The sequence below is a fragment of the Heloderma suspectum genome, chromosome 1 (assembly GCF_057233095.1).
Source record: "Heloderma suspectum isolate Gila_16-S chromosome 1, 16-S_ref, whole genome shotgun sequence".
Classification (NCBI taxonomy): Eukaryota; Metazoa; Chordata; class Lepidosauria; order Squamata; family Helodermatidae; genus Heloderma; species Heloderma suspectum.
Window position 1 is genome coordinate 125,176,255 of NC_139458.1, and position 60,682 is coordinate 125,236,936.

The 60,682-nt window shown below is 44.6% G+C and overlaps 1 protein-coding gene across 2 annotated transcripts; it reads left to right on the top strand.

Annotated features, from left to right (window-relative positions):
* The first annotated feature begins 8,841 nt into the window (after positions 1-8,841).
* Positions 8,842-53,677, top strand: CTSD (cathepsin D). 2 transcript variants are annotated; one of them, XM_084856139.1, is made up of 9 exons: positions 8,842-8,997; positions 13,747-13,903; positions 35,406-35,529; positions 37,475-37,593; positions 42,049-42,248; positions 43,515-43,637; positions 45,893-46,034; positions 50,390-50,488; positions 51,448-53,677. In XM_084856139.1, the coding sequence occupies exons 1-9, from the start codon at positions 8,936-8,938 to the stop codon at positions 51,616-51,618; spliced, it is 1,197 nt and encodes a 398-aa protein (XP_084712265.1). In that variant the 5' UTR covers positions 8,842-8,935; the 3' UTR covers positions 51,619-53,677. The 2 variants fall into 2 exon arrangements, with proteins under 2 accessions (XP_084712265.1, XP_084712275.1); XM_084856149.1 differs by having other exon boundaries at positions 50,956-51,796.
* Positions 53,678-60,682: the final 7,005 nt, after the last annotated feature.

Genomic DNA, 60,682 nt, shown 5'->3' on the forward strand with positions numbered 1-60,682 from the left:
TAATAATATCGGGGATAGATTTGACGGTGTGGTCAGTGAGCTAGAGCCAGACATCCTGAAGAGTGAGGTTGAATGGGCCTTAAGAAGCATTGCTAATAACAAGGCAGCAGGAGATGATGGTATCCCAGCTGAACTGTTTAAAATCTTGCAAGATGATGCTGTCAAGGTGATGCACGCCATATGCCAGCAAATTTGGAAAACACAAGAATGGCCAACAGATTGGAAAAGATCAACTTATATCCCCATACCAAAAAGGGAAGCACCAAAGAATGTTCAAACTATCTAACAGTGGCGCTTATTTCACATGCCGGTAAGGTAATGCTCAAGATCTTGCAAGGTAGACTCCAGCAATTCATGGAACGAGAATTGCCAGATGTACAAGCTGGGTTTAGAAAAGGCAGAGGAACTAGAGACCAAATTGCCACTATCCGCTGGATAATGGAGAAAGCCAGGGAGTTTCAGAAAAACATCTATTTCTGTTTTATTGACTATTCTAAAGCCTTTGACTGTGTGGATCATAACAAATTGTGGCAAGTTCTTGGTGGTATGGGGATACCAAATCATCTTGTCTGCCTCCTGAGGAATCTGTATAATGACCAAGTAGCAACGGTAACAACAGACCACGGAACAACGGACTGGTTTAAGATTGGGAAAGGAGTACGGCAGAGTTGTATACTCTCACCCTACCTATTCAACCTGTACGCAGAACACATCATGCGACGTGCTGGGCTCGATGAAGCCAAGGCTGGAGTTAAAATCGCTGGAAGAAACATTAACAATCTCAGATATGCAGATGATACCACTTTGATGGCTGAAAGCGAGGAGGAGCTGAGGAACCTCATGATGAAGGTGAAAGAAGAAAGTGCAAAAGCTGGGTTGCACTTACCTCCAAAAAACCAAGATTAGAGCAACCAGCTTGATTGATAACTGGCAAATAGAGGGAGAAAATGTGGAGGCAGTGACAGACTTTGTCTTTCTAGGTGCAAAGATTACTGCAGATGCTGACTGCAGCCAGGAAATCAGAAGACGTTTACTTCTTGGGAGGAGAGCAATGACAAATCTTGATAAAATAGTTAAGAGCAGAGACATCACACTGGCAACAAAGGTCCGCATAGTTAAAGCAATGGTATTCCCCGTAGTAACCTATGGCTGCGAGAGCTGGACCATAAGGAAGGCTGAGTGAAGGAAGATAGATGCTTTTGAACTGTGGTGCTGGAGGAAAATTCTGAGAGTGCCTTGGACTGCAAGAAGATCAAACCAGTCCATACTCCAGGAAATAAGCCAGACTGCTCACTTGAGGGAAGGATATTAAAGGCAAAACTGAAGTACTTTGGCTACATCATGAGAAGACAGGATACCCTGGAGAAGATGCTGATGCTAGGGAAAGTGGAAGGCAAAAGGAAGAGGGGCCAACCAAGGGCAAGATGGATGGATGATATTCTGGAGGTGACGGAACCTTGGGGGAGCTGGGAGTGGCGACAGCCGACAGGAAGCTCTGGCGTGGGCTGGTCCATGAAGTCACGAAGAGTTGGAAGTGACTGACCGAATAAACAACAACAACATTAGCCCTTCAAGCTAAATGGTATGTCAGCGTAGAAAAGTGCTATATTTTTAAACACCAGATACAGGGGACAAAGAACTGTGGGACAGGCATCTTACTCATGTCCTGCTTGTGAGTGCTCAGAGGCAATCTGACTGGCCATGGTTGGAAGAGAATGCTGGACTAGATGGACCTTGGTGTGATCTAGCAAGCCACTAGCTTGCAATGGGTTTGGCACCAGCTCTCCCCACTACCGCAGCCACAGCTATCCCTCCCCTTTCATACTCAACTTTACTTGGCAGTAGCGATGCCAACACTGCATAGGACTAGTACGAGAATCTCCCTTATACTGCTGCAGCAGCAGCATCCTAGATGCAAGGATTTCTGGAAATTGTAGTTTCCCAGGGTTCCTGCTTTCATACTGAGGGCCTAGGAGCTTGGAGAACTACATTTCCCCGGGGTCCTAGCACCCAGGATGCTGGTTTGAGGACACACAGCAGCTCCCCAGGCACCATCATCCCTGAGAAATGCAGTCCTTAGTAAAGACACAGGAACCCTGGGAAACAATATATCCTGGGGATCCTGAGAGTCTGGGAGGCTGCTGCCACACTGTTCTCAAGGATAATAGAGGTCCTGGAGTCAGCCTTCCTTATTCCAAGCCTGCTGCCAATCAACAATAAGTTTGGGGGAAAGAGAATGGACACAGGGGGCTCATACAGTGGCCAGGTGTTCTACTTTACAGAGGATACTTGGCCACCCTCTATTTGAAGGTCTGTCAGAGGGCAGTCCTGTATTTGAAAGACTGTCAGTTCAGGTCCAAGTTAAAGATAAAGAACCCTAAGAAACCAAAAGGAAGGAGAGCAGAGCAGGGGCCTTGAAGTTGCCCATCAACAGCTAGCACCAGGACAGCAGACCAAGCAGTCACACAGGTCACCTGGTCACAGTTTCCCCACTATGGTGAGATGCACTGTACTTCTATTTAAACTACAGTAAAAACTTCTAAATTTGCATCCATAGATATAAATGAACTTGTGCAATTTTTGTGCGACCTTGTGTCCTCTTTTGTCCTGTTCTTTCACGATGTGTAGCTGGCCACCCTCGCCTGGAATCTTTGCTTGAGCACCTGATGATGTCACTCCAGTTTGTTGGAAAATAATTCATTTTAGCCAAGCCCGTTTCAAATTAAGTTGGGAAGAGGCTCCCCCATCACTGAATTTGCTTGAACGTATGAATCTGACTCACACTGAGTTGGGCCACTGCTCCATCAAGCCCAACATTGCCAGTTCTGTCTAGCAGTTGCTCTCCAGGGTCTCAGACAAAAATCTTCCGCGTTACCTACTACCTGATCCTTTTGACAGGAGGTACCAAGACAACTGCATAAGGAGGAGGCATCAGCAACGGAATGCTGACAAGCAGTGCTTTTCCTATGAATAAAACGGAGAGTAAATTTAGACAGAGAAAAACCTCAGATAGAGCCTAGAGATAGAACAGGGTGGGGAACTTGTGGCCCTCCAGATGTTGTTGGACTGCAACTCCCATCAGCCCTAGCTGGCATAGCCATTGGTGGCGGGTGATGGGATTTGCAGTCCAACAGCATCTGGAGGGCCATGCATTCCCCAACTCTGAGACAGGAGGAGCTATGCAGGAACGATTTAGAAATACCCAGATGGAAACTATGGAATAGATGGAAACTATGGAATACAATGTGATAGAAATCAATAGGAAAGCCTTCCAAGTCTTTACATATGCAGAGCATTAACTAAGAAGTGTGCATGATCATGGGTCAGATAATGTGCACTAGAGGCTTGAACTTTTGGCTTACACCTACCGAACTCTTTGCTGTGATAAGGAGTCATTTGATTCATTGGATCTTGCATTGTCAGAGAGTTTTGGATATTATAAGGCACAATCCTATGCCTATGTACTTGGAAGTAAGTCCCACTGTGTTCAACTCCAGGCTGACTTCCAAGGTTTTCAAAAGTTATGAGTCGTTCTAAGTCCCCAACATGGTATTCTTTAATATAAGCCCAATTATTCTGAGAATATTCCACACATCTTGTCTCTAAAATGATGCTGTTTAAGAGAGCTTCATGTTGAGCTCTCCAGAAATCTTTGCCAGTTTTTTGCAATATCCTGGATGACCTGCCTTATTTTGCGCACCCATGACACCCTTATTATAGTTCTGGTGTTTACAGAATGCTCCTTAGGCATATGTGGTGCGTCATCCTTTGGACAATTAAGAAGACTTAATCATGTATTATCAGATGATGAACACTATGCTCCACTGAACATCGTTGCTATGAATGATAATGTAATCCTGATGTTATGAAATCCTATTATGAATGCCTTCCAGCTTCTAGCCATTTATGATTATTTTCTCATAAAGTAATAGAGAACAAGTAGCTTGAACAATTTGCTTCCAAGGACCTGGTGATTGTCATACCACACTCAAGGATTTTGGAAATATTTACTTTAAATTGTACATATCACAACCATCTTTCAAATATCCTTTCTCTTTATATTTCACAAAACCTGTATATTTTTCAGCCTCATAAAAATCTAGCTCCAAAGTGCACACACACACTCCCTCAAAACTCCCTCATACCAGCAAATTTGTTATGAGTGGTACCAAAGCAAGAAAGCTTTTGTTTTACTAGCCAAAAAAGAAGCATTCCATCTGGCACTCAGCAATGATGGGTAAACAAAGTGATGAAATAGATAATGTACATTTGAATAAATACAGTTGGATGGTGCATGGCACTTCACTTAGGCCTATTGCACACCAATGCTTTCAGAATGTTTCCCCTCATCATCTAATAGGCACCATTATGTAAAATCTGGCCACAGAAACGCCCGCACATGTAAAGGCCTTTTCCTGATATTCAGCTTATTGAAGGACAAATGTGAAGCAGTGACTCACTTGTTGTGCAGGATGTTGAGGTATTCCCTCAAGAAGGCGTTATTTTGAAAATACCATGTTTTCCCAGTGCTCAAACTATGGTACATAGTTGCTGGGAAAAGAAGGCTCTTTCTAAAGTCAGAGGAGATGCTGTGAGTTGAGCTGCAATCTAAGGCAGGCATAGGGTATGGGTCAAGGGGATGCATATACACAGTCAGAGCTGTTTTGGAAGTTTTCATGGTAGCTGATCACCAGCTGAACATACAACCCAGTTTAAAAATGAGAAATTATTTGCCAGTTCTTCCACCTAATCAGGTACAGTCTGCCAGGTATGTGTGTCTATATGACTGTAATGTGCATACAGCTCATAGTGCCTGTGACACCAAGCAACAGAGCTCTCATCAGATACATTCTTTTGTAACCTTCTAAAGAGCTCTTTTCAAGTTCTTTGTTACACTTTGAGAGGGGCCACCCTCCCGTTATGTGATGCAAGCCTGGAAATGCAGTGCAGCCCTTTAAATGAAAAAAACAAATGTCATAATCTACTCTGCAAGAATATCCCACTTTGTCATGAGCTATCCTTTACCGAAAACATTAAAAATCAGGATTTTCTTTGAAGGATGTCGCAGTACGCTAGTTGGATCAGGGGAGTGCATGAGGGCTAAGGGAAAAGTGAAGGTGTCTTAAAAGAATGTCTGGATAAGCCTTAAATGTATGATCCACATTTTACTTTTTAACACGGAACACCTTACCTTTAGTCAGTTTTTAAAATCTGCTTGTTAGAACAACAATGCCATATGTGTAATTAAGGACACTTATAAGGGATCAGTTTACATGCTATTCGGAGAGATCTAGGTAGATTCATTCCATACACTGCAACAAAACAAGCTATATGGAGTGCTATATTTTTTTTTTGTTTTACTAGCTATATTTTTTAATATGAATATATTAATTATATTATTTATGGTATTAATTATATTATATTATATATGGTATTTTAATGAATATATGGTATTAAATAGAATTAATACCATATATTCATTACCATATATTAAATAGCATAAGGGAGCAATCCTATGGCCACTAGACAGCAACTAGATGGCCATAGGATATGCTGTTTTCCAGGAACCAACCTTGGAGCCCGCACTCCGAGGTAGGTTCCTGGAAAACCGACCTCTCCCCATGTCCGCACTGCCTTGGAGGCAGCATGGAGAAGCCCCGTCCTCCGCAGTCGGAAGAGTAGTGTGGAGCAGCTGAAAAGGGGCAGGGCTGAGGGTGTTCCGGGGCGAGGAGAGTGGATCTGCCTGTACGACACAGCCTATGTGTCATACAGCAGCCTCCTCTCCCGCTTGGCCCTGCCATGGCTAGACAGCCAAAAACGTCTGTCTAGCAGATAAAGCAGGGCAGGAGAGGCGCGGAGGGAATGATCCCCCCTGTGCTTCTCCTGCCTTGCTTTGGATAGGTGGTCACCTTTGAGTTCGGAGGCGGCCGCCTATCTAGATAGGATTGCGCCCTAATAGTATTAAAAACTATGTAAACAAGAGATATAATCTGTAAAGATTTTGATACTAGCAGATGAACATGTAGTATTTGTTTACACCTGCTGTCTTTGAAAAATATTTCGATAAAAACAGTTTTAAAACACAGAGAATCACTTAGACTGGGACAGCTTCAGTTTAAACTGTTGGCTAATTTTATGCTGCCTTTTTACTGGCAGTTTACCCCTGGATCTATTGCTGGTAGGTTTGCTATGCAAGTACTTCAGTGCTACATGCCACAGTTGTTTACTGCTGTTTCCCTGAGGATGCTTGAAAGAGAAGGAACCATTTTGGAGTAGAATGGAACGTCTTCTGTCCTGCTGGGCAGATATAGTGGGGCAGAGTGCCCTTTGGCAAACAAGAATGCTCTGTCCTTTCTTATTCATTGCAAAGGACTATGGCTGGGTTCTCCAACATGGTGCCCATCGGCACCGATGTGCCTGTAGACACCTCTCTTGGCACCTGCCAGGCTCCCTACTACTCCTGATTTTTATTTAATTTTTAAAAGATACTTTAATTTGTAAAAATGGCATACCGTAAAATGAAGTGCTGGTCTCCAGCCCCATCTCTGTTTTCCAAGAATGCCTCAGGGCCCCATGTGGGAGCTACTCAATGGCTCTGTAACACTGGAGCATCAGCTTAGAGGCCAGATGCCATCGCAACATGATTTCATTTGTTGGTAGGAATTGGAATCTGATCTGGGTTGCTATTCAGCCTGAAGCATTGTGAGACACTGAGTGCTTCCAGATGGACAGCTCCTAGCTCTACCAATCAAAAGGCGTTGTGGAGCTATTCCGTCTTTCCCCCCATAACAGATTCTTTCTATTCAGAAAAAGATGGAAGAAGTGGTGGGAAAACACAGGAGGGTTACAAATGCAAAACAAAGCTGTCTCAACCCCACCCCTGTAAAATTCAGCAAATGAAGCAGGGCGGTTGCACAGTAAAAGTTTCATTGGAAGCATATGTGACTCTGGTCTTTGGCCAATCAAGAAGTAAACCAGAGCAGCTGGAGATCAAGCTGATAACATAAAGAGGCTAATTTCATCCTTCTATGAAGATGTTTTGCATGGTTCTATGAAACCCATTCTGTTTTATAGGTTTCTCTAGAACTGTACGGTTCTATCGTGTGGCCAAGTTCATTTTGATGGGTATCTGAGGCTTCTATTCCTTGGTCCTATGAAGGTCTGTTATATGGAGTTCTGCAGCTGTGTGGAACTCAAAGTGGTTCTGAATTTGTTGTATGAAGTTCTATGGAAGTTTATTTTGCAACCCTGTGGTATTTTTTAAATTAGAGGGGAAACCTCGGAGTTTTACAGGATGTTCTATGTAGTAGTAGAGTTCTATCCTGTCAAATTGTGACATTATGGAGTTTTATGAATTTTTTTGAAAATATAGGGTATGCTGTCTGGTGTCTGATAGAACAAAAGGAGCCATGGATAGTGGTTTGTTCTACCTATAGAGTTCTGTTGCAGTTAGCAATACTTTTTTTTTTCTACAAAGCCTATTTTTTCATGAAATATGGGCTGACTAAGTATCAGGCTGGCTGACAACCTTACCCAAGAGGTTTTGTTTGTCCTCAGTGCTGGCTTCAGGCTTTGGAGGCTCTTTGGCAAGGCACCCTCCATGGGGCCTCCTCTCTCAGTAAGCCCACCACTTCATCATCTGGACCAGGGTCAGCACCTGGCAGGGCAGCTGCCAGGCCCCAACTCCCCCCCCCCATTTAAAAATATTCCATCCCAGCACTCTGAGAAGCACTGGCCGGCTGGATCTAGCTGCCATATTAATTTCCCTCAATGCCCCTGACAAAGTTTTGCTCCAGAGTATGGAGAGAAATTAAAATGTGGTTAGACTCAGCCAGCTGGTGCTGCGTGTAGAAGCATAGCTCAGAGTACTGCTGACAGATAAGGCTGAGGGGGCTTTCCAGGACAGGAGGGGCCCACTAGAGGTCACTATGTCCAGAGCCCCCTCAGAATTAGAACTGGCCCTGTTCACCAGCACTGCTGCCAAGTGGTAGCTAGTTCTCCTTCTTGTCATTGCAACCACCTGCTCACTTGCCAAGCAGAGTTGATGGCTCCTCCTCCTCCGGTCCACCATGACTTGCTTGCTTATGCCCTCTAGCCCAGAGGGAGAGGGCAGCTGAACAAGCAGATGGCAGTGCTGAAGAAAAGCCACAGCAGGTCCTGTGTGGCTCTGCACTGTGGGCCCCCTGCTAGGGTACAGGCTTTGCCAGATGCCCCACCACGCCGACCTCTGGTGCTCGTTTGTTCATTTTTGAGGTGTGCTCCTCCATGTGCCATTAGATGTCCACAGAGAACCTGATCATGCTCACACCTCAGAGCTGTTCTTGCCAGTTATCTCAGGCCTTTCCTGACATCCAGCTTGCTGAAGTCAAATAATGATGCAAGCAGTTTTTTTTAAACACACACACGAAAGAATAGCTGTACAGTCCGTTTTCTTTAGAGTCAAACTTCAGCACGTGAAGCAAGGGTGTCCCGAATGGTAAAATAAGAACCCAGCATATACGCTATTTTAAAATGACGCGTGTGCATTCCTACACCAACTGGTGGCTTTTAGGTGCCTGAATCACGCGGTGCTAAAACTAGGTCGTGCGCTGTTTGCATTTTTCTTCTCCTCACCCACCCGATTAACTAAACAACCAACCAACTGCCCTGGAATATACGTGCAAGCATGATTTGTTACGAACTCCACTCAGCTTTTCCTGCGGTAGCAAGGCACTCTTTCCTCTAGGACCAGACGGCAGAGACGGGGTTAAATCCTGCCCGGCCTCCTCCGCGATCACGTGGTCCCGAGTTTGCGATTTTAGCCGATCAGGTGATTAAGCAAATCACAAGGTCGGATTGCTCAGTCATCTCCTTAATATCAGAGGGTGCAAGTATAAACGGAGCAGTACCTGCACCCTATCCGACTTGCTCCGATCCGGCATAGCCCGCTGCAGCCATGGGGTTCCGTTCTTTAGTACTGCTGGCCTCGCTGGTGGCTGCTTCTTCGTCGCTGATCAGGTGAGGATCGGCTTGGCGCAAGGCGTTGCCTCTTCCCTGGGTGGGAAGAGGAGAGGCCGCTCGAAGCCTTGCAATCGGGGACTTTGCGAGGAGATTGCAGCAGCAGCAACAATGGTGATCATTATCCTCATGGAAGCCTCGCGCTTCAAGGAGTGGTCCTGTTGTGGTTGTTAAAAAAAGTAATGCAGATCCCCTCTTCTGGATTCTTCCAGTCGTCTGGTCTGGAAAGAGCTGGCATTGCGTAGGGGTTGTCAGTTCAGTTCGCCACTTTTTCCACTGAGGGCACAGTCCTACGCACGTTTGGACAGAAAAACGCCTACAACTTCCAGCCTCCCCCAGCCAGGGTAGGACTGTTTTCTGTCTAAACATGCATAGGATTGCGCGCTGAGTGTCTTCGCTTAGCTCTTCCGAAGCCGGCAGTTGACTCCTCGATTCGACGCACATTCTCGGGGCGAACAAAGAGCCTTTCTTTCTCTTAAGAGGACTTAGACGTGAAGAATTAGATTAAAACGAAGCGGGAGGAAACCTATGCATGTTTAGAAAGGGGAGGGGAGTCCTACAAATCCCAGCGTTCCCCTGCCAGCTATGCTGGCTGGGAATTGTAGGACTTCTATTTCTGTCCAAAGCGTGTGCGTTTGTTGTTGGCTTCACTTGGAACTATGCACGTGTGTCTATAAGATGCCGATTGGCCTTTTTTATATGCGTGACATGCCCCATTTAGAGTAGGGGCGGAGAGCATGATCTGGAGCGGGACTTTCGCGTGGGGGGGCAGGGTGGGGGCCTTTTAAGATTCGGATCGGGCCCCCCGTACCTTGTTGTTGTTGTTCAGTCGTGTCCGACTCTTCGTGACCCCATGGACCATAGCACGCCAGGCCTTCCTGTCCTGCGCTCTCTCCCGGAGTGTGCTCAAGTTCATATTCATTGCATCGGTGATGCTATATAGCCATCTCATCCTCTGCCGTCTCCTTCTCCTTTTGCCTTCAGTCTTTCCCAGCATCAGGGTCTTTTCCAGGGGGTTTTCTCTTCGCATTAGGTGGCCAAAATATTTGAGCTTCTGTTTCAGTATCTGCCCCTGTACCTACTCTAGCGTAAAAATGAAGAGAGAAAACGTAGCTTCTAGCTATGGAGTTAAAGTAATCTCTGTTTTGGTCTGTTATGTTTACTCTTAAGTAATTCGCAGGAAGTTCAGTAGGACTTCCTCTTAAGTGGTTAGGTCTGTCGTCTAATTTGGCAAGAATTGCATGTAATGAGCTTGTTTGCTTCAGTGTTTTAAGCAGGGTTGTAGATGGTGTTGATGAAATGCAGTTTCTTTACTACCTCCCCTTTTGTCCTACCTTTGGTACTCCTGCTCTCACAGTGTTAACCCTGTGATCTCCACACCTATTGAAGGTAATGGAGTTAATTTTGGGGGTTCTGTCATCAGCATTTAGGGGTGAGGAGGGAAGTCCGCAAGCATACGGTCATCGGGTTGCAGCAAAAACCGATGTGTAAGAGTGAGGGTGTGGCAGTAAGAGAGGGGGAAAAGGCTTCTAAGAGATACTTGGTCCTAACTGGAAGCTACATTTGACAGCACAGGCCTGTGCTGGTTTACTCAAATGTAAGACCCACTTGCCTCAAAGTGATTTACTCCCATGTAAGTGTGCAAAGGATTGAAGCATAAATACTGAATGAATACTGAGAGCCCCCTCATCACTTCATCATTATACGTTGGGGTGGGCAGGAAGCTTAATATAGCTGATGGGCAATGAACTATTTAATATCTTCAGAAAAACAGCAAGAGCAAAGTGCCAAGTACTTGATGTAGGAAGTTGCACACATTGAGACAGCTCCATAGCAGCAATGGATAAGTAAAAAGTGGAGTCCCTTCTTAAAAACACATTTTTAGGCGCAATCGCTATACAATACTATTCCCTTCATTTCACACACAACTTGTTCCTGCTTTCACAGATGCGAGACAACACCTGTTTGAGATGGCACTGGATTGAAAGCGGACAACATAACTTTCGTAGTGAGCAAACGAGTTCGATAGCTGGTGATGTTATGACATGTAGAAAGTGCCTCCTACATGGCTGGCAGTGCTTCACTGTCTGTGCTGTTTAGGGTGCAATCCTATACATGTTTAGACAGAAAAAAGGCCTACAACTCCCAGCCTGGCTTGGAGTTGCAAGACTTATTTTTGTCTAAACATGCATTGTGCTCCTAATTTACTAAATGCTATGATTATGTTGAAACAGCTTACAATGATATTAGTCAGATGCAGAGAGGGCTGAATTATTTGGACAGGACTAAAGATTTTACCATACCCATTGGAAGGGGATGTGCTGAGAGCCAGCCCACGCTTGAAATGCTTTAATCATTCGCGACCATAAGTCTCTTTTCTGTCCGCCACCTTTCTCTGGATACCCCAGCAAGATGAAACCCTCTCTCCCTGCCTTGAAGTTCTCCACGCATTGCTGAGAATTTGGAGGGTCTTGCACTGCGGTGGGTTGGCACAATGGACAACTGAGTAATCTTTTGACTGTGGCCAAATATTTCATGACGTCCAAAAGTCCGAGGTGGCAGCTTAGCTTTTTCGGTTTAAATATGATATTTATTAGCAAGAGCAGAAGTGAGGGTGGGCTGCTTGCACCCTAACCCTTCGGCTGAGTGGGGCAAACCACACAAACAAAAAGCAGCATCGTAAAGTAACTGCAGTATTTTGAAACAGAAACAAAAGCAGCCATTGGTAGCAAAGGTCACTGCCTAGGACAGCCCACAACTTCATTTTACTGGCTGAAGGAACTAGGGAGTTCTCCCTCCATATTATCTTTTAATGGTTGCTGCTACTTCTACTTATTTTTAATTTAATTTCACTGTTTAAACAAATGTATGATCTTAGACTGACCCTGGTGGTGTTAGATAAAAGCTAAAGGGAGGAACTGTCTATTCAGCTCATCACACTTACAGAAACCTGACCTGTAATATTAAGATATAATTCACTAGAGTTTCTAAGAAAGTAAGTGTTAGTGTGAAACAGTGAAATAAAACTAATTTGTTCTGTAATTAGCGGAAGTATCAAATCTGTTGATGATTAAAGTATCTTTTGTTCATCCAATAAAGTGAACACTTCAATCAAATAATGCTACAGGGTTTTCAGTCAGTTGACCAAATTTCTTTTGGACTAGTCAAATGCCCAGCACCAGACCCGAATGGGGAAAACATCCTGCCCTGCTCACCAAAGCCTGTGGCATGTACAGAGAGCTTGCTGCTTCCGAGTGTCTCAGGAAGGCAGCCCACCCTCTGGGCTTTTAGAAATCTAGTAGAGCTGGGATAGAGAATGTGCGGCCCTGCAGGTGTTGTTGGACTGCAACGCTTCTCATCTCATCCCTCACCATTGGCTATGCTGGCTAGGGCTGATGGGAGCTGTAATCCAGTAACATTTGGGAGGCCATATATTCCCCAACCCTGTAGATGGGCCTTAGGTAGTGGCTGTTGGTATTATCTAACGCTTCAATCCTATTCACACTTTCCTGGGAGTAAGTTCCATTGAACTTACTGGGGCTTACTTTTGAGTAGATCTATATAGGGTTGTGCTGTAAATATCTAGCGCTATTGGCAAAGTAGATGTTGTACGTTTTCCAGCTTGGTTTGAGCTGTTTTAATTGGAATTGTGTCAGCATCTCAAACATGTGGGTACTGAAACTTTCCTTTCCGCCCCTCTGAGAACAGCTTGACTTCCTGTGGCTTTTGAACGATGATGTTGTTCAAAAGCCTTTGCACAAGAAAGCTCTTTTTGATGGACAAAAATTCAAGAGGTGCATTAGAGGAGCTGGGGTTGTGTCCTGCTCTGCCATGCACTTGCCAGGTGGCTTTGTCACTGTATCTTGTTGCAAAGACAAACAAGCTAAAGATGGTTAAGTGTTGTACATCTTGTTGTGTTTTATTACTAATAGGACAAGGTGATATAGGCTCTGAATCTGCTATGGGGAAAGGGCTGTAAGCATGATTTGGAATGGGGATTGTAGGAGGGGGTATGGTTGGCAGACAGCGGCTTCTCTCTGGGTGATGGAATGGTCATAAGTAAAACCTTTCCGGGGGTGGGGTTAAAGGAAGTTCTAACTTAAAGCTGTTCAGTACTTAGAGATGAAAGGTGCCATTTAAGTGTATTGGGGAACAATCCTATGCATGTTTAGACAGAAAAAAGTCCTACAACTCCCAGCATTCCCCAGCCAGCCATGTTGAGAGTTGTAGGATGCTTTTCTGTCTAAACATGCATGGGATTGTGCCTTTATAATTAGAAGTCAGAATAGCAAACTTCCACAGGTTGGCTTTCCAGAAGATACAAATTAATACAAAAGAAAATGAAACTTCCAAAACTGGATCCAGGAGGGAGGTTCCCATAAAATGGTGCCAAATTCCCTGCAGGGGTAAACTAGCAAGGATTCATTAGCATCATAGGAGCCATGCCAGTAAAAACCCAATGGGGAACGTGAGTCTCGTAGAACCTGTTGTGCAGTTGTTCTTTGGCTTCGGATCAAAAGGAAAAGATGCTGCAAAGGCAAATGTCTTCCTTCTGAACCTCTCAAGATGATGTGTTACGGAATTAAAGCTGAGACACTGCTGATAATGGAACACTTCCCTGGTTTGTTGCTTAGGTCTTATTGACTCCTGCTGATACAGTTGCAGTAGAGGATGGGGTCAAGAAAGCTGTTTGCTTCAGCTAATGTGTGCGCATCTTTTTTTTTCTTTAAATCCATTTCTCTTGGACAGAATCCCATTGAAGAAATTTCCCTCCATGCGCAGCATCTACAGTGAATATGGGACTGATATCCAAGACCTGAATGAGTTGGGGGAAATGCTGAAGTATAAATATGGGGACCCAGGTGTGGGTACACCTACCCCAGAGGCTTTGAAGAACTACATGGATGTAAGTATTGGAGCAGATCTTGCCTCCTCTAATGGCTGAGATACCTTTTTGTTCTTTCACAATGAGAGAGATCTATGTAGGACTGTTTAGCTTTGAGAAAAGGTGAGTGAGGGGAGACATGATAAAGGTGTACAAGATCATGCATGGTGTGGAGAAAGTGGATAGGGAGACATTTTCTCACTCCCAAATAGTGCTAGAACCTGGGGTCATCCCATGAATCTGATTGGTGGGAGACTCCGGACAGATAAAAGGAAGTACTTCCCACAGCACACAGTTAAACTATGGAATTCACTTCCACAGGATGTAGTGATGGCCATCCATTTGGATGCCTTTAAAGGGGGATTGGACATATTCATGGAGGATAAGGCTATCAATGGCTGCTAGGCCTGACAGCTATATGCTACCTCCAGTATCAGAGGCAGTATACCTGTGATCACTGGTTGCTGGGGAACATGGGCAGGAGGGTGCTGTTGCACTCATATCCTGCTTGTGGGTTTCCCACGGGCCACTGGGTTGTCCACTGTGTGAACAGAATGCTGGACTTGATGGACCCTTGGTCTGATCCAGCATGGTGTTCCAATGTGCCACCATGATAAACTGGAGCGGTGCTATTGTCCTTGCCATTGCATATGTACGCACACAGATTAAAATTATCTGCAGCTCTCTTTGAAACTGGCCAGTGCTTGGTGTTTCGTTGTTTTATTGCAGTTGCACATGCTCTGCTTCATTCCTTTGGGCACTTTGGTATGTGGGCAATTCATGCTGCTGCCCCACAAGCACTAAAGTGTGTTACGTCTGTGTGAAATTCCCTCCCAGTGAAGTACTATGCTCTTTGGGGTGTGGCCTCCCTTCTTAAAGATCCACGTGTGCATGGGAGACTGGATAGGCTCATGATGCTGACATGTTTTACACAAAGGCAGCTGTTGAAACAAATGGGAATGTGTAGGAGGGGGATGAAGAAATCCATGATGCTTGGTGTGGATAAGATACAGAGGATGACGTCTGTGTTCCTGAGGGCTTGACATTCCAAGATCAGTGCCATCTTGCTCAAAAAGATACTTACACTGGAAAAGAAGCCGCTGCAGTTAACAAGCTTAGATTTAACAGTGAGATAACTATGGTCTACTGCAGGGGTGGGCAGAAGGTAGACCTCCAGATGTTTTGGACTTCAACTCCCAGAAGCCCCTGACAGCATAGCCAATGGTCAGGAATGCTGGCAGTTGAAGTCCCAGACATCTAGAGAACTACTTTCTGCCCACCCCTGGCCTACTGAACCAAATGTAAGGCTAGAAGCTCCTGACCTGGAGTTCTATTTTGTGGCAATCCACTGATTTTTCTTTAATTTCTGTTGGAAAACCCTTGCCTCCCTCACCCTGTGTCACTTCCTGCACAGCTAAAACGATTCAAACCTGATCAGGAAAGAATGGGGCTATAATCTGCTGAAATTTAATCCAGGTAGCAAAGATGCACAGTAGCTGGTGGTCCAGTTTTCTTCCCCAATAAAATCTTGACACAGACCACTCATTATGTTGAGATACCATACTTGTGGATAAGCTCTACTTGCCATTAGAGACGGCGGAGAAAGTGGCACCATCGACCTCTGAAAAGTGGCCACTGTGTCTTGAAATGAGTTGATGGGGCCACAGGAAACTGTGCACACACTGACTCGCTCTCCTTCGTCTGATTATTCTTTGCAAAGTGGCTATAAATAACAGCCACTTCTCTCCCTGCTGACTTAGTGACATTACAATGCAATATGGGCTCGCAAGGCAACAGTTAAACAGAATACATTCAGAATGTGAATGGGGGATGTCATACCTTTTTTTATTAGGATCAGCCAGAGCTCAAATGCAATATGCATGCCTTTGAGCCATAAAGCTCTTCTCAAATTGGCTATTCAAGAGAGGAAAAAGATGTGTTTTGAGTGTGGGTAAGACCAGTTTCCCTTTATCCACAAACATCCATAATTAGGTTAAGACTAGGCTATGTGCAACTTGGTGCTATAGCACTAAGGCCTTCCAGGACAAGGCAGTAATAGGTCAAGGCTCCTTTTCAAAACATTAAAATACAGTCCTCAATCAAGTCTACCCAGGCTAATGTTCACCAGAGTTTGCAGGTAAATGTTGAGTTGTTCCTAGAGCTCTACAGGCGGTGAACTGTTGGAACATCTAAGTCAGTCTGGCCCAACCTGTAGCCCTTCAGATGTTGTTGAACTACAACTGCCATCATCTCTGATGATTGGCCATGCTGGCTGGGGTTGATGGGAGTTTTCCAAAACATCTGGAGGGCACTAAGCTGGGGAAGGCTGATCTAAGTAAATATGAGGATAAACAAAAGAGTCCTTAGTATGTATCGCTCTACTGCAGCGTGTGTCCCTCCAGATGTTTTGGCCTATAACTTCCAGCATATCTCACCATTGGCAATGCTAGCTGGGGCTGATGGGAGTTGTAGCCCTCCAGATGTTTTGGCCTACAAATTGCCTGCCCCTGCTCTTCTGGATAAAATTATAGAGATTGAATGGGGGCCTTTTAGGGCAAGACCTTGCTTAATGTAAGAACTCCAGAACCAGAACATCCCCCCCAAATCCCTCTGCTTGAAGAACTTCAATGTGGGAGAGCCCCATTTCCCCCTCTCCCCACCCCCGCCAGTAGTTGGTTGGTTCCATTGTCAATATGTGGCTTCATATTCTGACGCTGTTCCCAGCAAGCCTCTTCTGGACATGAGGGTTCTAACTTTAGAGCACTAGTAAAAATCAGATGTGTACCATGGCTATGGCATTCTGTGAAACCTGAGAGACTTTGGGGTATTTAAAATGACCTCGGTCTAATGAAAAATAAGGGTCAGTAAAGAAACTAATCCAGAACATTAGGTTTGGCTTAGTGAAAGATTTTTATATTCTTCCAGGATGCAGGTGTATGTGTTGCAGATAAAAGTGGACAATGTGGACCGGGGTGGAGAACCTCTTTGAGTCCAAGGGCTACATTCCATTTCAGAGAACATCTGGAGGGGTGCAACTACTTCAAGTAGTGGGTGGGGCCAAAGGTAAAGGAAGTGGGGCCAAAATACCAGCACATTTTAACATAAAGCTCTTTCTTCCAGCAACTAAGCCTTAGGACAGGCATTTCAACCATTTATAATGAGGCGGGGGGGGGGGGCATGCAAAAGCTGAAAAAACACCAAATGAACAGTGGTCAGGGAAAGGGGGTGTGGCCAGGAAAAGGGGCATGGCCATCTGAGGGACCCCAGGAGGGCTGGATTGGGCTCACAGGCCTGAGTTTCCCTACCCTGATGTAGAGCAGCATTTGATTCCTTGCCTTCCAAATGATTGAGTCCTCTGCTATGGGGCATAGGACAACTGGAAAACTCTTTTGCCTCAAGCAGTTAAGGAGCTCCTCTTCCTAGGACTGAAAAGAGAGCTTACAAAATTTAAGAGTTTTGTGTCATCACTATACTTTTACTCTTGGCAAAGGCTAGCAGCTCCAGGCATGCTTGCTATCTTATTACCATGAGGTCTTTGTGCCTTTGGTGCCTACACAAGTCTGAGTCTGGAGCCTTGCAATTCCCAGGCTGCAATGCAACGCATGCTTTCTTGGAAGCCTATTCTAGTGGAGTCAACAAGATTTACTTAGAGAAAACATGGTTAGGATCAGGCTTTCAGTGTTCTTGTGATTGGTTCTTTGGTGGTTTTCGGGCCACAATCCTATACACACTTACCTGGTAGTGAGTCTTGTTGAACTCAGTACTTCTGAGTAGACATGTATAGTTTGCACTGTAAGTCTCTTCTCTACGGAGCCAATGTGCCACAGTGTTATCCAGTTGCTCAAAGACTACCAGGGGGTTGGGCATTCTTTATGCGTTTACACAATTTCCTTTCCTTATTGACTCCTAATGTCTCTCTCCCCTGTTGTTCCTCCTTGGCTTCCCTTCATCCCAGTTTTTCTATCAACCCTTCCAGATTCTGCAGAACCCAAATCATACATTCCGAAGACCCTGCTTAATGCTACTTTCATAGTATGGGAAATACTGCACTGCCAGTCCTCCCCGCTCAGATAACCAGTGTAGTGTAGTGGTGAGAGTGACGGACTGGGAGTCGGGAGATCCGGGTTCTAGTCCCCACTTGGCCATGGAAGCTCACTGGGTGACTTTGGGCCAGTCACAGACTCTCAGCCCAACCTACCTCACAGGGTTGTTGTTGTGAGGATACAACGGTGAGGAGGAGGATAATGTAAGCCGCCTTGAGTTCCTTGCGAGAGGGAGAAAGGCGGGGTATAAATGCAATAAATAAATAAATAATGTTGGGATACCCGGGTTGTATAAGAGAAGCCTAACCTGTCAGCCCTCCTATGGGAATGAGCTGTGTTAAGGGTTCCTTCCATGTGATCTCATGACTTCCAATGTTACTGGTGTGGGAAGGACATATGCTGCATCAGCTCCCAGGTCACAGGGTCATAAAGGGCCCTAAAAATGAGTCACTGAATGTATAAACTTTTGCTTGATCTGCAGAGTTCTGGATGTAAAATCCGGAGTTCCTTAGTGCTGATGTACGTATGTGTTTTTCAGCATGTGTACAAACCTTAATTGTTCTGTACCATTCGTTCTCATTTTCCAATGGAGGGTGTCGATAGAAAGTGCCTGAGATTTCTATCTTCAGCACGTGATAAGAAATAGTTCAAGTTTCTGCTCTGTAATCCCAGCAAAGTGTCAGCAGCGTGATCCTGAGCTGTGTGTTGCGTGTGTGTGTGTGAGAGAGAGAGAGAGAGAGAGATGCTGACAGCCCGAAGAACCTTTCCCCTCCTTCTGTGAAATAGAAAATGTTCTGATGCAACCAGTGTTCCTTAAATCTTTTAAAACTTGGGCAGGCAACAGCCCTCCACACCACCCACCTGTTTGGTGGGCAAGCAGGAGAGATCCTTTGTGTGCAGCTCATCGTAGCTTGTGAATGTAATGATATCGGGCAACAAGCACTGAGGAGGAAGATGTGGAGGGAGCAAATGCACTTTCCTCTCTTGGCACACAAAACTGTTGAGTCATTCCTGGTTCTCTGAGATTGTGTACGCCACAGCGTTCAGTTAAAGTTGCTAGATGGCAATGGGAAAATTCTCCATTGTGTCTAAGCTATTAGCTGGGACTCTGAAAATCAGGGGTGGGTGCTGAGAGAGAAACCCAGCTGAATTCTGCACCCCTTCTTCCTATGAGAGAGCCTGTCCATCTCGGGAAAGACTGCCTATTACCTCTTGCACGCTGTCTCTGCTAAGCTGGCTGATTTCATCTTGTACATGCAGATGGTGGTACTCAGACTCCTCATTCTCCTTTCTTTTCTTTTTTCTAAATACTTTTATTCTATTTTTTATCTTTATAAATGAAATAAACACTACCAACAACCTAATCAGTATCTACAGTTCTCATTCTCCTTTCAAGGGGATCTGCCCTGATCTCATGTACATACTCCTCCATTTTAAAGTTGCTATGTCATTTCCCCCCCATCTCTGCGTCAGGTGTGCCGCTTCCTCTTATTTCTTGCTTTCTGTGTCCATTAGATTGGCACCAGTCTGTCAGTGTCACTTCCTTGACCCAGACTAGGGGTAGGTAACCTGGTGCTCTCCAGATCCTTTGGACTATGACTTCCATAAGACACAGCCAGCATGACTAATGGTCAGGGATTATGGGAATTCTAGTCAAAACATCTGGTGGGCACTAGGTTGCCTGCCCTGACCCAGGCTTTGAGGCCTGTAGTGGGGCATAAGTTTCCTGTGCTTGGGTGCATAATAGGTGTTATCAGTACTTGGGTAGCGATGGCTGAGGGGGTTTCCCCTTCAGAAGTACTGAATTCCTGCTGTACGAGTTGTGTGGGCTCAAGTCAGGCGTCCCAAATGGTCATGCTTGTTTTTAGTGCAGAGATGTTCAATCTTCAACCCAAGAGCCGAATTCCATTTCAGAGAAGCTCTTGGGAGCTGCATTCTAGTGGTGGGCAGGGCCAAAACAAAAGGGGTGGGACCAGAAATACCACGATATTTTTACTTGGAGCTCTTACTGCCACTAACTGGGGAAAGGGGGCATGGCCATCTGGGGAGCCCAGTCAGGCGGGATTTGGTCCCCAGGCTCGAGGCTCCGTATCTCTGGTTTAGGGAGAATTGCGATGAACAGAGGGCAGGACAGTGCATCTAACGGATCTTCAGAAAAGTGGGGCGCCTTCTCTATCCCCAGCCACAGCCTGGTCTTGCTCTGCTCTAAGTTGTATGTATCTCAGTCTCTTGGGAACCCGAGTATCTTGGCTTCACTTTTCCTCTGGCCCAGGCTTCTGTCAGCCATCCAGTTTTCTTCTCCTGTGATTTGTAATCTCCTTGTTTGCCAGTCCCAAGGGAGTTCTGCAGGGAGGCAATGGAAGTGTTTAATCAAGCTCTGTCTGGGATGTTGAAATCTGCAAGGTGAAAGTTGCTCAATGCATGGCTGCCCCAAAATTGTTCTCCTTTTAAAGAAAGCTTTACTTCCTCATGGCAAGATGGGTTTTTTGTTTGTTCTCCAAGTTTTAGAGTTAGTACAAATTGTTCCTATCCAACTGCAAGTGTTTGCTGCAGACCTTTTCTTTAATGTATTAGCTTTCCAGGGGCAGACAGTCTTTGGCTTGGATAGCATTCAAATATGCAAGCCCATATCTTTGTTCTGAAGTATTGCAGTTCTTGGAGGGCTGTGTGTGCTATGTGCTCTTCTGAAGGTGTAGGTCTGCCCATAGGCCTCCAAGAGAACAGAGCTGGCAGTTGTGAAGCACGGTGAAGGCCATCAATGGCTACTAGTCGTGATGGCTATGTACTGCCTCCAGTACTGGGGGGAGGATGCCTCAGTATGCCAGTTGCTGGGGAATACAACTAGAACGCTATTGCACTCATGTCCTGCTTGTGGGTGTCCCATGGGCATCCTGTTGGCCACTGTGAGAACAGAATGCTGGACTAGATGGACCCTTAGCCTGATCCAGAATGGCTATTCCTATGTTCTTATGAGCTGGGATGAACGCTGCAGTGGGGATGTAATGGAACATAGTGGAGTTCTAAAACCTCTTCCAAACGGATGAGGAAGGAAATACTGCTGGGCCATACAACCCGATTGCCACTACTACACAGCAAATGGCTTTTCTTCTCTTCCATGCGCTCCACATGCCAGCACTAACTTGCATTGGGCCACTATTAAATTTGCTCAGAGCAGGATGAGTAGTCTCTGATGCTACAAGGCCACACTGTTGTTGTTGTTGTTGTTCAGTCGTTCAGTCGTGTCCGACTCTTCGTGACCCCATGGACCATAGCACGCCAGGCCTTCCTGTCCTGCGCTCTCTCCCGGAGCGTGCTCAAGTTCATATTCATTGCATCCGTGATGCTATCTAGCCATCTCATCCTCTGCCGTCCCCTTCTCCTTTTGCCTTCAGTCTTTCCCAGCATCAGGGTCTTTTCCAGGGAGTTTTCTCTTCGCATTAGGTGGCCAAAATATTTGAGCTTCAGCTTCATTATCTGTCCTTCCAATGAGCAGTCAGGGTTGATTTCCTTTAGGATGGACTGATTTGACCTCCTTGCAGTCCAGGGGACTCGTAAGAGTCTTCTCCAGCACCACAGTTCGAAAGCATCAATTCTTCGGCGCTCAGCCTTCCTGATAGTCCAGCTCTCACAGCCATACATTACTACTGGGAAAACCATAGCTTTGATTAGACGGACCTTTGTCGGCAAGGTGATGTCTCTGCTTCTTACTATGCTGTCTAGGTTTGCCAGAGCTTTCCTCCCAAGGAGCAAGCGTCTTTTAATTTCATGGCTACAGTCACCGTCTGTGGTGATCTTGGAGCCCAAGAAAGTAAAATCTGTCACTGCTTCCATTTCTTCCCCTTCCATATGCCAGGAAGTGATAGGGCCAGATGCCATGATCTTCGTTTTTTTAATGTTGAGTTTCAAACCAGCTTTTGCACTCTCCTCTTTCACCCTCAACAAGAGGCTCTTGAGATCCTCTTCGCTTTCTGCCATTAGGGTGGTATCGTCTGCATATCGGAGGTTGTTGATAATTCTCCCAGCAATCTTAATTCCAACCTGTGATTCATCCAACCCGGCATTTCTCATGATGTACTCTGCATATAAGTTAAATAAGCAGGGCCACGCTAAAACCTGCTAAAACCTGCCAAAACCTAGGGTACTAAAACAAATTACTTGGCTGCTTGTACTCCTTTTTTCTCTTCTCCCATCAATCCTATAATTAAGTTTGCAGAAAACTTGCATTAGCATGATCTTCAGGTTGTTGTCATAAATGCATTTCTGTGCATGAGACTGGAATTGGCTATTTAGGTGTGTGTGGCTCTCCAGGCTGGATTGATTTAAATCAAGGTGATTTGAATCATTTATTTAAATCACCATGAGAAAACTCTGAATTAAATCATGGATTTAAGTCGTAGTTGCCACTGAAACTTTTTCAGTCATTTTTAAAACAGTGATGCAAACCTGATCACTAAAACATGTTAATGTACAACTCAATGCAGCTTTTTACAACATCAAGGAGGATATATTCCCAGATATGGTCTCTCTTATGTCCAGAATCCATGATTCTATGGCAAGCATATGGGGGAATATAGGAACCAGAAGCTATGTCTGTACAATAATGTCTTCCCGGTTTTGTTTTTAGTCTACGCCATTGTTCCATTCTACTCTGCCTCTGACCATCTCTTCCGATAATGTCTCTCTGTAACTAACTCTTCTGCCTTGCTTGACCCCGTTCCACCACCATATAAGCTCCAGCCAACAACTCTCCTAACCACGCTGTGTCTTTGCACACTGACTTTAGTCAGGGAAACATAGGAAGCCATCTTATACTGAGTCAGACAATATTGAGCCAGTAGTGGCTCTCCGAAGATTCAGGTAGGAAAAGCAGTAGTAGTGTACAAAGCCCTAAACAACTTGGGACCAGGATACCTGAGAGAGCGCCTTCTTCCTTACCAACTCGCCCGGTCACTGAGGTTGTTGGAGGGCATGTTCCTGGTGGTTCCACATGGACCTATGGCCCAACTGGAGCCCACCAAGAGAAGAGCCTTCAGTGTGGTGGCTTCCTTTCTTTGGAATTCCCTGCCTCTGCAAGTCAGGCAGGCACCAACACTGTGTTGTTTCTGGCGCAAGGAGGATATCCTTAGGCCCAGAGCCTCAAACACAAATAAAGCATTCACAAGATGTTGTAGTACTGTTTACTTGGGGGTAGGGGAGAGTGTGGAAAATGAAGAGCAGAGACAGTAGTAAAATACCAACAAGTTTCTTTTTAAGAGGGACTCATGGCATGCCCATGTTTCCTCAAGATGTGCTCAGGCATCTTAAAAGTAATAAAAATGGTAACTTCAAAAAGAAAGGAATACACCTAAAAGGTCAAAATAATATGGCAAATAGAGGAGAAACTATATCAGTGATGTTACAGGAACTAGCCAGTAGGGGACCTCCACTATGTGTACAATCCCAGTGCAAATTATTATAACAAGTGCATTGGCGCACTGAGGTATGGAGGGGGAAAGAACATTTTGGAGTTTTTGAGCAGCAGATATAGGAGGGAGTTTATGTCTACTTATACTGCCGCTGATTACTGTGTTCAAGGTCACATTTGCCATTCACAAAACAAGTGGTAAAGTACACAGATATGAAGAGAACTGTCTAGGAAGGCCTCTTTGTGCTGTTTATCATTGAGAGCAAAGCCAGCCCCTTCTATCTATTTTCCCTGTCATTTTTCTCTAGCCTTACCGTGTTTACTCCAAAATACAGCCTCCTAGTTTCTAAAGTAGCTTTCCCCAGCCTGATCCCCGCCAGATGTGTTGGACTGCAACTCCCATCATTCCTGACTCGAAGTCCATGGCTAGGGAAACCTGCTGTAAGGGATTTAGTTCCAAGCAACTTTGATTAGGACTGCACCCTAGGCTGCAATCCTATACTCACTTTCCTGGGACTAAGTCCCACTGAACTCAATGGGACTTAATTTTGAGTACTGTTAGATTTTTTAGTGTTAGAAGAGGATACTATGGTCATTACAGCTACCACCAAGGTACTCAATTTTCAGTGCTGGAAAAGTATGAGTTCCCCCATAAGGGAAATTGTCTTGATTTCCAGCAACAAATACACATTTATCATGCAGCACAAACAAATACCATCCCCAGTAACAAACACGTACCCACTGATCATCTAGGAAGTTGCTAAAGTTTGAAGGTTTCTAGAATTTCAGGATTCTTGTAGCAACTTTGTTGTTGGATTAACTTCTGGGTTTCTTAGCCCCTAAGCAACCCAGTGGTCTGGGTTTGGACAGCACAATAAGCATCCTACAAAGGAGCCAGTTGTGGGTCGCTGAGTAAAAGTGGAAGTGGTGGGCATGCTGCAAGCAGTGTGTCCACCCTTTCCTGCTCATCCGCAGTAGCCCAGGGGTTGTTTAATCCATGAGCTGCATTTTGTGCAAATTGGCCCTATGTCATTTTCCTTAAAACAAGAGGACTTCGGAGAGGGGATTTGCTGAGTCACTTGTCCAGTTAATTGCAGAGTTGAACAAGGGGTGGATTTCATAAGTTTGTGAGAGATGTTCTGTACGTGGGTGAGATGGCTTTGAGTTTTCCCAAGACAGTATTTCATTTTGGTGATCTTTAGCAGTTATGAAACCACTTGGCCAATTTGCTAATAAAGAGTTACCTAAACAGAAAATGGGGACCAGGAAAAGTCCCGGCATTGTTCAGAGCAGGGGCCCCCACATCCAATGGCCCAATAAATGGACACCCCAAAATAAAAAGTTAATTTTTTTCCCATTTTAAAAATATGCATACATAGATTTGTATGAAATGCATACAACTTTCTAGCAATTATACATGGGTTTCAACAAAAGTGGACCAAATAAGTATCTGTTTGAAGGTGGCGTCTATATGCCACTCCTTCAAATATTGAAAGCTTTGTAAAGTCCTCAAGCCATTGCATTATAGGAGGTGAGTGTTTATCCTTCCAGTGTTGTAATATCTGGCCTTTAGCTGTCAAAAGGGATTCTCTGCACCATTTACGCTGACCATTTGTTAATTTCCATGAAGCAGGTAAATAATTGTACATCAGTGAATATTAAAGACTATTCCAGCACAAAATTTATCTGTGTAATAACCTCCCTGCAAAAAGAAGCAACTACGGGATATTGCCAAATCATATGTTTAAAAGAAGCATTAGCTGCATTGCACTGCCAGCAATTAGCCACATTAGACAATCCCTTCTTAAAGAAACGTTGGGGTCTTGAATGGACACCAAGCAAATGTTTTTGCTGAATAAGACACAACTTAAGATCCATAGATGTGATAAGCAGATGCCAAAGTGGCAATCCACTGATCAGGCATTTTGTGGTGGTGCCCACAGCATGGTCTGGAATTCCCAAATGTGCCCGCAGGTCCAAAAAGATTGGGAAACTCTGGTTCAGAGAGTCCTGTTCTCCCCTGTCATTCAAATCATCATTCCCCCTCTTTCTGATGTTCAGACATGCATGTTGATGTTTATGTAGCCAAAAAAAAAAGCACCATCCACATGCAAGGCAGGGAGGTATCAATAGGTCTGAGGGAACTCCTTCGTTTACTGAACTACAAAAAAAAAACGTTAGGGAAAAACAGTCTTAAGTGGGGAAATGCTGCAAAACGGCCCATTGAGGGTTGAGCGTGCTCAGCAGCCACTGAACATTGCAGGGGAGGAATAGAAAACCAGGCAAGGGGAATGGCATGTCGTGGCTGAAAGTCTGTCCAGAAGCATTCCACGCCACCACATCATGTGGCGGGCCCCACTTGTTGCTTATCCCTAGTTCCTTTCTGCAGTTGTATTCTCAAGGAAAGTAGTAATACAAGCAGACCATGGCTATAGCCACTTTGCTACAGGTATGTACATTTGACCATTCATTTCCTACGGTCTATGCTCCTTTGTGATTGTAGATACCATGTCCCTCCTTCCCATGTTATCTTAAATTCCTTAATATCACAACCTCACAGAACACAATGAAACTTCGCTTTGATAGAGCATGGTTTCTCCCAGGCTTTCATATTTGGGGCCATAGAACTTCGTCTGGACACACAGACTCCACTCCTGCCCTCAAAATATGCATTTCCTTGGACAGCTTCCAGAATACGAGGCAGGTGTCCAGGAAATCAACCCTGACTGCTCATTGGAAGGACAGATACTGAAGCTCAAATATTTTGGCCACCTAATGCGAAGAGAAAACTCACTGGGAAAGACCCTGATACTGGGAAAGACTGAAGGCAAAAGGAGAAGGGGATGGCAGAGGATGACATGGCTAGATAGCATCACCGATGCAATGAATATGAACTTGAGCATGCTCCGGGAGAGAGCGGAGGACAGGAAGGCCTGGCGTGCTATGGTCCATGGGGTCATGAAGAGTCGGACACGACTTAACAACTGAACAACAACAATCCTGCTCTCCCTTCCAGAGTACTGGGATGGGATGGTACTTTCCAGTCAGTGGTAGTGGCTCTGGGATTCCTCTTTCCCTACCTGCCACACCTATTGACCAGTGGAGGCTGGTGGCTCTGATGTCAGTGGGGCGGTGAATCCGCGCCAGGCTTCAGTCAGAACTCTAAAGGAGCTATGCAAGGTGCGAAGCTTCTTGAGAGTTCTGATTGAAACCCGGAGCGGATTCACTGCTCCACTGACATTGGAACAACCAGCCTCCACTGCTATTGACTGTAGTATAACAAATCCCAGTGTGTCTAGTGCTATCCTCACCTGCACTGAGAGGGAAAATCCATGAGGCCTTCTCAATCCGACAGGCATAAAATGGTGAATGTATCTGATATGGTGGCTTAAATCTTTCAGACATGCTTCAGGGCCTGTTGGAACATATAGTTTGAGTATTATTGTTCTGGAACAGGGGTCTCCAACATGGTGCCTGCGGGGACCTCCAAGGCACTGAAGCTCTCCACTTCCTGCCCCCTTCAAAAAAAATTAAAATAAAAACCTTGAGAAATGTTAGGGCAGTCTTCTTTCTCTCCCTTCCTAGCCTTGCTCTTTCTTTCCCCTCTACCTCTTTGCCTTGCTGTTTCCCCCTCCCAGCCTCTAGCCTCACTATTCCACTTCTTTAGCTCGCTGTTTCTCCCCTGCCTAGCCTTTAGCCTTGCTCTTTCTCTACCCCTTTTGCCTTGCAGATGGGAGTTTCCCCCTCCCTCCCAGCCTGTCGCCTCACTGTTTCTCTCCCCACGCATCTCTTTAGCCGACTTTTGGCTAGCCAGGCTGCCATGGCAGCCATTATGTGACTAGCCACATCCTTGTGGGAGCCATTTTGTGGTCAGGCCCACAGGAGTTTCTCAAATTCCCAAATGTGCCCATGGGTCCAACAAGGTTGGGGGCCCCTGTTCTAGAAACATAACTCAGGAAGGTCCATCCTTATTATTTTGAAATGACTGTTGCAAGCAAGGGGATCATTTACATAAGTAAAGATTGAGCTTCATATGAGACGCTTTTCATTTTGGGATTGTAATGAGACTGTTTCAGAATTATAGCCCACCTCTACAATGGCTGGCATTTAGTCCCTAGAGCAGGGCATGCCTGTAGCTATCCTGATGCACCATTACAAGATGACACTACTTTGGCTTAGTTGACTCCCATGCCAGCACTTCACAGCTGTGATGGCAGTGGGAATATAAATGATTGGAACAGCTTCAACTAGTTGTTGTCATTATTATTAACAACATTCTTCTTAATAACAATGTGGATACTATTGCTGCCAACATCAGTGTATCAGTCTTGTCACTCTTCCCCCAAGTTAAAATTTTGTCATGTTAAATTCTCATTTTTGTAAAACTGACTTTTTCAAAAATGGCCAAAGAGGAAGTAAAGGTGAAGTGTTCATCTTGGGTTTTCCAAGGCTAGAATATTTGAGATTTGTAAAAAACAGCTGCAGTTGCCAAACTTTGGTAATCCTACTGAAGCAGACTGGGGTCTCTCTCTGTGCCACACCCAGCCCACCTCCACAGTCATTGACACAGGCAAAAAAGGCATTAGTGATGCTTTTATAACCAGCCATGTCTTGTTAAACTTTTGATAAATCCCCAGTTGGGCTAGAACAGGGGTGGGCAGTGTGGTATCCACTGGTCCCTGCGCACCTTTTGTGGTGCCAGTCAAGGTGCTCTACCCTTCCCACTTGAGTGAAAGACTATGGGTAGTGATCCAGAGTGAGTGAGAAAGAGATAGGAGTGAATGAGTTGGCTAGTAGAGCAAGAAAAGAGTTACGTGAAATAGGTTTCTGTTGGTGCTAAAAACGGTGGGTTCAAAGGAGTTGTTTAGTGTGTTGGGGCTCAAACCCCACCTCTGCCTTGCACTCAGTCTTTTAGGCAAGTTACTTGTCCTTTGTTCTAGCCACACCTCCCATGGGGCCAAGGACAGTTTCTCAAATTGCTGAATGTGCCCACAGGCCCAGAAAGATTGCTTGCCCCTGTGCTAGAACACATTGGAACTCTGTGGCCAGAAATTAACATCTCTTCCCTGGGCACCAAGACCACTTTTAAAATGTTTTATTTAAATGACACTGTCCCACAGTGGATTATGCTCAAAGGAATCATAGAATCATAGAATAGTAGGGTTGGAAGGGGCCTACGAGGCCATCAAGTCCAACCCCCTGCTCAATGCAGGAATCCAAGTCAGAGCATCCCTGACAGATGGCTGTCCAGCCTCGTGTTGAACGCCTCCAGTGTGGGAGAGCCCACTATCTCCTTAGATAATTGGTTCCATTGTTGTATTGCTCTAACAGTCAGGAAGTTTTTCCTGATGTTCAGCTGGAATCTGTCTTCCTGTAACTTGAGCCCATTATTCCGTGTCCTACACTCTGAGATGATCAAGAAGAGATCCTGGCCTTCCTCTCTGTGACAACCTTTCAAGTACTTCAAGAGCGCTATCATATCTCCCCTCAGTCTTCTCTTCTCAAGGCTAAACAGGCCCAGTTCTTTCAGCCTCTCCTCATACGGCTTTGTTTCCAGTCCTCTGATCATCTTTGTTGCCCTCCTCTGAACCCTCTCCAGTTTGTCTGCGTCCTTCTTAAAGTGTGGTGCCCAGAACTGGACATAGTACTCCAAATGAGGCCTAACCAGTGCTGAGTAGAGGGGAACTAGTACTTCCCGGGATTTGGAAGCTATACTTCTATTAATGCACCCCAAAATAGCACTGGCCTTTTTTGCAGCCACATCACATTGTTGGTTCATATTCAGCTTGTGATCTACAACAATTCCAAGATCCTTCTCGCTTGTCATGTTGTTGAGCCACATATCCCCCATCTTGTAACTGTGCATTTGGTTTCTTTTTCCTAGGTGCAGAACTTGGCATTTATCCCTATTAAATGTCATTCTGTTGTTTTCTGCCCAGCGCTGTAGTCTATCAAGATCACTTTGAATTTTGTTTCTGTCTTCCAAGGTATTAACTATCCTGCCCAATTTTGTGTCATCTGCAAATTTGATCAGCATTCCCTGCACCACCTCCTCCAAGTCATTAATAAACATGTCGAAGAGCACTGGGCCCAGGACTGAGCCCTGCGGTACCCCACTCGTTACCTCTCCCCAGTTTGAGAAGATCCCATTGATAAGCACTCTTTGAGTCCGATTCTGTAGCCAACTGTAGAATATAAGAAGCTGCTTTATACCAAGTTGAAACATTGGCTCACCGAGCTAAGTATCATCCACACTGATAGACTGGAGAGCTGCCGCTTATCTCAGCCCTACCTGCAGATGTTGGGCACTGAACCTGGGACTTTCTGCATGCGAAGCATGTGCTCTGCCACTAAGCTGTGGCACTTTTCTTTACAACTGGGGTGGAGAACTGGCAGCCTTCCAGGTGTTGTTGGACTGCAACTCCCATCAGCCCTAGCCAGCTTTGCCAATTATGAGGGATGATGGGAATGGTAGGCCAACAATTTCTGGAGGGCCACATGTTCCCCCATCCCTGCTTTATCAAATTTAAAGCTTTGACTCCTCTTTTCCCCTCAATGCAAGGCCTCGTCTGAGAATTGAACCCAAGCCCTCTTGCACCCAAAGTGAGAATTGTGCCACTCGACCAGGGATAGGCAACCTTTTTGGGCCCTTGGGCACATTTGGTAACTTGAGAGGCTGTCTTGAGCACCACCACAAAGTGGGTGCACCGCAGATGAGAACATCGGCCTGCAGCCCCCTGCCACCTTCATTTCCCAAGAAGGTCTCCAAGCCCATGTGTGGCCCAGGGGCATTTGTGGGAAAAGATGAGAGCAACTAGAGGCCCTCGCTTTGCTTTGAAGCAATCCCAATCTTCAAATTCTTCTTTGAAGAATCCCAGCATTCTTTCTTTAAAAGATAAAAAGTGGGAGGGTTGGGACACCTTGGCAAACACCAAGAGAGGTGTCAGAGGGTGTGCTGGTGTCTGTGGACACCACGTTTCCTACCCCTGCACTAGACCAAGAAGGTGGGTGCCAAGTGGTTCTATGGATGGAAAACTGGCCTGTCCAGGAATGAAGATGGCGTTCTTTCCATAACATGGACATTTATGCCACCTTCTAAACCAGTCATGGTTAAGCTTGAAAACAGGCTCTATTCCCCCCCACCTTTCCTTGAAGCTGAGCCAGATGCTTTCCTTCCAGGGTGTGCAAGACTTGACAAGCTCCCTATTCACCTAAAGTGTAGCCTTCCAGCCAGGTTGCTGCTATTCCTCTAAATACCCAATCCTTTGCAGTTTGCAGGAACAGCATACTTTCTGAGTCATCTTTCCAATTAGTATCACTTTTAAAACAACACCTTAAACAGTTTCTATCTCTATGTTTTGTAACAAGTTCATATACCTTTCTTGGCTTTATTCCATTTTTCTTTGTAATAGATGAAGATGTGGTTCTTACACAATAATGTGCCTTCACTAGGAAGGAAGCAGGTGGATTTCTGACCTTGAAATGGATAATTCAAGTATACTATCCATATATAAAATCCTTCCTCCTCCTGAGAATGTTATGTTCTCTTCCCCTTTTAGTTGTAGAGCATATGGACAGGGGATGAGGACACACCCTGATGTGTACAGCTCACAGAACAGAGGCAGGGACAGGCCTGTAACCAGAAATGGGAAGGCCTAGGAGTATATTTGGGGGAGACATTAAGTTGGTCTCCTCCAACCTGATGTCCTCCAGATGTTTTGGATTGCAACGCCCATCAGCCTCATCCAGCATTGCCAGTTGTCAGGAATTCTGGGAGTTGTAGTCCAAAAAAAACTCGCACCATTTGGGGAAGGCTGCATGAAGTGAATGCTCAGCAGGCATGCTAATGCTATAAACGATTAAATACAATAGGCTCAGTGTTTCTGTGTGTTTTCTAAGAGTAGCAGCCTGCTTTTGCAACTGACAATTTAGCAGATAGCCTTATCAGACTGTGGTCAATGCAGAACATTGTCTCCATCTTCTACAGTTTGCTTTAAAAAGTAGTTCGAGGGGAAAGGAGCAATTGGGTTTTCCAAACCTTCAGTCGGTTATTGCTCACCACAGATTAAAGATTTCAGTTGAGATATTGATTGGCTTTGCTGCTACCTTCTGGCCAGGTAAACTGCAAGAGGGTCTAAGCAGCCAGTATCCCCAGATCAGCAATTCTTCACACATACAACCACACACAAGTAAGAGAAATGCGTGCCGTTCTCAAGCCAGAGAATTAAGGGCATGCCTTTTCTAGCTAGAAACACACTTGGCTAAGTTCACAGACTTGTTTTTGACTAAGAAAAACGTCATGTGCCGCCAAGCATTGCAACCCTTTCGGTTTTTTTATCCCATCAGGACTCCCACAACAGCAGTGTGACCAGCAAACACAAAAAAGCACCAGCTTTCTCCAAGACAGAGATGCAGCAGTTGTGAGGGGAGGGGGAGTAGAAAGCTGTGCCTACTGAATTTTTCAGGAGCTCTGCTCAAATCACTTTATTTTTAGTTTATTTTATAAGCAAAATAAATGCACTGTCATTTTTGTACCATGCCCACCCCAGCTGGGGAGTGGGTGATCTCTTCTGAAATGTTCTTCCATTAAATGCAAATTCAAGCAGGTCATAGGAGAATGGTCTGGTAGATGAAGAGCTCTTTGCAAGTGGAAAATCCTCTTCCTCCCCCCGCCCCCAGCCTTCCCTTTCAGTGGTCAGTAAGTGCACTAGAAGAGAATAAAGTGGTTAGCCTTTCTAACATGGTACCCTCCAGATGCAATGGACTACAACTCTCATCATGCTGGCTAGGGATGTTGGGGGTTGTAGTCTACTACACTGGGCAGGTGCAATGTTAGAAAAGGCTGTAGGAGGGCATTACTGCTTCCCGTACTCTTCAAACATACCTTTGTGCTCACTGGTGGTTTAATATTGGATGTCCATATATATTCCTTATGGAGCAGCTGAGTCGAATGGTGCCTGCATGTTTTGCCTGGGTGTCTTTAGAAATAAAAGTGCTTTCCCCTTTTTGTGTTTGTGTTTTCTGTGAAAGCTGAGAATTCAGTTTCACAATAGTCTTAAGTCAGGGGCAGGCAACCTGGTGCCTGGACTACAATCCCCATAAGCCCCAGGCAGCATGGCCAATAGTCAGGGATTGTGGGAGTTGTAGTCCAAAACATCTGGAAGGCACCAGGCTGCCAGCCCTGCTCTCAGTCCTAATGGTGGTATCTGCTGCAAATGGATGCTAGTGGAGGGATAAATACTGATCACTTCCCCCAGGATGGATGTTTGAAAGTGCATGCGACCTCCCCAAGCAGCTCCACTTGGCATCTAGTTCCTCCTTTCTGGTACCAGAACTGCCTCCTAGGTCAGGTGCTTAAGCCATCCTTCCAATTTGTGCGCAAGATGACAGCTGCCAGGCTTCTGCAGCCTGAATAGTGTTTCCTTCATAGGATAGTGACTGAGGGAAGGGCCTTGGCTCAGTGTGACAGAGCACATGCTTCGCATGCAGAAGGTCACAGATTCGATCCCCAGCACCTCCAGGTAGAGCTGGAAATTCTACTGCCAGTCAGTGTCGACAATACTGAGCTAGATAGACCAAGGGTCTGACTTAGCACAAGGCTGCTTTCTATGTTCCAATATATGCAGCCATCTGCCACCTCAATTTCTATTTTTTCAGAGCATGGATGGGCATGGAAGGCAGTGATCTTTAAATTCTGGCCAAAGTCTTCATTCCTCATGATTGTTTTCCATTCTCCATATTAAATGTTGCATAAAGCGCTGACCCTTGTAAATGTCCATCACATAGCCAAGATGAATATCAAGGCAGCAACCTTGGTTAATTACAAGGTGTTATTTTTTCATCTGCTTTAGCACTTCAGATGTAACAGCGAGTATCTCTGGCTTAAGCTAGGTACCGTACTTGGATAGAAAATACGCCCCGCTCTAGTAAGGTAATGGTTTTAATTTGTGATCCCAAAGCAGGATGAAGACATGCCATTATGTTTACTCTTATAACTGGCTGGCAGCTCAGAACTATGCTTACATAGTCCTTGAAAACAGGTGTTGTTTCTGCACGTTGTGTAATAGTGTTTGCAGGAGCATGCTTCCCACAGAAAACCCTTCCTCCATGCATGGTGGGGCTGTTGGCAAAGTGGGGAAACAAGCACTGCAGTGGCTGTGCCATTCATGATTGCTTCGGAGTACCTGCTTTGCCTGTCATCCGCTAGCGTGCATACACTTGTGCCTAAGGAACTCTGAATAAATGGGAAGAAATTCATAGAATAGAATAGTAGGGTTGGAAGGGGCCTGTAAGACCATCGAGTCCAACCCCTCAGTGGTCTTATCAAGGGTCTTGAACACATCTCTGGTGTGTTGCAAACCTCCTCCATGCATTACATGGTAATGGTGTTGGCAAGAAAAATAGGAGCCCATGTCTGAGCCAAGTGAGGTTTGACTCAAACAGAAATAGAATTTTGGATGAAAGTTTGTAATGTGATCACTCTGAACATTGAGATATTGGGATGAAATTTGGTACACCGCTCTGTGCTTGGCAGTTTGAACTCAGTCTGCGCACGCACACACAGACCTCCTTGCATCCTCGCTAAATGCTCCAGTTGTATGTAGACTTCTTTGGGTGACTTTTCAAAGATGTTTGTTCTTGAGGTAAGAATTCTGATCTCCTGGAAGGAATGTACAAAGTTATTAGAAGCAAGGAAGAACTGGATTTAAGAGTGACTTTCAAGAGAAGCTGAGGAGACATGAGGGGGCTTTCAGTCACTATTGCCCTATCCCAAGCCTGTTTGTGTGGGTGTGTGTATGCGTATCTGTGTGGAGATCAAATCAGGGTCAAGCTACTCCAAGGGGCCAAGCAGTAAATGAACAGGCATAAGTATACCTCATAGAATTCAATTGTGTCCTGTTATTGTTGTACTATGATTGGCATCTGAGTGCCTCCTCCAAGGGAGGTTCGGAGGATGGCAGCAAAAGAAAGGGCCTTCTCGGTGTTGGCCTCCTGATTATGGAATGCTCTTCCCAGTGAGGTCTGCCTGGAGCCAACATTGTCATCTTTTCACTGCCATGTTAAGACTTTCCTCTACTCGACAGCATATGATGGGGTTTTGAATATTTGTGGTTTTATTGTTTTTAGCTGTTTCAAACTGTTTTAGATTTCTGCATGTTAAATGTTTTATATTTCTCTTATGTTGTATCTTAGGCTTTTAATATTTGTGAACAACCCAGAGAGCTTTGTGTATTGGGCGATATATGAATGAATGTTGTGCTGCTGTTTTTTATTTGTATGCTGTTCTCTATAGTGGCTATCTCTAAATTAGACTCGAATCTAGAATGGCCTGATCTTGAAATAGCCCCCTCTCCTTTGCTTCTTTATATTTATATCCCACTTTTATGCTAAGGAGCTACAGGCAGCATACATCGTCCCCATTTTATTCTCATGAAAATCCTGTAAAGTTGTTCAAGCTGAGAGAAAATGGCCCACTGTCACCCTGTGAGCTTCATGGCTAAGTGAGGATTTGAACCTAGGTCTCCTCAGTCCTAGTGTGGCCCTCTAAGCTACTGCACCACACTGGCCCACTCTCACTACCATGACATTGGGATGCTATAGGTATGTGTAGCTTGTTTTGCTTCTTCTTTTGAAGTATAAATTGGTTTATCTCCACCCTACGAACACTGCAGTGGTGAGAATGATCTCTCTGTAGCAGTCTGCATTTATCCTCTGGAGTAATGGGCATTGCAGTTGGCACTGTGGTACTGTGAAGGCGGTGCATTTTTTTTTTTTTATTTACTTTATGTTCCACCTTTTTGCCCAAAAATGGTGCTCAAGGGGGCTAACAATGACATACAGATTTAAAACAGAATCTTAATTAAAACAGAACATAAAAACACAACAATAAAAGAAATAATCAGCAGCCAACCAATTAAACCTCCCTTCAGCATCAGGCCAGTTTATATGCGAAAGGCCTGCCTGAATAAAAACGTCTTTGGTTCTGGGTAGACTTAGTGCCAGCCCAGAATAGCTGCCTTCTCCTGCTGGCAGAGTTCTCACCTTTTTCATCCCTGCATCTCTCTCTCTCTTTCAGGCACAGTATTACGGGGAGATTGGAATTGGGACACCACCACAGAAGTTTACTGTGGTCTTTGACACGGGGTCGTCCAATCTCTGGGTGCCCTCAGTTCACTGTCATTTGCTGGATATTGCTTGCTGTAAGTATCCCTTTTTGTTTTTGTAGAACGTCATAATTGCCTGACTCTGTATAGCACTGTCCCACATGGTTATCTCTTTTACACGCATATTGCAGCCACATAGGATGGCACTCTGGAAAAGTGGCTCCTGTGTGGCTAGGTGAGTGTGTCTGTATCCTCCTTTCGGCACAGTGAGATGCAAAACGTCTAGTAGAAGTGCCCATCTGCTTTGTGAGATTGTGGGAGGCAGCAGATGGGATTTATTTCTTACACAGATGCCTCTTCATATGTCTTGCATGTACAGCATTGACGAGTCTTCCCTGACTATTCAAATAGATGGAGCATCTCTTGCTTGTGATGAGCTCCTTACACATGTTGGAACCCCATTGGAGATCAGTTCAAAAGACATGTTCACTATGATCTGTGCACAGAAACTCTAATGACTGAAACAAATCCGGGTTACACAGCGCACTAAATTAAGCCAATATAAGCTACTGAATGGGCCAGATGATGATGATAACATGTAGGATGCGGGGAGGCAATCTTTCATATTTGTGGCTTTAGGAACATGGTGTGCGTACATTTACGCAATAAGATCCAGTATTCTATTTTGCATGTTTCCAAGCATGATGGGTCAGTGTCTTCATTGCCTTAGGCTGCAGACAGATAATGGTTTTGTCTGAGGATTGAAAGATGGTTTGAAAGAGGGAGTTCTACTCATGGTATGTACACCCATCTGATTTCACATCTTTTGTGCTTCAAAACCTTTTTGACCAGAGGTGAGTGGGACAAAAAAAAGTGTACACCATGAAAACAGAAGCTTCTCAAGCTACTTCCAACTCTCTCTAGTGGTATGTGAGTTCATGTATCTTCTAGTTTCTCAAGTCTCGGGCATCTTTGAGAAAAGAGCCTGCCAGGTGTACTTGAATCTCAAAATACTCTTTTCAAATATAGTTTAGCAGCCAAATTGTATCTCTTCACTTAATTCCCCATATGTTAGAAGAGCTTTAGAAAGCACTCATCTGTTAATGCTTCCAGGTAAGAGCTGTATGCTGGTTGTCCTTTTGCCTTACTCAAGAAGTCTCATTGGTTCAAAAGGAATGACAAATAATACTTGCCAGCAGATGGCACTTGAAATGGGCTGAGTTAGTTCTGCTACAGGCACTTCAGATCTATGCTGAACTTTTCACACAGAGATTATAAAGGCCTCCTTCTTTCAGGAGCTTCTATAGGATTCTAGATGGCTAGAGTTTAACTGGAGCTGCTTACTCGCACATAATTGATATAATTGTGGGCGAATGTGCACAAACAGCATGGCATAATGTGCAATTTCCAGAGCAAGACTGGGTTCATATCTTATCAAGGTACAGATATAGTAACTTGCTCCACTGATTTTTCTCCTCCTTCGCTTAGAATGTTTGGGAGATGATTTGGCTATGATGATTCGGTCATTGGGGCCTCCATTTATACACAGTTTACAATCCAGAGCTTTCTTACAGCACAAAGACTAAATCAGTTTTGGAGGTTCTCGGACGAGCTCAGGTCTGCACCACATGCACCAAAACACAACTCCCTTTGTTTCAGGGGTGGGGATAGTGTGGCCCTCCAGATGCTGTTGGATTGCAACTCCCATTAACCCTAGCCAGCATAGCCAATAATAAGTGATTATGGGAGTTGTCATCCAACAACATTTGGAGGGCCACACGTCCCCCACGTGTATTTGCTATATGTATTTACCTGTTGGAATCCAGGAAGCTAAGTTAATAAATAGTGTTCCAATAATTAAATGCTACAAACCTGGCTCCTACACTAATTAAAAAGTCGTGATGCAGGGAATATGAGTCAGCTTATAGTTTCTGTTTTGTCTTGAAGACCCAGAGCTGTGCAACTCGTCAAATATTTGCCTGGTGTTCAGAGTGAGCAGAAGTGTGTGTATGAACTGTATTCCTTTTTTCTCTTCCTGCAGTGCTGCATCACAAATATGATTCTTCCAAATCCAGCTCATATGTGAAAAATGGTACAGACTTTGCCATCCATTATGGTACTGGGAGCCTGTCGGGATATCTTAGCCAAGATACTGTAACGGTTAGTGTATTACCAGCTCTTTACTTCTCCAAGCTATGAAAGCCCTGACTCTTCAGCAAACAAACAAACCCTTCTTTAAATTTGGTTCACTTTAGTGCAGCCCTAAGAATATACAGAAGTATTTGAAAGAGTATTTGACTGTCACAGTAATGGTAGCCACGTAGCTCCTTATTTGAAAAGAAGAGTGCGTACTGACATGTCTTGGTTTAGTAAGGGCACAATCTTATGCATGTTTAGACAGAAAAAAAGTGGTATAACTCCCAGCATTCCCCAACCAGCCACACTGGCTAGAGAATGCTGGGAGTTGTATGACGTTTTCCTGTCTAAACATGCATGGGATTGTGCTCTAAAGCACTCTGATGGCGTTTCCATGACCAAAAGACACCTTGGAAGCATGCCATGAATGGCAGACTTGACTAGCTCTTTCTCCAACTGTTGCTAGATTTTGTGTATCTTTTTTGTCATTCCCTTGTCATGCGATGAGCTTTATCTTCATCACAAGCTTTGTTTTTCTTTCTGTTTTCCCCCCTAAACACTGTCACCAAGAACTCACGCTTCTCCGGAACATGCTTCCTCTGGAGTCCCAACCACTCTCCATTCTCTGCATTCAGGAAGGGAGTCAAGATGCATCTTTTTAATTTGGCTTTTAAAAATTTTGTTATGGTTGTTAAGGTTTTACTATGTTTTTATCTGTGATTTTTATTTTTTGATACATATTTTTGGTAAGCCGCCTTGATTGGTTTTTCCAGCAAAGCAGTATAGAAAGGTTTTACATAAATAAATAATGAATTAACTCTTTTTCAAAAAAATAGGGAGGGAAGATGCAGAGATTCACAATAGTGAAAATATGGGACTCGTTGGATACTAACAAAAAAAGCTTTTGAGGCAGATGGATCTCAGTCCCTGCAAACCACTGAATGTCTTTCCTGTGACCATAAGGCTTATGGCCAGTCCATGCACTGTGGCTTTGTTTCACCTCTCTTTGAAAACGGTGGTAGGAGCAACTTCTAGTTCTTCAAGATGTAAAACAGCTGTGGGATATATAGGAAATCCTTTCCCGATAGCCACGCTGCCTGGGGGATGATGGGAATTGTAGCCCAACACAACTGGAGGGTGCCAGGTTGGTTAAAGCCAATTTAGAAAGAAAGGTAGGAGAAGTGCGATCCAAATTCTTGTCCCGTGGCCCCAATTTGGAAGACCTTTCTCAATGCATGCCATGAAAGGTTCCAGAAGCTATGTTTGCTGTTCCTGAAACTTACCTATGAGCCTGCCATCTTCAGTGGCCAGGATTAAGCCACAAGTGCCTAGCCATCAGTTTCAAAACTGTGTTTTGGGGAACCCCTGCAATCCTTGGAAGCTTATCTGGGATTCCTTAATAAGATCAGTAAGGGCAGACAACTTCCTTTAAAAGCTTACCACAGTTGATCAACCTCTGCAGCACCATGTTGCAAGGGAATCTTAGGTATGCTGTGTGTCACACACTTGGTTCAAATAGAGCAACGTGAACTGTACCCCGATAGGAATTGTGTGCACACCCAGGAACGTGACCCAGAATCCTCTGTAATGCACTGGGATTCCTTGGCAAACAAGTCTATGTGGAAATGGCTTCCTGGCAGTAGAAAATTTGAAAACCACTTGTTCTATAGTGTTCTTTCTCTGTCTTTCTAACTGTAGCTATTACAGTATTAAAAGCCATCATTCAGACTTTGGATATTGTGGGATTAAAATCAGCCTTCCCCAATCCAGTGGGCTCCAGATGTTTTGGACTCCCAACCTTCATCAGCCCCAGCCAGCATGGCCAGTTGTCAGCAATGCTGGGAGTTGTAGTCTGATGTTAGTATCATATTGGAGAGATGGGCCTGAGAGAGTCTTTCCTAAGACAGTCTGGTGAGATGGGATCAGGACAGATCAAAGGAAGTACTTCTTCACACAGCACATAGTTAAACTATGAAATTTGCTACCACAGGAAGTAGTGATGGCCACCGGTTTGGATGGCTTTAAAAGGGGGTTGGACAAATTCTTGGAGGAAAAGGCTAAAAGGTTGATGGCACCAAGTCGGGGAAGAGAGATGTAAAAAATAGATCTAGGCTGTTTTTTGAGATCTAAGTACACTTAATGGATTGAGGTATGTAAGGCTATAAAGAGCCAACCACCGACTGGGTAGTCTTAGCATGTGGATCACACATGCCATACCCTTCTTCCAAGGTAAGTGTTATAGTGCGGAGCACCCTGGTCCTTCTTCTCTGCTGACTAACAACATGTGGGAGGTTGGCTTGTGTGTCATGTGAGTTCTCAAAACACTTGAGGCTGCTTTTGAGGGTAGCTACGCCTCAGTAAATCACCACCTTGGATCAGTGGGTGGTAGATGCTAAGCAGGATTCCAGTGTCTGTGTGTTTATTGGTGGTACCACCTGTAATAATCACCTAACAGAAACTGGCACAGTTCAGCACTACACGAGCTGGGCAAGAAAATCTAGGTAATTCTCCCTTGCTCAAGGCTGCTCTTACTTTGTAAAGCTGCCCCCATACCAAGCCTCCTGGAGTCTGTGCAAAACGTGGCTTCCTTAGAATTTCTCTCTTTTAAAAAAACAAACCCTTTTTCTATAGGCTTCATGATTTGGAAACTTCCTTTTGAAAACCATATTGGGGCAAGATGTGGAAATCTCAGAAGTGTTAAAAGAAAAGTTGAGAAAGGTTCCATGTTTGCTCAGTACAGTAATGAGATATCTGTGCCCTCTACCTTTCCCTGCCAACCTTCCTAGCTCCTAATCCTTATTCCACTGCCCCTGTTTTTCCATTCAAGCATGCCCTTTCTTCCTTGACCGTTACCATACAACATCTGAATTTTGCAAAATACACAAATACGCTTTCATTCAAATTCAATACATTTGTACAGCTGACTGTAGGATGCAGTTCTGTGGGCAAACATTTGTTTCCTCAGGAGAAGTAGAAAGGATTCAGTATTTTTTTGCCCAAAGTAGAGTGCAGTTGTTATGGCCTTCGCTGAAGCTGTAGACATTTACCTGAACTCACCTGTTGAAGGAAGTGGCTACACTAGGATGACATGGCTGTTTTACACAGTGCTGGGCACCAAGCACTGATGCTCAATTCCTAAAATACCTTCAGCTCAGTATGTACCTCTTGACCATTTTGTCCCACTATAGGGAAAGGGAAGTGATTGAGGTTAACTGGGAAAGGCATAAAAGCACAGCTGGCTACTGCTGCTTCTACAGGGCAGTGTTATGTACATGTGGAGGATCCTTTGCTTAGTTGTCTTGTTGCTTTCTCTCGAAAGAGAGCAGTAGATTCGGAATAACAGACAAGAGCCTGGAAGGAACGGGTGTGGCTATTAAATCAAACAACATCTTAGGACGTAATTGTGAGACTTGGTCATAAATATGAGCAGAGAGAAACAATCTCGATTAATTCATGTAGGAGGCCTGGGACCAATGTACCTGAAGGTTATTTCCACCACTATGTTGTGTCTGAGATCAGGTCAGCTGGCACTGCTCCCTATAGCATCTTTTCAGTGAGTAAGGGTAGTAGCAGCCAGAAGCAGGGCCTTTCCCATAGTGGCTCCTAAATTTTGGAACTTCCTGCCTGAGGAAGTTTGAAAATCCCCATCTCTGTTAGGATTTTGGAGAGGTCATAAAACTTCTCAGAAAGCATTTTGTTCTGCATCCTGTACTGCAGACTTCCCCAACCTGGCGCCCTCCAAATATGTTGGTTCACGGGTTTGGGAAAGACTCCTGTAGTGTGTGTGTGTTCTACTGCTGTAGGGGTGGGCAGCATCTGGCGGCTTGGGGGCCACATTGTCCCCCACACTCCACTGGGGGACTTAAGCCACCCCTGCCACTGCTGGCCTTGCTGCCAAATTTGCCATGAGGACAGCAAAAAACCCACTGCGATTTAGCAGGGAAAGAAGGCGCATAGACAGCGCACATCTTGTTCCCAAGCAAAACCATGCTTCCAAAAGCCTCCTGGAGGTGTGATTCTGCTTGCAAACAAGGTGCACGCTTCCTGTGCACTGTGTTTCCCTGCTAAATTGCTGCAATTTTTGCTGCTGATGCACCAGTAAATTCAACAGGGAAACACGTCGGGGGCCACCCAGCAGTTGCTTACCCTGTTCTCCTAGTTCAGAATATTTTTTTGAAAAATCAAAAGCAGGGGTGGTTGATGGGAGTGACTTGGCTTCCAAGAAGGCAGCTGCAGTAGCTCTGTGCTGTTTATCAGTACCTTGTTTCCTGTAGCTAGCATGGACATACCAGCAGTATGTCCATGGCCTTCAAGGCACCTCTGTTTGTTCCACTTGCATTGTACAGGCATGTGTTCAGGAGAGATTCTGGCACCCTTATCTAAAAGAGGTTCATCTTATTACCAGGCAAAGGTTGTCTTAACCTGTCCGAGCAGTGGCTGATTGGTGTGTTTGGCCCCTCCCCTTCTTCTTCCTCTCAGATTGGTGACATATCTGTCAAGAACCAGTTGTTCGGTGAAGCTGTCAGGCAGCCTGGCATCACGTTCATTGCTGCCAAGTTTGATGGCATCCTTGGCATGGCTTTCCCCAAGATCTCGGTGGATAAAGTGATGCCTTTTTTTGATAATGTCATAGAACAACAACTATTGGACAAGAACATGTTTTCCTTTTATCTAAACAGGTGAGGCTGGCTCTGGTGGAACGAACCTTTACTGTTCAAACGGGTGTCTACGTAATACCTGCCTCTGAGGGCCTTAGAATGTGAACTATGAATTTTTTTCATTTTTACTCTGAGGGTAGATGTAGGGAGTCTCTAGAGTAGATGCCAAACTAGAGTCTGATCTGGATCGTGACCCTGTTTCTACTCTAGAGTAAAAATGAAAAAAAGACATAGCTGTTAGATATGGCTTTAAAGTAATGTCTGTTTGGATCCAGACTGTTGGTGCTGGGGGGGAAGGGGGAGGAGGAGGAGGAGGTGGAGGGAGTCGAGGAAAATGGTTGGAGAAGCAGCAAATAGCTGAGGAAAAAGGCAAAGGAAGGCAGCAGCTAGGGATGGGCGAATGAGCGATATTCAAGCTTGTCAAGGCTTTCCTTTTCCTGCCCGGATGCTAATTTCTCATCATTCTCGCTTACAAACATGAATGTGTTGTTATTTTTCCAAGCGTGCACCCAAATGTGTGCCCCACACACACACTAAGTAAAGTGTGAAAATGTGTCCCTTTGGGGAAACGCCAGTCTTTATAGTGTAAGGACCAAAGAAACAAGGCCCTGCTGTTCCCAAAGAATTGCTACCATACTGCATATAGACCAAAGGTTTTCCCAGCAGGGTATGTATGCCCATGCCTGTGAAAGAGAACAGGGAGCCTGGGAACAAGCACAGCTTGTATGCCTATTTGGAACGGTGTGAAGGCTCGTAATTCAGCCCCGTAAGCTACCTTGGTGAGAAACCAGAAGAACATGGGGCGTGTGATAGATGTTTACTCGGAAATAAGTCCAGCTGAGTTCAGTTTGAGCTTACTCACTAGTAAGAGTGCTTAGTATTACTCAGGTGTTGAAATCCAGCCTGAAGGAAACTTGCAGAGTACATTTGAGGATGGTGCTGCTCGCCTTGGATTCTGTGGACTTGTACCATGTCCGGCATGCAGTGGTGGCTGGTGGCTCTGATGTCAGTGGGGTAGTGAATCTGCACCAAGTTTCAGTCAGAACCCTAAAGGAGCTATCCAAGGTGCTTTGGTTCTGACCGAAACCTGGAGTGGATTCACCACCCCACTGACATCGGAGCCACCAGCCTCTGTTGTGCAAGGTCGGTAACCTTTTGTTCTTGATTTGCACCTTTTCCTCTCCATTGCCCCAGTTTTTTTAGCATATTGCCCAGAGGCTATGAATCTCCTTCCTTCTGTATTTGTACTGATACTTTGTTCTTGTCTTTGTGTGCTGCCTCTTCTAGGGATCCGAAATCATCACCTGGAGGGGAATTGCTTCTAGGAGGGGTAGACTCCAAGTATTATTCTGGAGACTTCAACTGGGTGAATGTCTCTCGTAAAGCTTACTGGCAGATCCGCATGAATAAGTGAGTTGTTGTTTTCCTTTGGCTTCGCAGATATGCAAGCGTGTTCTATAGTTTATTGACATTATAGATACAGTTGAGTGGGAACCAGTGGAGGCTGGTGGCTCCAGTGTCAGTGGGGCAGTGATTTCTGCTCCAGGTTTCACTCAGAAGCAGTCAGCTACCCTTGGATAGCTCCTTTAGAGTTCTGACTGGTTCTGACAAAACGTTGCCGCCTTCAACATAAGTGCTCCTGTTCAGGGCTCCAGCTATGCTGGATCAGGGTCCTGCAGCCCTGCTTGGGGGCAGGGGGGGCGGTTCAGAAAAGAAGAAAGGACAGTTTTTCCACCCACCTGAAATCTCCCCCTGCTGTGCTATATTGTGCCAAAGGGCTACGCGCACCAATCCTGAGTGCTTTATTGCAGAGGTTTGTGTGTGTGCCAGGCTAACTTCCTTTCTTGTTCTCTTCCCTACCCCCACCCTACCACCGGCTGACACCCTCAACAGTTCCGTAAGCCTGGCTGCATTTGGGGAGTTTTAACATCTGATATAAGGCTGCATACCTGAGAATTCCCCTGACTGCAAAAACCACTACCTTATTTTTATTATTATTTTTTGCCTAGCCCTGTTTCACTTCCAAATTGATATGCACTAAACTACCCAAGTTCAGTATCAAAGAATGGTACTTGTTTGTGCTGCAGTATATGTTGAAGTAAATGCACGTGGCATGTGACAGTACACATTTTTCAGCTTAATCCTTATTTGGGTGCTATCTTTCCCTAGCTCAAGGCACTAACTGCTTTGTATAAGGTGACAGAGAAATAACATCATATGGTATGCCAGTCCTTTCAGAAGTGATGAATGTGTACATACTTTCAACACACAAATACAGCTTCTGTCACAAATTAATATTGGTGTGGTTTGACTTTTAGAAAGACCTTTAGAGTTGCTTCCTGTTAGGCACAAAGCAAGTGCTTTCTTAAGTCGCTGCTTATCTTAATTCCAGGCAAGAAGACTGTTTTGTTTTGTTTTAAAAACCAAACCCTGTGAAAACAGTAGCACTTAGCTGAGGTCACCTGCTGGATTGACAGCCAAACCTAGCTTCAAGGACTGGCATATTGGGCGTACTGTTGACTCCTGCACTTTTTTGAAGTGCTTGAGTCTAATACTTAGTCCACCTGTTGCTATCCACTGGCCTCAGGTTCATGTCTGTGGAATGCCATTAGAGTTTATAACTGGGGTTACTGGGGATTTATGGGTCTCTTGTTCCAAAACGAATTGGGTAACTTTTTTGCTAAAGTTTTGTTTCTGGACTTGTCATGGCCCTTTTCTCAGATGTAGTGTTCCCTCTTCTGTGTCCTACACCAACTGCACATCTTCGAGTTTCTAGAGTTTCTCCTCCAGGGCAAACAGTGCTCCCCTCTCCTGATGGAAGCCATCAAGTTCTGTATTTCTGTTCCTCTCCTCATACTTCAGTACCGCTCAGCTCTTTGGTAGCACCCAAAAGTCCAAAGTGGTGGTACTTGCAGCATCTGAGAAGTGGGGGAAGGTTCTGAGAAGTGGAGGAGTTGAGGTACTGCTCATGTTCCAGGCTGGCTGGGGAAGATGGGAGTTATAATCCAGTTGCATCTGGAGGGCACCGGGTTGGAGAAGGCTGCTCTAGGGCTCTGTAGAGATTCCTAGAAAGGCAAAACCCAAGAACTCAGTTGAGTTCCAGAAGGAGGTTTTCCTAATCCCTGTGCATAGTTCCTGCTCTCTGTTTCAGTGCCCATTCACTTTGGTATATGGGCCATATGGGAGGGAGCATAGCTCAGCGGAAGAGCACTTGTTTGCATGCAGAAGGTCCCAGATTCAGTCGCTGACATTTCCAGATAGGACAGGAAAACTTGCTGCCTGAAACCCTAGAGAGTCGCTGCCAGTCGGAGTTGACAATACTGGGCTGGATGAACCACTGGCCTGACTCAGTACAAGGTAGGTTCCTATGCCATAAAACCCAAACTCTCGAGTGCTGTGCGGAGGAGGGGATGCCCCCGGCTTCACTGAGAGCTCTTCTCTCAGCCGTGTTCACTGCAGAGATGTCATGTGTTTCCTCCTAGGCCTGTGCTTTTTGTATGGCTTGCTAAGACTTCCAGCTTGTGTGCATTTAAAATGAAATACTGCCTCTGCTCAGAATACTCTCCCCAAAGTTTGCATATCTGTCTTTCTAACAAATTCTGGCTCTCTTCTACTCACCTGTACAAAGGTGGATAGATTGACTGGGAATTGTCTTCCTCTTGCAGGATTCAGACTGGCGGCCTGACCGTATGCAAAGATGGCTGTGAAGCTATTGTGGACACAGGAACCTCTCTCATTACAGGGCCCACAGATGAGATTAAGCAGCTGCAGAAAGCCATTGGAGCGAAGCCAATAATTAAAGGACAGGTAAATGCAGGCAGGGAATGGCGGGGGTGGGGAGGTGGCCGTGATGTTGAAACATGTGAACAGGCCTCGTTCAGTCAAGCTACTATTTAGATACTGGTTTTGAGCCTAGTTTGAGGTCAGATGTGTTTAGTGGCTTTGAGTTGCCACCCGCCAGGCAGTTTGGTTACTAGTTCAAACTGGTTTTATGTAGAATTACTTATGGGGCAGTACTGTCTCAGAGCAGGCTTTCCTCCAAATTCCTCTAGTGGGGAACCTCGGAGGGGAATTGCGTCGGGGTGGGGCAGAGGGACTTAAACCTCACTGCCCAAGCAATCCCATCTCAGCGGGCAGGGAGGGGAGGTTTAAAGCTCCCCATCCTTGCAGGGAATGTGGGTGTGTGTGTGGGCGTGTGTGTGGCCTCCAAGCCAGCCCTGCATGTGGCTCTTGGGGCCAAAAGAGTTCCTCACCTCTGCATTATTTTATGGCATATTCTCGTTTTTTATACTTCTTTGGTATCCTATGATAAAGGGACAGTTAATAATTCTTCAAATAAATACTATAGCAGCACCCCTTCAATACGCCCATAAGAGAACATGGCTACAAAATGTTGGCTGTTCCCTGTGCCTTTAGTAGCTGTAGGACAAGAAGAATCCTAGCAGATGCAGTTCTTTGCATTGCAGTGCTCCAGTTAATGAGGCAATGCCTGCCAAGCATTTCCATGCCATATAGCAATTGAAGGCATTGGAAACCTCTTGCTGTAAACAGTGTAAGTCCTTTTCAGATGTGCTGCACGATTAAGAAAAAAAACCCTCCTCACCAAATTGTCAGTCAGCCCGAGTGGGAATAGTAAATAGCGAGGAAAGATCTTAGGACTCAAAGAAAATGTCAGCTCAAGATGCAACAGCAGTGGGGAAAGGCAAAATCCATGCAAGGGATTATGAAGAAAGAGATTGAAAATAAAATCACTCCTAGCATAACTGTGTTTTGTATATATCTAGAACAGCCTCCCCCACCCAGGTATCCTCCAGTTGTGTCAGACTGCAAATCCCATCATGCCATTGGTTGCAGCTGGGTATGCTGGGCTGAAGTCACCCACCATTTTTCTTTCTAAGTATGTCTCTGGGCCTCTTGGAAATAAAGATAGTGCCAGAGTCTGGCACTTTGCTTTGCAGCCTCCCAGTTTAAATTAAAAACAGATAAAAATAATGATGGGCAGGGGGTCTGTCAGGCGCCAAGAGAGGACATCAGCTTTAGCATTACCTCCGTTATCCTAGGATTCTCGGGTCCAGACCCTAAGGTCTGGGTTTATATAGGCTGCAGGCCACCACAGGCAAACATCTTGATGGTGTCAGCATTCTGTGTGCGGCCAGTCACATTTAAATGTACTCCACACAGGCCTATGTTTTGTGCATAATGGGAGCATACCCCTGATCTCTGGTCCAGGCAGGTACATCACTAGCATGCTGACATTACATGCACGTGAGCCAGTGCCTGGGTGAAGTATATTTTAAATGTGACCAGGTGAGGGACATGGATGCTTTAAGGGGCCTATCTGTGGCCTGCACCATGTATAAAATCAGTCTTAAGAGAATTCCTCTCAGGGAGTTGCATAGAAGGGGGAGGTCTGCCAAGTGCAGCTTCTGCTGTCTGTTTTGCACTTAGGGAAATGCTGTACATGATTAATCTCCCTTCTGTGCAGTTCTTAAAAGGTATAGGAGGGCAGGTCCACTCAGGATGCAGATTTAGCTCTAATTTCTGCTATGATGTAAGGCTTTAGTGGGGCCAGGGCGCACGAAACAACAACAGAATGTGGTACTTATCAAGTGTAAGGTGTAAGAGGAACAATGCTTTGCATTTTTCAAGAGCGTCACATTCCTTGTAATCATTATGAAAACCTGGTCAGGTGGATCAGTATTCTCCCTGTATTGCAGATGGGGAGGAGGTGGGGGAAGTACTGCAAATGGGGGAAAGACAAGAGATGGCTCAAGATGTTCGGTGCCAGCAACAAACGGTATCCTTGTAGCAAAGATATAATAGGTTAAATAACCGACGTGTTGCCCTTTTAACAGTACTCAAAAACCTATTGTTTGAGAGTCATACTACATGCTATGGGGAGTTCTTTGTAACTCACCCCCAACCCATGTATGTAATGAAAAACAGTAATAGTAAGCTACAATTGGGAGCAGCAGAAGTGGGCGGGGGCAGCTTAACCCTTTCCCTTCAAAATATTGTTCCACTCAAAATCTCCCCCTCCCAAACTGCTTTTCTTCTTGCAGGGGGAGAAGATATCCAAGCCTGTATCTTTCCACTGCAGAGGGAAGGAAGCTTGGGGTATAGGTTTTTAAGAGAAAAGGATTACGCAGTACCTCTCCCCCACCCCAATACTCCTAATAGCAGCTTAGTCGCTGCTTTCTAATTTTTTACTATAAAAAATAAATTGGGAGGGGGGAAGAGTTTGGTCCAGAGATGACTTGAAAATGGGAGGACCAGCCCTCCAGGGAATGAGGCTGAGAGTTACTGGGTTGTCTAAGGCCACCTAGCAAGCTCAGAGGCAAGTTTTGAATCAGAGGACTTCATGGCTTACAGCTCAGTCCTAAGACAACAGTTGAAGGCAACCTGCAATCTTCATAAAAGCAAAGGAAATGTTAAAAAGGGACATCTATTTATTTGTTAGTTACATTTATATCCTGCCTTTCCTTTGAGAAGCCCAAGGCAGTGTACATGATCCTTCTCCATTTTATCCTCACAACAACCCTGTGAAGTAGGTTAGGTTGAGAGTCAGTGACTGGCCCAAAATCACCATAATGGTCAATTTCTAGAAAGCTGACACAGTGGTTGGGGGGCGGGGGGAGTGGAATGTGGTTACTGTACAATTAATTATTTGGTGTGAACTCTCTAGCATGTGGAGTGAGCGATTTTGGCTTTAGAGCTTCGGCTATTGGGCAGTATAAAAATGTAATAAATAAATAATTTAGCTGGTTGTCAGAGTGCGTTTGGACCATACAGCAGATGGTGGAATGTCTTTTTGGCTGTTAAGAGAGCCATTAGCACGCATAGTGGAACAGATCAGGCAGAGACCTTCTGGCACCAGCCCATCTGTCGAATAGACCCAAGACCCTTGTGGGGGGAGGGTGTCACTCCAGCTCTTTCATAGCCACCAACCAGAGAGGAATAAGGGCCACAAGGTTCCTGCTGTCCCCTGGCAAGGTGAACAGAAAGAAGTGTGTGTGTGAGAGAGCGGGTAGGTGGGGTGGGGTGAGGAAGGAAAACGGAGGTGGCATTTAAGTAAATAAAGCTTAGTAAAGGAGTAGACCGACGTAGAAGAGGCTCTGGAGTCCTCCCACCTCCATGGTTAGTGGTGTCCAGCTTCTTCCTTATAGGGTCTTCAAAGCTAGTCACTAAAGACAAAAGTGGATGGTGTATGCTTAATCCTACCTTATGTATGTTGTTGTTGTTGTTGTTCAGTCAGTCGTGTCTGACTCTTCGTGACCCCATGGACCATAGCACGCCAGGCCTTTCTGTCCTCCGCTCTCTCCCGGAGTATGCTCAAGTTCATATTCATTGCATCCGTGATGCTATCTAGCCATCTCATCCTCTGCCGTCCCCTTCTCCTTTTGCCTTCAGTCTTTCCCAGCATCAGGGTCTTTTCCAGAGAGTTTTCTCTTTGCATTAGGTGGCCAAAATATCTGAGCTTCAGCTTCAGTATCTGTCCTTCCAATGAGCAGTCAGGGTTGATTTCCTTTAGGATGGACTGATTGGACCTCCTTGCAGTTCAGGGAACTCGTAAGAGTCTTCTCCAGCACCACAGTTCGAAAGCATCAATTCTTCGGCGCTCAGCCTTCCTTATAGTCCAGCTCTCACAGCCATACATTGCTACTGGGAAAACCATAGCTTTGATTAGACGGACCTTTGTCGGCAAGGTGATGTCTCTGCTTCTTACTATGCTGTCTAGGTTTGCCATAGCTTTCCTCCCAATTACGTATGTTAGGGTCCTCTAATTGTAATAAAGGGTACCCACCTGGAGCTTGTTCGTGTTCCTCAGGGGTTGCATCTCTTAAGGCAGCCTTCCCCAGTGGCCATGATGGCTGGGATGATGAGAGTCATAGTCCAACCCATCTGGAGGGCACGAGGTTGGGGAAGGTTGTCTTAGGCAGGGATGCTCTGACTTGGATTCCTGCATTGAGCAGGGGGTTGGACTCGATGGTCTTGTAGGCTCCTTCCAACCCTACTATTCTACGATTCTAGGCTATCAATTGCCAACTTCTTCAACCCTCTTATAGAAGGGGAACCTTTCTCCAGTCACTCTTAAGGGAAGATGTTTTATGTCTGTGACAGGTTGTTATACTTCTCCTTTTTCTCCCCCTTTCCTTTTACAGTACATGCTTGCCTGTGATAAGCTGTCTACCCTTCCTGTTGTGAGCTTTGTCATAGGAGGGAATTCGTATGACCTCACTGCAGATCAATATGCCTTAAAAGTAAGTCCAAAGTTATTTCTGTGATCCTCCTTCGCCTAATGCTCATCAGCCTATGCTAGGCATAGTACTTTATGTCCCCAGGATGCTTAATCTCAATTTTGTGCAGCCTGTACTTAGTAACAGATTTCTTGGACATGTATTGGGTCCTCTCCAATTCTAGGAAATAGCCAGGGCCACAATGGACTCATTCTGAATGTCTCCACACTGGAATTAGTTGAGAGTTAGTTGAGAAGGAACCCTAGTTTTATGCATTAAAAAAAGCCATAAAGAAGCGAATTCAATGTGAGGTGTTAATTTAGCCCCCCCGCCGCCACCGCCCTGAGAAATCTGTAGAAAACATTAAGAGAACTACATCAAGAAGAAGCTTTCAGTTCCTGGAATTGGGGAATCCAAAAAAGGATGTGAATGTTCCATAAGTGGTCTTTAAAAAGGTAAAGGTGTCCCCAACCAGTCGTGTCCGACTCTAGGGTGCGGTGCTCATCCCCGTTTCTAAGCCGAAGAGCCAGCGCTGTCCGAAGACGCTTCCGTGGTCATGTGGCCGGCATGACTGAACACCGAGGTGCACGGAACGCTGTTACCTTTCCCGCCGAGGCGGTACCTATTTATCTAGTTGCAATTTCTTGCTTTCGAACTGCTAGGTTGGCAGGAGCTGGGACTGAAGACGGGAGCTCACTCCGTCACGCGGCACTCGGGTCTCGAACTGCTGTCCTGCCAACCTTCCGGTCTGCAGTTCAGCGTCTTAACCACTAAGCCACCGCGGCCCCTTAAAACATGACTTGACCACTGCTTTTCTATTATAAATAGAAGGATATTATAATTGAACAATTCAGAATGTAAACTATATTTATTTAATGATCTGAGACTGTCCCTGTATTGGTTCTTCACAAAGGGATGGTGTTGGGGGTGGGTGGAAATCTGTTCCATTTCTTTTTTAACTTCTCTTTTTCTCTCTGTTGTAGGTTAGTGTTCAAGGAGAAACTCTTTGCTTGAGTGGATTTTCAGGCTTGGATGTCCCACCACCTGGTGGGCCTCTTTGGATCCTGGGTGATGTCTTCATAGGCCCCTATTACACAGCATTTGATCGGGATAATGACTCAGTTGGTTTTGCAAAGTGTAGCAGCAAAGTGTAAAAACAACTGATCATCAACCTCCCACAGTCCCTCTACAGAATGCACTCACAAACACACTGGAGTTTTGTATTGTGACTTATTGATATTAAGAACAAAATTAGGAAAGTAAAGAAGAAAAGGACACCTTCTAAATTTATAAATGAGAAGGAGTGTAGATCTTAATTTTTTAAAATGAAAACCCTACTGTTGACCTGACAGTTCAACACCCACTTGCCCCCTCTCAAATAACAGGCCATAGAAAAGTTCTAGTAAAAATGTTGCATCTAAGGAGCACTACTATTATATGAACTCTTTGAACATCAGCCTACTTGAAACACTATCATATATATGATATATTCATATATTTCTGATCATCAGTGCTATAAATACCTTATTTAGATTAATACAACTTTCTATTTTGTTCCTACCCCACCATTTATAAATGCTTCTGGATATATTTTCCTTATTTCCCCAGTTGTAGGTAGGTAGGAAGGAAGGAAGGAAGGAAGGAAGGAAGGAAGGAAGGAAGGAAGAAAGAAAGAAAGAAAGAAAGAAAGAAAGAAAGAAAGAAAGAAAGAAAGAAAGAAAGAAAGAAAGAAAAGAACAATATAGAGAACTAACTCTTTTTCTCAGTTGATCCTGGGGAAGTGCTAGACAGTTGGGAGGTTACCACTGAATTTTGCATTTGTTTAATTCCCAGTTTGCACTGTTGAAGATAAGAAAATGTGTTAGCTGTATTTCTCCCAGAGTGTGGGATGTGGCAAAAAGCTCCCGATTTGCAGATTTTACAAGCAAAGCTGGTCCTCCGATAGGGGTGGGTAGGCTCCAGCTAGTAGAGAATCTTGGGGAAGTAATAGTCATAGGGAAAAAACTTCCATAGCAGATGACTGGGTTCTTCATCTCATATTTTATGAATGGCCACTTTTTGTAGTTTGGCCTGAGCAAACCCATTCAGGTGGTTTTAGTTTTAAAATGTCTTGCTATAAACGTCTTTCTCTTTAGTTTCCCAAACTTCTAGGCTTCCCAGCTTCTTTGGGAGGTGTGAGGAAAGTGATTTTTATGTGGCTTTTCAAACCCATTCAAAATCACAACATATTTCAAGCAAGGATTTAAAAAAAATTGTGAGAACCTTTTGGCGTAAGGTGATTTTGAAGAAGCATCTAAACGTCTCTATTTCTTCTTAACAAGACCTCATCTTGTTTTTTTCTTTACATCCTCACTTCCATAACACTCCCTCCCAGTATTGCCATCTGTTGTGAAGAAGAAAAATCTTGTAGATGGAACTAGATAAAACTTGCTCTGCTCTGAGTTTAATCTAGGAATCCAATTGTGTGAACAGCTCTACACAGGCAAACTCTTCTTTGACTCCTTCAAGTCAAACTAGACTTCTATAGCAAATGTTTCCAAAAAGAAACTGTCTCTGTATTGGGCTCTAATTTTGGCCTGACCTGGCAAATTAAATGCATGAAGCAGCAGTTCAGGGCGGGAGGGAGGATAGGTGGTAGGAAGTTAAATGAACTGGAATGTTATCAATATTACCTTGACAAATGGGGAGATTTCCAGCACCTCTTAGATTAATCTGAAACATTCCATTGTACTTGGATCCAATCCCAAGGTTGTGAGACAGCATGGGCAATGGAGAACAAAACTTGAGCTTAAACAAAGAATTGTTTGATGTAAAAGCCAACACCACTTCACTGAAGATGTTCTCTGAAACTAGATGAAAATCTGGCACATGGGTAGAGAAATACAATAGAAAAGCTTGTGAATGCAGGGGAGCAGAAGATATCAGGAATTTGAGCATATCTTTGAGAATATGCTACATATCCTAGAGACTCTTCTTACCTGCTGGCTGAATATTTTGGACACTGATAAGATACCTGGAGAAGGTATGGGATGGGGTGCCTATGAGGATCTCTTCAATTCTGTTAACATCTAGTTGGGGTTTTAAACAAGGTTCTGCTATTCAAATCATAGTTTGTTCATAAACATGTGGAAGATACCAGTATGTCTTAGAGATATCAGTAAACTATAGCATGTTCTGAATTGCCCTGGATGTAATAAAATATGCTTCTCTAAACTCTTTAGTGCCTGATTCTAATGGTCTTCAGTCCTGAATTAGTGACCTAAAATAATTTTACAATCTCATTGCAAAATATCAAATGAAAATACTCAAGGGGCCTTAATTTCAAACTTAACCAACTGCCCAAGGCTCTTTAAAAGAGAAGCTGTGTAGAAAGTTTCTTAAAACTTCCTTCAGGAGTCCATTCATACCAGGATGTTATTGAACATGATCTTTGCGTTGAAGAGATTTTACCCTCTTGAACACCATGAAGTAAATGCCATAAAATTTTTAAAAACGATCTCGTTCACTAGTATCGAATGGATTGATTGGCTGATAATGCAATATGTTGCAGCCTTGTAGTGGCAATGTTAACAGAGCATGACCCCCCTCTTAAAAGATGTGTGGCACAGCCCAAAGTCTAAAGGAGGGGAGCAGTTCCACTGCAAACCTTTGGAAGGTGTCTCTTAATTAGAGGGATCCATTTGTTTGGAATGCGAATTGGGCTGCTGGATCTGTAGCCACCATTCCCTTGTTTTGCTTGCTTTTTCTAAACATGTGAAATGCTGTTGAACTCCCTCCTGTTGGGAGATACAGTCTGCTGTCCTAGCTGTTCTCTCCTCAATTTATCATAGAACAAATTAAAATAAACATTTTTTCTCCCCCCACATCCTACCTTGTGTCATCTTTTGAGTGGTTTGGGAGAGATTTTTAATGAGCCAGGTGATGCAGTGCAGGCACAATGTCAAAACTATCTGAAAAGACTAGGCTAACCCAGACTGGAAAGGAAGTCAAAGCTTCAACGACCCAGAGATATTGATGGCTTACAACACAATCCTAAGCATCTTGACTTGGAAGTAAATTCTGGGGTCATCCTATTGAAGCTGATTGGTGGGAGATTCAGGACATGCACTCACTTTCCCCCCAAACACTTATGGTTTGGTGGCTTCCCAGCTTATTGCAGTTTTTCGCCATCCTAAAAGGTTGAAAAGCTTCTGAGTCTTCGTTAGTGGCAATAGGAGCTTTAAGCTAAAATATGCTGGTGTTTTTGGCATTTTAGCCCTGCCCCTTTTGACATTGGCCCCACCTATCACTAGAATGCAGCCCTGGAGAGCTTCTCCAAAGTGGAATTCAGGCCCCAGGCTAAAAGAGGTTCCATACTCCTGCTCTAGGCTGACAATTTGGAAGAGTTCAAAGCCCTTAAGCCCAGCTCTGGAAGTAATAAGAAACCACTTTAGCTTTACTTTCCCAAAGCCCAGAGAATACCAAATCTTACAGAACCTTGTGAACAATCCTTAGAGCACAAGGGAGTAACTTAACAGCCATGCAGTCTTAGCTCATGAGAAAGATTTTAGTGAGACATTCCAGAGAAATGCCTTTAAAAACTAATGAAGTGAAGTGTCAAAAGTATCAAGAATTTTATTTGGGGAAAGGGAAGGCAACAAGCACACAGGAAGACTTGCAAATAAAATCAATAAGCTCAACCCAACTTTGCTAATTATATGATACAGCTTGACTAGAACCTTGGGTTTCAGAGCACAGAGAAGCATAGAATAGTAGAGTTGGAAGGGGCCTACAAGGCCATCGAGTCCAACCCCCTGCTCAATGCAGGAATCCAGGTCAGAGCATCCCTGACAGATGGCTGTCCAGCCTCGTCTTGAGTGCCTCCTGTATGGGAGAGCCCACTACAGAATTACTTGCAGGTAAGATGATCAAAGAGAGCAGATAATATCTTTGGACTGCTGATTTAGATGGTTCCAGGAAGGCAAAATACTGAGGTGATGCTTCCCCTATTTAAGGAATAGTCTACTTGAGACGAGTAGAAGCCAGAGTATTAGTGGAGACATGGATTGTTTGGAACAATTGTGAAAGTGGCTCCATTTCTGATGTAAGTGATTTAGGGTGCAATCCTATGCATGTTTAGACAGAAAAAAGTCCTATGCTGGAAACTAGGGCTTTTTTCTTTCCAAACATATGTAGGATTGCATCCTTAGGCAGCCAATCAGAAATTTATTTACAGTCTGGTTGCACGTCTTTAATGATCCTGACTATAATGTTACAAAAGGACTGGTCATTTCTGACCAGATGGGTTATTATAAAGAAATAATATTAATGGTACAGTGGTTCCCAGATTCCCCTGAACGAGGAGGTCTCACAATAGAATTGTGAGGGGTTGGAGGAGAGAGGAATGTGATCCTTCTGACACGAAAATTAGTCTTTGCTCTTTGCAAGGCCTCAGCGCTACTGCTGGCAACACACTGTATGATAACTGTACACTATGATTCTTCACACACGCACGGGCGCGTGCGCACACCCACCCACACACACACCCATACACACACACACACACCCTAACCTAACCCAACTCCTGAGAATTGCTGAATTGGTGTATGTCTTCTTAAAAACCTGGTTAAGAGGCTTAACCTGCATTTGCTTCCAACTTTTTGCTTTCAATGTGCCCTCTACTTGAGAAACATACTGCTTCTTTGAGGCTCAGGCTGTGTTAATATTCTGCTTGTGCTGTCAGATGTTGTGCCTCGTGGTGTCAAATTGGGAGGAGCTAGCAGCAAGATACTCAACTGGAGAATTCTGAGGGATGGGAATAAACGGGTGATTTCTATTGGGCACCACTTCATTTGTGGTTCCTCATTCCCATATGGAGCGATCAAATAAATCGCCTCTTGCTCCTAAGCTAAAGTTTCATTCATACACACACACAGCACATGCGCACACGCACACACACCACCCTGGAACTTGAGACTGTTACTGCTGCCTGTACTTCCTTAGTGGCTGGCTACAGAAACAAAATGTATTCAGAGAATGCCTCTAATAATAGTTTATATATGCACCCCTTCATGGATCACTGCCTTGTTGTGGCGAAGGGGCTTGCGTAACTCAGTGAAGCCATAAGTTATGCCATGCAGGGCCACCCAAGATGGACAGGTCATGGTGGAGAGTTCTGACAAAATGTGGTCCACTGGAGAAGGAAATGGCAACCCACTCCAGCATTCTTGCCAAGAAAACCCCATGGAACGTATCACAAGGCTAAAAGATACGATGCCGGAAGATGAGCCCCTCAGGTCGGAAGGTGTCCAATATACTACTGGGGAAGAGCAGAGGGAATTTCCAAGTAGCGCCAGAAAGAGTGAAGTGGCTGAGCCAAAGCCGAAAGGACACTCAACTGTGGATGTGTCTGGTGGTGAAAAGAAAGTCCGATGCTGTAAAGAACAATATTGTTTAGGAACCTGGAATGTCAGATCAATGAATCAAGGTAAGCTGGAGGTGGTCAAACATGAGATGGCAAGATTGAACATCGACATCTTGGGCATCAGCGAACTAAAATGGACAGGCATGGGCAAATTTAATTCAGGTGACCATTATATCTACTACTGTGGGCAAGAATCCCTTAGAAGAAATGGAGTAGCACTCATAGTCAACAAAAGGGTGGGAAAAGCAGTACTGGGGTACAATCTCAAAAACGATAGAATGATCTCAGTACGAATCCAAGGCAAACCATTCAACATCACAGTAATTCCAGACTATGCCCCAACCACTGAGGCCGAAGAAGCTGAGGTTGATCGGTTCTATGAAGACCTACAACACCTTCTAGAACTAACACCAAAAAAAGATGTCCTCTTCATCATAGGGGATTGGAATGCTAAAGTAGGAAGTCAAGAAATCACCAGGATAACAGGCAAGCATGGCCTTGGTGTACAAAATGAAGCAGGACAAAAGCTAATAAGAGTTTTGCCAAGAGAACACGCTGATCATAGCAAACACTCTTTTCCAACAGCACAAGAGGCGACTCTACACATGGACATCACCAGATGGTCAATATCGAAATCAGACTGATTATGTCCTTTGCAGCCAAAGATGGAGAAGCTCCATACAGTCAGTAAAAACAAGACCTGGAGCTGACTGTGGCTCAGATCATAAGCTGCTTGTTGCAAAATTTCGGCTTAAATTGAAGAACGTAGGGAAAACCACTAAACCATTCAGGTATGACCCAAACCATATCCCTTATGAATATACAGTGGAAGTGAGGAATAGATTTAAGGGATTAGACCTGATAGACAGAGTGCCTGAGGAACTATGGACGGAGGTCCATAACATTGTTCAGGAGGCAGCAACGAAATCCATCCCAAAGAAAAAGAAATGCAAGAAAGCCAAGTGGCTGTCTGAGGAGGCTTTACAAGTAGCTGAGGAAAGAAGGGAAGCGAAAAGCAAGGGAGAAAGGGGAAGATACATCCAACTGAATGCAGATCTCCAGAGAATAGCAAGGAGAGACAAGAAGGCCTTCTTAAATGAACAATGCAAAGAAATCGAGGAAAACAACAGAATGGGAAAGACTAGAGATCTCTTCAAGAAAATTGGAGATCTCAAGGGAATGTTTTGTGCAAAGACGGGCATGATAAAGGACAAAGAAGGCAGGGACCTCACAGAAGCAGGTGAGATTAAGATGAAGTGGAAAGAATACACAGAAGAACTATACAGGAAAGATCTGAATGTCCCTGATAGCCATGATAGCGCGGTCACTGAACTTGAGCCGGACATCCTCAAGAGTGAAGTCAAGTGGGCCTTAGGAAGCATTACTAACAACAAAGCTAGTGGAGATGACAGTATTCCAGCTGAGCTATTTAAAATCCTAAAAGATGATGCTGTTAAAGTGCTGCACTCAATGTGCCAACAAATTTGGAACACTCAACAGTGGCCACAAGACTGGAAAAGGTCAGTTTACATTCCAATTCCAAAGAAGGGCAATGCCAAAGAGTATTCAAACTACCATACAATTGTGCTCATTTCACATGCCAGCAAGGTGATGCTCAAAATCCTACAAGCTAGGCTTCAGCAGTATGTGAATCGAGAACTACCGGAAGTACAAGCTGGGTTTCGAAGAGGCAGAGGAACTAGAGATCAAATCGCCAACATTTGCTGGATCATGGAGAAAGCAAGAGAATTCCAGAAAAACGTCTATTTCTGCTTCATTGACTACGCTAAAGCCTTTGATTGTGTGGATCACAACAAACTGTGGCAAATTCTTAAAGAGATGGGAGTACCAGACCAACTTACCTGTCTCCTGAGAAACCTGTACGAGGGACAAGAAGCAACAGTAAGATCCGGACATACAACAACCAATTGGTTCAAAATTGGGAAAGGAGTACGACAAGGCTGTATATTGTCGCCCTGCTTATTTAATTTATATGCAGAGTACATCATGAGAAACGCCAGGTTGGATGAATCACAGATCAGAATTAAGATTGCCAGGAGAATTATCGAACAACCTCAGATACGCAGATGATACCACCCTAATGGCAGAAAGTGAAGAGGATCTAAAGAGCCTCTTGTTGAGGGTGAAAGTGGAGAGTGCAAAAGCTGGTTTGAAACTCAACATTAAAAAAACTCAGATCATGGCATCTGGCCCCATCACTTCCTGGCATATGGAAGGGGAAGAAATGGAAGCAGTGACAGATGTTATTTTCTTGGGCTCCAAGATCACCGCAGACGGTGACTGTAGCCATGAAATTAAAAGACGCTTGCTCCTTGGGAGGAAAGCTATGGCAAACCTAGACAGCATAGTAAGAAGCAGAGACATCACCTTGCCGACAAAGATTCGTATAATCAAAGCTATGGTTTTCCCAGTAGCAATGTATGGCTGTGAGAGCTGGACTATAAGGAAGGCTGAGCACCGAAGAATTGATGCCTTTGAAGTGTGGTGCTGGAGAAGACTCTTACAAGTCCCCTGGACTGCAAGGAGGTCAAATCAGTCCATCCTAAAGGAAATCAACCCTGAGTGCTCATTGGAAGGACAGATCCTGAAGCTGAAGCGCAAATATTTTGGCCACCTAATGCAAAGAGAAAACTCTCTGGAAAAGACTCTGATGTTGGGAAAGACTGAAGGCAAAAGGAGAAGGGGACGGCAGAGGATGAGATGGCTAGATAGCATCACGGATGCAATGAATATGAATTTGAGCACACTCCGGGAGAGAGCGGAGGACAGGAAGGCCTGGCGTGCTATGGTCCATGGGGTCACGAAGAGTCTGACACGACTTAACGACTGAACAACAACAATATATATGCAAGATATGATAGTTTAGCTGTTAAATTGAGGCTATGCATAACTTAACATACACGGTGGTTAAACAAGAGATAAATTAGTGATAAATTAACCAGGGGATGCTCTGGAGCAGATTTGTGAGGTGCTGCATGGGGGAGGAGAGTGCGAGAAAGTCCCATCAAAGGAGTGGACCTCTGTTTGCGTGATGGATTCAGCCCGGTGACTTTTGCAGGTCAAGCTTCTTCCACTGTAACACTGGAGTGGTGGAAGAAGATGCACTGGGCAAAATATTATGCAATATTTTAAAGGTATAGAAGTCCTGTCCTGGGAATTGATTATTTCACTTGTCTTATAAATAAACAGGAGTGAGGGAAAGGTGGGGAGAGAACTAATATCAATAATGATTCAAAGCTTGAATCTTTCCCTGCAATTGTTCAAAAGTACATTATTCATCAAACAAAGTATTTAACTGCTTTAAAGACAATGGAATTCTATATATCGGGGTGGGGAAGCTTCAAACTTGCAGGATCTACTTTGTTGTTGTTTTTACTAAAACCCCAAGATCCACCAACCAGAGACTGGTGCAAAAGTCGTATACTTAGAATTAAAGAATTCTGAGCTCAGGATTTGTTTTGGGTAGCAGAATTGAATGGAGATTTATTTATTTATTTATTTATTTCTATGCCACCCAATAGCCGAAACACTCTGGGTGGTTCACAAAAAATTGAAGCTCTCCGCAAACTTCATTTTAGCAGTACAGTGTAGGGTGATGGGGGGGGGTGTCATTTTTTGCTGCTATTGTTAAATATTTAGGAGTCACCAATCCCAGCCTATCTACTACACATCACCCAGAGATCATCTAGTCGATCCTGATCTACCCCTGCTATTTGCCAGAGATGCTTCTCATTTGCATCCTGCCCTTCCTTCAAGGCTTAGAAACAGTGACTTGCCCAACACTTTCCACAGCT

Coding starts and splice junctions, on each gene's coding strand:
- CTSD (XM_084856139.1), top strand. CDS start 8,936: ATGGGGTTCCGTTCTTTAGTACTGCTGGCCTCGCTGGTGGCTGCTTCT. Junction 8,998..13,746: donor GCTTCTTCGTCGCTGATCAG/GTGAGGATCGGC, acceptor TCTCTTGGACAG/AATCCCATTGAAGAAATTTC. Junction 46,035..50,389: donor AGCCAATAATTAAAGGACAG/GTAAATGCAGGC, acceptor TTCCTTTTACAG/TACATGCTTGCCTGTGATAA.